The sequence below is a fragment of the Physcomitrium patens genome, chromosome 2, assembly GCF_059467195.1.
Source record: "Physcomitrium patens ecotype Gransden chromosome 2, ASM5946719v1, whole genome shotgun sequence".
Classification (NCBI taxonomy): domain Eukaryota; kingdom Viridiplantae; phylum Streptophyta; class Bryopsida; order Funariales; family Funariaceae; genus Physcomitrium; species Physcomitrium patens.
The window spans coordinates 19,464,643-19,536,498 of record NC_143411.1 but is presented as its reverse complement, the minus strand read 5'-3'; the positions used below and the strand labels follow the sequence as shown (position 1 = coordinate 19,536,498).

Genomic DNA, 71,856 nt, shown 5'->3' with positions numbered 1-71,856 from the left:
GATAGGATAATATGGAATTTTATAATCAAAAAATAATATAATCAATCTTATATATGATTCCAGAAATTATAGTGTCAATACTGCATAAGGTACCTATTGCTTTCATCCGATTATGATCTGCCATTTTCAATATCAATATTATGGATAATAATTGTTTTAAGTCTAACTCCTCTATTGTATCGGCATTCATTAGATTCACACTAAAGCCACCATCCACTTGAACTCCAATGTCGTATTACATGTTGTCTTACTCGGAAATGCACCAAGTACCTAGCTGTGGAAGGTGAGGTTGTATTTTACAAGTATCCAAGAAACCCATATAAGAAGAATATAATCTAAATTTCAATTCAAAAGTGCTAAAAACACTCTTTTTAGTAGCCTTAAGCATACATAAATCCCAATTACCTTGTTACTTTCATATTTAAGCAATTTAGATTTTTCTTGTAAGCCTCAATCCTAATCAATGAGCTTTAATAAGCTGTAACATCCAATCCGACCATCCACTTGATATAAAATTTTGCATGCAATTGTCCATATAAGTCTTCTATATGCTCAAGAATTTTTAGTCCAATCCAACTTACAAATTGTGAGAAAACCTCCAAAAAGTGCACTAATGTTACTTGGCCGTCAACTTGAAAAGTGAAGCAGAAATCCCAATAGTGATTTCTCCCTTTTCAACTATTAATTTTGAGTTAAAATTGGTGTGCAACTTGATCTTCAAGTTCTTCAATATAATGCCAAATTTCACCTTGATCTAATTGATAGATCTCTAGATATCATAGAAACCCTGTCCAACCTCAAACTACCAACTTCTGAAACCCTCTTGTGCTAAAAACCAGATATCTCTGAACCACATTGTTAGATTATCATAAAATTTTGTATACACTTAGCACACCCAATAATCCAAAAATTATCAAATTTTCAACTATAGATGTTACACCAATTGCACAAACTAGTCAAAATTACCAGCCCTAATTATATAATATAAAATCCAAATCACTAATACAAACCTTGATTTTGAACAATAATTGCTAAGTCTTCAAAAATCCTCCAAAAAAAATCTTTATGTCTTTGGAAAGAACTTCAAGCTAGCTCTCCAATTCTATCTTCCGATCTCCAAATGAATCCTTATTTTGCCTTAGGCCATTGTTTTTGTGACTAGAGGTCTGATTTCAACCCTGTCTCACAAACGGCCAACCCTCGCATATCAATCTAACCTATACTAAGGATTGTTTAGCCCAACCCTACTCTTAACTTAATCTTAGTACCAATTATATTAATTATTTACTTCTTCTAATCTAATTTTATTAATTTATGGCCTTTTTAAGGTAATAGAAGAGTCTCTACAACCAAGAAGGTAAAATTACTAACTAACTTTTAATTTACTAACTATTAAGATAAGAAAATAACCTAAGAGGCTTTTATAAAAGCCTTATTTAGACACTTCAAATTATAATTGAATTAAAATAATTAGATATTAATTAGAAATTCAATTTTGATTATAATTTTACTATATAGTTGTATTATATTATGACACCAGAAATAAGAACATTATCAATAGATACATCCATAATTAGTACTCTTGGATTGAGATTTAAATTAATTTCACAAATTTTTCTATAATAGAACCTATATCATATTAATCAGGAATTCAATGTAGAACAATATTTTGAGGTTACCGCCAAAAGTTGCTTCATTTTAATAGAGAGTTGAATTGCATCAAAATCTTTCAAAATCATATGGTTCCATATTGGTAGTGATTCCTAGAGCCCTCTTCTTTTTCATGAATTTCAACTTAATCCTTTGAGATAATATATCTTTTTTTATAAAATTTGGATATGGAATAGCTGAATGAACTTTATCAAAATATCCGTCTAGGAGAATATCTTTTAATGTATGAGATGACTCTTGGAACTTCTCTGATAACAATATTGGTTTAGATTGAATTAATACCTTGGCACTAGGAACATCATTGGGTTGTGCAAACAAACTAAGTTCCATTGTTGGTAATATTTCTCATATAGATATAGAATCTAGAGTTTTTATAATTGGTATGAAGTGGTCCTTTGCAATTGGTGCATCCAATTATTGAATAAGATCTTTTTCTTTTTGCTGGTCTCTAGTAAGTATTACATGAATGCATTCTACTTGATTTACAAGAGAATCTTGTAGGCCTCGATTATTTTTCTCTATTTTATGATGTAGCTAGATCTGTTAGTCTTGGTTAAAAAAATTAAATGGAGCATTTCACTACTAATATATATGTCTTGATTGCTTATAATTTCTACATATTGGAGCATATTCATCACTAGCTCTTAGATTGAGACACTCACTAGCAAATTATCCTATCTATCTGTAATAATAATATTGAAGTAGTCTTCGTTCAACTCCATCACGAATATTAGGTATTTCTACTCGTATATATTGATTGGACTTGTTTTAGATTGGATGGATAAATGATCTCAATTGTCCAGTTGGTACTGTAGAATCTGAAATTGGTTTTTGAATAGGTAGATATTGGATATATTCTTATTGATTTTACTCAATACATTGAAAATTGGATCTACATTCTTGGTTATATCCAAAAAATTTAAAATTAAAAAAATTTATATTTTGTTTATTCAAATGATTCCTCCTCCAGCCAAACTTATATCTTGTCTAGACTTGATTTACATCCCACAAAGTCAGTTGAATCATGATTCGATTACCAAAGTATTGTTGCTTTTGTAAATTCTAACAATTAGTAGTGTCATGCTTACCCACACAAAATGTGCATTGCATAATTATTTGAAGTGGTGAAAAATATTCCATTACCATATGGCCTTATCTTTTACAATTATTGCATCAAATATTGAGGCACATATTTGTCAATTTATGCCTCTTTTTTCTATCCTTTGATAGATTAATAGCCAATTTGTCCATCTTTTTTGTCAAAGTTAACAAAAATTCTTCATTTGGATCCTTCGATAATATTTTATTAGATAATTCTTTCATAGGTATTGGTTTTTGATATGGAAGGTATGGCAAATAGGAAACTACTGCTATTGATGCTACAACTTGCAATGGGACAGTATTAACTATTCCGTGTAGATTAACACTAAGATTTGTACCGTAATCAATTATTCTTGGATAACTATTTATTGCTTCATTCCAATGTTACATTTGATAACCTCCTTGAGATGGAATCATCGTGGCTCCTGTGATTAGAAATTGATCATAATGACATTCTTTCCATATTTTAGCTCGATTAAGTGAGGAAGCAACTGTGGCCGATTGGTCCTCCTTTATAAACATCTCCAATTCTTGTGGATATAGTCTGTTAATCAATATAGACAAAACAAACAAATTTGGCATTTTATTGTTTGGCCATTTGCAAAAGATATTTGCTACTTGGCCATAATATGATTGCACTACTTCTCTTGATAATATTCTATTATTCATTAATCTTTCCTTAAGATATTCTTCAAATTTAATTAGTCAAGAATAGAATAAAAATATAATTTTCTGATGCCTCCCAATTAAAAAATTGGCCTACAAGCTGGCAATTATACCATTCAAATATTATATCTTTCAAAGTCATTGGCAGCCATTTCAATCAAATATCTTTGTTCTATTATTATTAGCTATACATACAGCCAAGAACTAAAATAAATATTGATCTGTATCTGCATTTGGCAAACCTCAAAAAGTAGTTAATGGAGCTACACTAATTGTACAATTACCCACTTCACCCATTTGGACCGTAATTGGAACTACTAGACTAGCAGCTGCCATTAAAGATATCAATATTCCTCTTAATTTCTTATTAAAATAAACATTGTCTTCTCTAATTATCTTTTTTGGACTTTTTAGCTTCCATAATATGCTATTATTATTTATAAATAATTTTATTGATTGAATTGGAGGTAAAAATGATGAATTTTAAAACACGCTAAATTGGCCCTTATTGACAAGCAATTTATACCATTCTAAAGAACTAATCTTGCCAGAATTGACTATATCTACTAAAAAAAAAGTATCCAATGAAATATCCAATTCTTCTGTGCCTCCTTCACTTTTAATTAATGGACTCAAGAAATACACTGAACTATTGACAAAATTTCTCACAAGTACTCTTGGTAATTTTTTTAACAGTATATATATCTAAAATATTTAAGGTATGTTAAGTTCTGAGTATGCTTGGATATGCCGACAAGTATGTAACCATGGTTTAATCCAACTCTATCAATGCTTTCTTTTTAGATTACATTCTTGCTCATCCCACAACAAATTTTTTATTCGTGCTCTCTCTTAAATTCTTTTCAATTGGCATATGTTTTTTAGTGTAATGTTCTCATTCTTATTAATTATAATCTTTCATCATATAATACTGAAATTGCTTCCATCTCTAATCTAACTACACACTTGGCTTCACTTTTGAACTAGCATCAATTTTTATAACTTCTCTGTGTAACATCCAAAATCACTTGTTTGGCAGTTAATTCCTAACACTCAATACTATTATCAATTTTTTGGTAGCAGTGCCAAAATGTGATTTTCGTTTTACTTACTCGAGACTAATTTAATCAAAATAAACCTATATAAGGAGATTCAAATATAGAAAAAGACTATCTACATGAATTCTCATCTTAAGGTCACACAATTAACTATCTCTTGATCAATTAAAATATTCAAAAAAGCTATAATGCCTTCCACATTCTATCAAATAAAATATTACAATTGATAATTCTATCTTATGCATTCATTAGCTCTTCTCCTATCCAAACTTACGACAATAATAGGTAATACTATACTATTTTAAAAAAATTACATAAAAAATTTTATAATCCTATTACTAGAATTCTCCAAAACTAACTGTCATTCCTAGTAATCTGCTTCAAACAATTCCAAATTCCATAGACTTTTTCTTATCAAACACTCTCAGCTCTTGATAAACAATGTATTATAATTCTCTCATTCACATCCATACTTCACAAATATCTTCAATTATCGACTTTCCAATTCTCCACTTATAATTCAATACACAATAAATTTAATTTTTCATTTGATATCATATAAACCAAATCTTTCTTTCATTAAAAAATTTCACTTTATATTATTTAATATCTATCCATTTCCTTTCTTCTATAAAAATTTAAATAAAAAAAAATAAAAAAATAAAAAAATAAAAAAAACAAGAGGTAGCATCAAGCTTATCTTGACTCATGACTATCACAGTCCAGTCTTGTCTACTTCTTCAACTGATTTATACTTACCCCAAAACAGAGATTTTAACCAAAATTTCTTATTTAACTACTTTTCTTGACTAAATCATCCATCCTACCTCTTGAATTGATTGCCCTATGGATGATTAATCAATTTTACCAATATCTAATCAATATCCTATAAAAACCAATTTCTATCCATTCTACAATGTTCTCAATGAAAGCACCAAATTTATGTCAAGAGGACAAGCTTCCTCAAGAGAATATAAGGTCTTTGATTGTAAGTGGGTTGTAAGAAGTACAATGTTACCCAAATAAAGTCAAATATAAAAAGATAGCTAAAAGCTAAGTACAAAGTTTAGACTAATTTCTTTCTTGTGCCAAAATACATTCAATTCTTAATTCAAATCTTAAATCTAAATCTTATCTTATTAAAATATCTATAATTCACTTATTACTAATTCAATCTAGGCAAAGCTTAGCTTTTGGACTTTAATTCAACATAAAAACTTCAAATTATTAAATAAATAAAATCTTCAAAAAATAAGAGCCAAATCAAGAAAAAAAATTAGCTACTTGCTATAATTGCTGCCATTAAGACCTCTATCTATAAATTAGCTTGGATATCTCTCATTACAACTCTTCTTTTTACATGCTAAGGCTTGTCAAAAAGATAATAATAAGCTCTAACTTCTTCAAAATTCTCAAAATAAAAAGAAAAAAAATTAATAAATGGCACACAAAGTACCAAATCAGTCTTAATTTTTGGCATCTAAAAACTCCAATAACTTCCCTCCTAAAAATTCACATAAATTCCCCTCATCATAGCTCTTCTTCTTGTGTAAAATAGCTTGTTGGAAAAGTAATAACAAGATCTAGCTTTTTGTAAAATTTTAAAATAAAAATAAATAAATAAATAAATAAATAAATACAAGAAATGGTATAGAAATACTTAACTAGTCTTGAATCTCACTACCTAAAAACTCTAGCAACCCTCTTTCTTATAAGTTTTCTTGATTCTTCCTCTTTAGAACTCTATTTCTTGTATGCTATGGCTTATTGAAAATTTAACAATGTAATTTAATTTCTTTAAAAATTTAGGACAAAAAGATGAAAATTTTGTAAATGGCCTTTAAAATCCCAAGCTAGGCTTGAATCTCGTTTCTCTCCAAAATTTCCAGCAACTTTTTTTTCCTATCCTTTCAACCTCTAGCCTCTCTCTCCTTCTTCTCTTCCCCTCTTCTTCCAAAAAAATTAAAATCTTTGATGCCAAAAATTTCTATTCCTAACTCTCTTCTAATATCTATCTTGAACTACTCTAAAGCCAGATATCTATCCTAAAAGACAATATCCTCAAGCTCAAATAAACTATTGAAGATAACAATTTCATATTCTAAACTCTATTCAAATTTGCAAATGTATTAGTATTGTATTCCTTCCCTCCTCTATAAATAAAATTAATTATTATCTAAATAACTTTGATGCACTTAAATTAAGTGCATCACAACAATGTAATCACAAAATAAGGAGCATGTTTGTCAAAAAAGACAATGTGTCAAAAAATAAGTTTCTTTAGCTATAATAGGGACCATACGGCTGGAATCATGTGTAACACCCAATAAAGATCATATTCTCTCCTCAAATCCTTGACCTCATTTTACAATAGATGTATATTTAAGACCTAAAAATCACAAAGACTTTATATTATTAGATTCAAGAGCCTTAGCTTGTCTTATAGACAAAGATTTTTTCAAAAAATAAAAATTATTTTTAATCAAAAAAACTAAATTTGTACATGTAGAAGTCATAGATAGTCATGCATTTTCTTTTAAAGATATTATCTATAAGATTTTTCTTTTAGATATAGAAATTAAAGATTATAATAGTATAGTAGTATTTAATATGATAAGATCTTGCTTCAATCTAATTATTTTAGAATTATCATGGTTAAAAAATATAATCTTTGAATAGATTTTATTTCTTATAACTTAATTTTTTTTATAATTTAATTTAAAATTTTATTAATCAAGTAAAAATACATAAATCTCATATATCCAAATTTTTATTAGTAAGTACAATAACTTTCATAGATGTGGCAAAAGAAAGATCATTTTATTGCTATATATTCAATGTCCATTTTTTATGGTAGAAAGATGTTAAGTAATATTTTTAGTCTATATTACGATTTCTAGGATATTTTTGAAAAGGAAAAAATAGATATGCTTCTAAAATATTAATCCTATTATTGTTCAATTAATCTTTAAGAAAGAGCATAACTACCATTTGGACCAATTTATAACTTATTGCAAAATAAGTTGGTTGCACTAAAAGAGTACATTGACAAGAACTTAATTAAAAACTTCATATATCATTTAAAATCTCTAGCAAGAGTTTCTATCTTATTTGTAAAGAAAAAAGATGAATCTTTGTCTATGTATATAGACTATTATAGATTCAATAAGATCACCATCAAGAATAGGAACCTCCTATCTTTGATTTCAAGATTTTTTAATTAAATCAATTAAACAAAGATCTATAAAAAAATAGATCTACGAGGAGAAAATAACTTCATCTCCATCAAAAAAAAGATGAATAAAAGACTAATTTTTGAACTAAATATGGATATTTTAAATATAATGTCATACCTTTTGAATTTACAAATATACTAGCCACTTTTGTATAGTATAACATCTATCAAACAAAAAAATATATTTTTTATTATAAAAGAGCCTAATTAAAAAGATATACCAAATAATTATAAATAAAAGATAAAAGGTAGTAAAATCTTATAGTATTAGAATTATTATTCATGAAAATAGATTTTATTTACCTACTATGGTATAAATAAGGTAAAATAAGATAAATTTAAAAAATAAAGAATATAGATATATGTAAGAAGTTGAGAATTGATTTTAGCAAAAATTACCTTAAGAAAATAATAATTGATACATAAAAAGAATTAATTTCTATGTAGGGTCAAAATTAGAAATTGAGGTATAAAACCAAATATCTATGCTATTTTTAGGATTTTTTTATCAATTGAAGAGAAAATAAGAAAAAAAATAAAAAATTTAAAAAATTTAAAAATTAATTTCATATTATTTGGATTAATATTGAGATTTTTAGGGATTTTTAAAATTAGTGATGTACTTGGTGGATTTAGATTTTGAGAAATAAAAATATGTTTATAAATTTGAGGATTTTATTTGAATTTTGTAGCATTTTTATAAGTAAAAATTTAAAATTTTTTTGTTGTTGTACTTATTATAAATATGTATAAAAATTTAGGATCAATTAAGTGGTTAAATTAAAGAATATAAGAATTTTTGTGGATTATCATCATGGATAATTGAAATTTAGGGTGAGTGGAGGATTTTATAGTCTAATAATATTTTTTGGTTTGATTGAAGCAAAAATTAGTGAAAAAAATTTATATTTAAATATCTACATAGAATCCAATTTTTTGAGCAATTAAATGATTCAATAAGGAGAAATTTTTGTTGAAATATTAACGTTCAAGTCAGAGAAGGAGGGCAGCCAATAATCAAGAGGTTTTGGAAGAATTTCTTATAATTAGTATATGTAATCTTCTTCAAATTTTTTATACTTATTGCTATCTTAGTTGTTGCAAAGTTTGCAAATTTTGAATCAAAATCAATAAATTAAGCATTAGCTATTGAATTTTCAATCCATTATAGGACTTATTAAGAATTTGTTTAAGATTTAGGATTTGATTAAGAATTGATTAGAATTGGTTTAAGATTTTGAATTTACTTAGGATTTGATTTAGGATTTAATTAAAAATTAAGGTGTATGATTTGATTAGAATTTGTTTAAAATTTTATTGGAATTTTATTAGGATTTTTTGAAGATTATATTAGAATTTGATTAATATTCAATTAAAATATCTATTTTTGATATTTTTTTAATATTTTTTTATTATACATATTTTATTGAGATTAATTTATTATTTCTTTATATTTCTTTTCTAAGTTTTTAAGACTTTTTTTGATATAATTAAAAATTGATTACTATTGTTATAATTTAATTAGAATTTAATTAGAATTTATTTAGAATTCTATTAGGATTTTTAGGTCATCTTGTTGCAAGTTCTATTTTTTTTTTTCACAACTAAGTACGCAATGCATTCTCAAGCAGACTTCTGTCAAGGACATGAATCTTGAAGAAAGAAAATCCTCAATGTACTCTTATGTCAGTTAAAGGTGATATATTATTAAACTAGAATGGCTATTACGAAAGACAAGAAGACTAGAATGTCTAGGAATAAGATTAAGGACTAGAAAGGCATTGACAAGATTGAAGAAGGCTTCACTCTTGTCTCTATATATACTCTTGTCTCTATATATACTCTTAACTAGGAGCTACATCGCAATGTCCTATAGGACCTCTAAAACATGTTGAATTTGCTAGCCACATGTCTTAACTTGCAAGATAAGTTATTTATGTATGTACCACATAGTTAGCTTGTTCTACAAGCTACCAACATGTTGTTAACTTGTTGGCTAAGTTTCTATCCTATAAATATATCTAAAGTCAAAACCACATTTATAAAGCTTTTAAGAAGCTTTCCTAGAAGACTTTATGAAATTAATCTATATTTACTTACTTCTATTTAATTATATAAGTAACTATTGGGATAAATGTATATGTCTGTGACAACTTCATATATTACAACATTTTTTTTCAACATCTTATAAATGATGTTTTTTGTACATTTCTTAATTATTCTTTTATCTACTATTTAGATGATATTTTAATCTACTCTAAGAACACAAAAGAATATGAATTTTATGTTTGTTGTGTATTACAAAAACTTAAAGATATAGGATTATATGTCAAGATGAAAAAGTATGTATTTTACACTACTCAAGTTGAATTCTTAAGGTACATTATTTCCAACAAAGGCCTTATGATGGATCTCAAAAGGGTTCAAACTATTATAGAATGCAAGATTCCAAAAATAATTAGAGATGTATATTATTTTTTAAAATTTTCCAATTATTACTAGATCTTCATCAAGAACTTTTTTGAAGTTATGGCTTTTTTTATACTTTTGACTTGTAAAGACAAACTTAAGTGGAACAAAGAAGTTGAAGTATGTTTTGAAGTCTTGAAGACAACATTTATTTTTACACCAATCTTACATTATGTTGACTTCTCCAAAGCATTCTTTATGAAAATAAATGCATCAAACTTTGGTATAGATGTGTTTTTGTCACAAATAAGAAAAGATGATAAATTCTACTTAATAGCTTTTTATTCCTAGAAAATTTTAGCATCTAAAATTAATTATAAGATCCACAACAAAAAACTTCTTGTAATTATGGATTCATTTTAAGAATGGCATTACTATCCAGAAGATACTTCTAATTTAGTCATCGTATATATGGATCATAAGTACCTCAAGTATTTTATGTCAACATGTGTTTTAAATTTTTTCAAAGCCTATTGAAATATGTTTTTATTAAGATTTGATTTCAAAATCACTTATTGATCCAAAAAACAATAAGGTTTATCAAATGCCCTTTCTTGACATTCTTATCTTGCTTCAAAAGAAAGAAATGTAACTTTTGATGATTGAAGAATGATTTTCTTAAAGCTAAAGTATTTTCATCTTTGAGCAATAAAATCAATATTTATTATTAATTCAATTTTTTTCAAGCATGTTTAATTAAATATGTCATCTAATCTTTTTATTTATGATATTAAAAATAATTTTTTTAGTCTCATAATACTTTTAAATTTGAATTTAAGAATAATCTACTCTATTTCAAAGAATAATTATATATTCTAAAAGATATAGTATGATTACATGTTCTTTAAGCTCATCATGATTTTTCAATAATCAAACATTATAGATATAAGAAGATTTTGGAGCTAATATCTAAAGATTTTTGATGGCTTCAAATATGGAATACACTTTAAGAATTTGTACAATTATATGATATTTGTTCAAGATCAAAAACTCCTCGCCATTGACCTTATGGACTTTTTTAGCCATTATATATTCCAAACCAACCATGGTTGTGTATTTCTATGGATTTTATTACAAATCTTTCAATCTCAGGTTCTAATGATTTTACATTCATATTTAGATTATTTTATCAAGATGACACATTTTATACCATATACAAAATCTATCATAGGTAAAAAAAAATAGATAAGCATTTTCTTAATAATATATTATTATTATAGATTATTTAAGGATATTATATCAAATAAAGAGATTCAATTTGTATCAAAATTTTGAAAAATTCTTTTCAAGATTCTAAAAATGAACATAAAGTTACTTTTGGCTTCTTATTTTTAATTTGATAGACAAATAAAGCATATGAATCAAGTTTTGAAGTGATATTTGAAATATACTATTAATTATCTATAAGATGATTGGATAACTCTTTTATCATTGGTAGAGTTTATTTATAATATCATGATACATTTTTCTATACAATAAACATATTTTTTTTACTAATTAAGATTATCATCTACAACTTGATGCTTTTGACTTCTCAAAAGTTCATAATCTTGCAACAAAAGATTTGACAATTTTTTTTATCTAAGCTACATACAACAATAAAGGCATAATTAAATATATATATATATATATATATATATATATAAGAACGACAAAAGGCCAAAATAGATACCTATCACAAGAAGCAACCTCAATTCTACATTTGAAACAATATATGGTTATTTTGTCATAATATCAAGACTAGCCTTCTTTATGACAAGTAAAATTATCCTAGGCTTTGATAATTTTTTATTTGTAAATAAATGAATTTAGTTACTTATTAATTATAACTATCAGATTCTATGAAGATCCATCTTATATTTTACATATCTCTTCTTGAACCATATAAAACAATGAATAACTCGGAAAGAAGACAAATGCCACTTCTTCCTATAGAAGTAGATAATAATTAAGAGTTTGAAGTGGAAGAAGTCTTAGATTCAAGGTAGCACCAAAAATAGGTTAGAATATTTTATTTATTAGTACAGATATGATACTAGTGAACGTATATAAGAGCTAGCTAAGAATCTTATAATGTAACAAAAAAAGTTAATACTTTTCATCAATGTCATCTATCAACATTAAGATGAAGAATAAAAAATCTTTGCTATAAAAGAAAAGTTGTTTAACCTTTAAAACAACATAATAGAAATGAAGACCTTCAAAAATAAAATAAATAGATGGTGAGATACAACACTATCATATTTTGTAAAATTTTCTTAACAATGAATTAGGCACTTAGTTGTGGATGGTAAAATAGAACTTGCAACAAGAAGATTTTAACAATTTTAATAAAATTATAAAAAAATATAATTAAATCATAATAATTTTAACAAAATTTTATTTAAATTTCAAAAATAATTAAAAGAATTTACAAAAAAAATATTAAAAAATTATAAATTAATCTTAAAGATATCAAAAAAAATATTAAAAATAAAAATTATAATTTAATCTTAATAAAATTTTAATATAATTCTTAAAAATCATAAAAAATCTTAAAAAAATCTTAAATCCTAACCTCAAATTAAATTGTAATAAATTCCTAATAAAATTCTAATCAAATCTTAAATTAAATATTAATAAAATCTTAATGAAATCCTAAATTAATCTTAAATCTTAATTAAATCCTAATAAAATCTTAATCATATCCTAAATCTTAATCAAATCCTAATAAAATTTTAAATAATCCTAAAAAAATACTAAATAAAACTTAATTTATTACTACAACTTTTTTGAAACCTCAATAAATAATAATTGAACCATTGATCTTAATTAAAATTTTATTCAAATTTCAATGCACAAGCAATTTATAAATATACAAAGTTTGAGAAGAATCGAAATTACCAATTGAAAGAAAAGCTCTTGGAAATTGGCCGCCATCCTTCTCCAACTTAAATATTGATCTCTCAATAGCAATTTTTCCTTATTTAATAGTTCAATTGCTTCAAAATTTGGCTACTATATAGGTTTCTAATTTTAAATTACTTTTGCTAATTTTTTCTTCAATCAAATTGGCAAGTGTTGTAAGATTGCAAAAATCCTCATTGACCTTAAATTTTAATTATTTGAGACCATAATCTACAAAAGATCTCATAACCTTCAATCTAATTGCTTAATTGATATCAAATTTTTTACACACATTTAGTACAAATATAATTATAAATGGAAAAAATTTTACTTATAAATATACTACGACACTTACAAAATCATCAAATGTATAAATTAATTTTTATTTCTCAAAATCTAAATCCATTGAGTATATCTTTCACTTTGAAAAGCCTTCTAAATCTCGATTTGTCTTTAAATCCCATGAAATCAACTTTCAAAATTCCTATTACAAGTTTGCTTCCAAATCCCACTTTTTGATCATCCATAAAATCTCAGTTATGGTACATGTATAATTTTGTGTCTCAAGATCTGATTTCAACCTTGATTCACAATCAATCTTTTTTGGATATCAACTTTTAGTATTTTGAAGTAATATTTTTTGTAAATCTATTCTTGATTTTTTTCTAAAGATTTTGATATTGATTATATATTTACCTTATTTTTATTTGACTCATTTATATTCCTATAAAGTAAATATAAGTCTCTTCTACAAGAAGGTAATATTAGTACATGGTATTTTTTTTACTACCTCCTTGTTTATTATCTATATTTTTAAGATAATTTATTAAAATATTTTTATTTGAGCTCCTATATAATAAAATATTTCCTCTCTTTTGTTAGATAATAGTCATGTTATTATATGACAATATATTGGCTATCACAATTTTGGAAGAAAATCTTACTGTTTGGTGATTTTATTAGCAGTAGGAATTATTCTTCATGATGCTTGTAATATTTTATTTGAAGGAAGTTATAAAGGCCTCAACATTAATCAAATAAGAAGTGATCTTTCTATCCTAATATAAGACACTATCAATAATTAAGAGGACTAATCAATTACGTTCAAAGAAAACAAAGATCAAAGTATGTGATAAGTACAATTTGTTGCATCTTAGACTTCTTCAATATATTATTATTTCTCTTCATGGAATTTGTTTCTATAAGAAAAGATAATATCATAGATATATATATATATATATTTATTTAGATAAGAAGTATTAGGTAGAAGATAAATGAATGTAGATTTCATATTATCTTATGGCATAGCTTCTTAGAAGCTTTATAGATATATATTTGACTTTATACATATTTATAGTTTATTGGTAGGTTAGAAACTTGGCCAAAAAGTTAGCCTCATGTTGTTTGTATTGATAGCTTATGTTACAAGCTAATGATGTGGAGCACATATAGGAAGCCTGCTTTACACATTAAGACACATGTTTTACAAATTACACATGTATTAGAGGTCTTATAAAATGTCGTTAAATAGCTTGTAGTTAGATAGTATGTATGGAAGTAAGAGTGAAGCCTTCTATACACTTATCAATGTCTTTCTAGTTCTTAGTCTTGTTTTAAGACTTTATAATTTTCTTCTCTTTGGCAATAGTTATTTTAATTTAATATTATATTATTTTAAAATTATATTTTTGAATGATACAAGAGTGTATTGATTTTTTTATTCTTCAAGATTCATGTCCTTGATAATATACCTATTTTTCTAGCAATGAAGCATAATAGATTAAAAAAAGACTTATAAGAATTAAAAACTAAGTTAGAAGATATTAAAGCTAAGCTTAAGTCAACTTATATACAAAAAGCCAAATTTGAGGTAGGTAAAGTTCCTTCTCTTGTGCAATTACTATGAAATGCTAAAAGTATATATTATTTAATATATTAATGGAATTTTGATAATCACATGACAATTATGTAAAGCTTATGATTGATATGTTTCCTTCAATATCAAATTTTAAAATTTTGTAGCAAAATATAAATTTTGATTAGAATTTATATCTTATTTAAATTATTTTTTAAAATTATTATTTTTTTATTCCATAAAAAAACATAGTTTTTAAAACAACCATGATTTTGAAAAACTCTCACAAAGTCATTATCTATCTAAGTTATTTAATACCAATACTTAAAAAAACCTTATCAACTTTTCTTTTTAATTCTATTCTTTAGTCTACAAAAAAAAAAAAAAAAAATATTAGTTGAAAGCATGTGGTTTTGTATGTCATGATTTGATTTTAACTTAGGTTTACAACTAGTCTTTTCTAGGTACTAGTCTAAAAATATTTCTCAATAATATTTATTAAAAGCTATTCTTTACTTTTAAATAAAGGTTTCTATAACAATATTTTTTCTAATCTACTTTTTTATATTATTTATGGTTATAAAAAATAAATAGAAATATTTTTTATAAAAATTATGGCTCTAATATTATTATTTTTTCTACTTTTATATCTTTTATCTATTATTTTAATATTATTTTTATTTTATCTTTAATTAATATTATTTTTTTTTGGTTTTTCATCCAATATTTATATTACAACATGACATTATCGTCATAGAACCAAAAATTACCTTATTTGAGAAGTTTGATAATATAAGGTGGAAGTTTTAAAGATTTATCAATCAAATAAAATTATTGATTGAGCTTCAATATGAAAGCTTTGCACCTTAATAATCATAATTCAAGTTTATTGAAATATTAATTTTTGATTCTATCTTATCATATTTTTATCTTTTTTTGAATGACATAATTTACTATTAAATAACTCAAAGATTTTTTTAACAAAATTTTGATTCATATATTAAAAGCATGATGCAATTTGTATTGCAACCAATAAAATTTGGATCTTATGCTAAAAAAATTATTCACTATTAGTATATGCTTTACAATTTTGATAAATGACAAGTGATAGCAAGTAGGATAATAATGCAATTACTAGCTAATTTCTTCATGGATTGTAACATGCAATAAAAAAATTGAGGCTAAACTTACTTGATCCTCAAACATTGAATCAAGTAATTGAACTTGTTGTAAAATATAATGGAGGCATGAGGTTAGCTAAAGATTCAAGAATAATAGCTGAGAAAATATAAAAAGATATTTATAGTATTGGTACTAAATCTAAAGGCACAACTTAAGCTTAGGCTAAGAAGGTAGACTACTTAAAGATTGGATAGTCATTGCATTAGGTAGTTGTAAACTAGTGCAAAGAGTATGATGGTAGTGGACACAATAAAACTTGGGATAGAATAATATTAGGCAAGAGGCCATGTATGTTTGAAGTGTGTGCAATAAACAAAGTTTATTATTGAATTGGTGTGCATGTTACTAATTATAGACACTTTACAAAGTTTGTCTTGTGCTTGCTTGTTACTCCAATTGCTTGAGTAACAATATGATACACATAAAATATACCGACTAGAATAATGGACACTGATGATATGGGGGCATCCCATCCATCCGAGCAGTCACATCCGCACATCATCCGTGACACAGTCATCCATATTGACAGAATTTATCCCCAGAGGCATTCGACATGGATCATAACCGAGAGCGCGGAGGCCATGCCACCAGGGTAACACACACGAGGATAGCCAAAGCTCCAGACAGAGTGGGGCTGGGAGGGGGGCTTACTCCCCGCAGCAGCGTCACCATCTCGCCTCTTGCTCTCGCCCTCTAGCTCTGCCTCCATTTCATCACCACGCTGGAAACGCCGCCTTGACCGCCGTGGGCCTGGTTTATTCATGGCTTACTCGCTGTTTTCAGCGTGAAAGAGCCGATGCCCCCACCCCCCGACAATCAGGGTGATCGCCCGCTGTGTCTCGCGATTGCTGGGGTCCGCTGCTGAAAGGTTTTCCACAACAACTGGATGGAGGCTCTACTTTCAGAAAGTTTCCCGCATGAATGCACGCTTTGACAGGCAGTCATTATTCCAAAAACACATCGCCAATGCCAACGAGCCTGTCCCACAATTCGATCCACCCAGCAGATGCGCAGGAGCTGTCGACCGCTTGGAATGCGATCATGGCATCGAATCCACTCATTTCACACTCGGTTGATTGGCCAGCTGCTTCCACATCGCTGTTTCACCACACTTAGAATTAGAAAGAGTGTTGGGTCCAGAAATAGTTCTCGTCAACCGACAACAGCAGCACCAACCATGTAACCGTTGCTTGTAGCATGTGTGATCGCGTCGTAGAAAGAAAACAGATCACAGGGCGTGCGACCAAGATAAGGCGATTGAGGCACAATGTGCAGGATATTGTTAAGGCAGGACAGATTGGGGTGGGAGCCAAAGCAGCGCCACACAGACCGAGGCAGATGGAAACAACCGGAATGAAAGGTTGTGCCATGGGGCCAGATAGTGACCACTGGAGTGATGGATTTGACTGCTGGACGTTGTCGACCATGTCGATGAAATGAAAGTAGAAGGCAGGAAAAGGCAAGTGCCCAGCGCAACTGCGAGAGAGAGAGAGAGGATTTCTTTTTCATTTTAAAAAAGTGGGACCCACCGAAGAAGCGGCAAGCAACGAAGATTGACCAGAGCGTTGGTGGGATAGGAGAAGTGGTCCGCATACGGTGGCGCAAGAGCAGGATACGGAGCTCGTTCTATTGATGGTCACGCAACGAGAAGAGGAGATTAGAACGGAGACGAGAGGAAACCAGAAGAGGGGGCAGCTGCGACCATTTTGAATCCCACCTTGGTTTGACGAGGTTTGTTGTGTTGCGCCCTCCTCCACCACCTGCTTACATCTTGGCCCAAGCTTGTGTCAAGAAGATGCACCATCTGGATGCATCCGCAACTCCACACCAGCCGCCAATTCGTCGTGTTTCTGGTAGTTCTTTCTCAGCGTCGGTACTTCATTCATTTGGCGGATTGCGCACCAGGTTAGAACGAGAGATGGGACCGGCCGAGGGTAAAGTGTTCACGTCATAATTCCTTTCTTCTACCATGTTCCTTCTTGCGGAAGAGTTCAATTCTCGGTGCGGAGCTTCGAAGGTTGAGAAGCTGTGGATGCGTGGTCGAGTGGTGGTTCCTCGCAAGTCGCTCGATGGGCTCCACCGTAGGTCCATGAGTGGGGCGATTTGTGGGTCAGAATTGTGATGCCCTGGAGGTCTTGAAGCTGAGCAGACAAGGAATCCTTTTTTTGGTGTTGCATCAGTCGGTTCGAAATATGGGTTTAGTGTGTCGGATAGTAGTTTTTTCAGATGGTGGTTCAGAATTGGAAGCACTTGTCATCAACTCGAAGGTTTTGCGGCGAAATTAGACCAGCGAGCAGGTGTAGTGAATTTAAAAGGAACTCGGTTGTGCAGATCTTGGTTCATGGGCGGTAATATTTGAGCTGATTCTGTGAAAAGGATTGGTGGGAGAGGAGGGGTGTTCGATTCCCAAAGATCATCCAACTCTCGAGGCACAGATCCTAGCATTGTCTCTTAATTTGTCGAGAAGACTTATGTTCGACCACTCGAGCCTTGCACTGATACACGGAGCTCCCGTTGAACATGCGGTGCTGTGTGAAGTTGAAGTTCTACGTGCTAGTTTGCACATGAAGAAACCTGGATTTCTGTTCCTTGAACTTTCTTCTTGTCAGAAGCTATCAGACTCTTTATCGATTGAATTTCCCTGAGTCTGTACGGAATTGGAGGGATTTCGAGAAAAGGAGATGGCTGTTTCCGGGTCGAGAGAGCTAAATCGATTGAGCAAACCAATGTGACACTCTTCAGACTTCCATCTTCATTTTATTTATTTGTTTTTATCAAGGGCGTCCTGCAAGTGGCGAGATGGCATTAATCTAGCTAGGAAGTGAAACCGACGCGCATTTTACAGCAGTGATTTTTAAGGGACATCTGCGTATTTCATCAATAGGATGGTCACCCTAACGCCGGGGATTCTGCTGAAGCTCCTGCAACATATCAACTCAGATGTGAAGGCTGCAGGAGAGCACCGCTCCGCGCTCTTGCAAGTGATCTCCATAATGCCAGCGCTGCACGGTAGCGAGCTCTGGCCTAACCAAGGATTCTACATTAAGGTTTCAGACTCGTCGCACGCCATGTACGTTTCGCTTGGAGAGGAGCATAACGATTTAATCCTTAGTGACAAGCTGCAATTGGGACAGTACATTCACGTGGACAGGTTGGAGGCCGGGTCCCCAGTGCCGCTACTTCGAGGAGTGAGGCTTGTGCCTGGGCGCCATCAATGTGTGGGAAATCCGGAAGACCTTGTGGCCGCGGTTGTGCCCACGTCGGCAATCGATGTTTCAGTCCAACCGGATCTGTTTCAGCCGGATTTGCGCACCTGGGACACCATAGACACCAGATGCGATTCTAACAGGTGGGTGGAAGTAGCCTGATCCGATGAAGTTGATTGCCTCGAGTTGTCGGGCTGCTGAAGATTTGTTGACCTGTGATGACAGATTGAATGGCAGGTTTGATCCACCTTCCGTGGAAAGCATTGTAAGGAAGAATGTGGCGAAACCGAACGGGCCGTTCGTGACTGGGCTCATCGGGAGGTCTCCTTCTTCCAGGTTTCAGGATGTGGAAGTTGTGTTGGAGAAGACGATTGAAATTTCATCGGACAACTGCGGGGCGCAGAAATTTGCGCGTGGCACCATGGCCAGAACGGTGTCGTTCAGGCCCCAGCCTGGTTCCGAGTTTGCGAGGTCAAGTGTGCCGCTGGAGGAACGAAGGACAATCTCGAGGTCGAAACTGCGCGCAGAACATCCGAAAGTGAATGTAGATTGTACCTCGGCGCTAAAAGAGGAGAGGAAAACTTCGTCCCCTTCACGATCCCAGTCTATTATGAAATGTACGTTCTCAGACGAAAGAACAACAGCATCTTCATTCCCCAAGAGCGTTGTGGCTCGTGCCGATGATCGTATTATCTCCTACAGAGATTCTTCCACCATCACTTCCAGGGCCAAGCAAACATCGCCCATCACTAAAAGGTGTGTGAGCACAGGTAAAGTTGTAAACAGCGTTGATGCCACCAAGAAACGCATCGATGGTAGCACTGGTCGAGCTGCTGAGCCAGTCACTACAGCTGTCAAGAACACGCTGCGCAAGAGCTGGGAAGGTTTGGCCGTTGCCAAGAACTCCAAAGATCGTCCTCAGCCTAAAACCTCCAAACCAGACGTGAAGGCTAAGTTGTGGTCGTCGGTGAGTGAACAAATCTTTTCTCAACTTGCATTTCGAGCAAGTTCTGGCCATGGCGAGCAGGTTTCGGATTGCTTGACGTAGCATGGCTGATTGAACCTGAATGTGTAGGTGTCTGGGTTGAGGAATAAGCTTGTGGAGAGTGACGGAACGTCGTTGTTAGACAAAAGATCGTCGTCACCGCAGGTATCAAGCGGGAGGCCGAACCAAGGAAGAACAGACAGCTCTAGCTCTACGGTAGGGTCCACCTCCCCTACCCACTCTACGTCCAGCGCCACTGTGAATGACATCGATGTATTTCAGAGACACTCCGGTGGTCACTCCTGGAGCTCCCTGCCTGGCAACCTCGCCACGTTTGGCAAGGTCAGTTGTTGCAGTCACTCTGGCACCACTACATATTATTCCAAGTTCCTCTCGAGTATTCAGGTCGTGGGTTTAAAGTAACATTGATGTGCGGTATCACCTTTCGGAATGAATTCGCTATTGAGATTTTGATGTGTTCGCAGAAAGCATTGCAGTCGAGGGATGCTGCAGCACTGGCAGCGGCTGAAGCACTTCAAGAAGCTTCAGCAGCGGAGAGCGTCCTTCAAAATCTCAGGCAAGTGAAACGAGCAACCTGTTAATTACCGTGTAGTGCTTCTCTCCTACAACTGAGACTTCACAACGTTTGAATGAATCATCATCAGGGATTTGGAATCGAAATCTGTTGAAAAGTCCCTCACGATTCCTGTGAATTGTGCAGTATGTTTGCGGAGCTGTGCTCTGATGCGCGCATTGATCATCCGCAACCCTCTGTTGAACTCTTTCTGAGCCTCCACCATTCTCTCAAACATGCAGTGATCGTATCAAATGCTCTCTCTACAGCTCGCAACGCTCCAGAATCTGCCACTCTCGCAGACGACATCAGCGAGGCGGCGATTGGGAAGGCTCAAGTTGTGATGGAAAAGTCCTTGAGCGCTGCGAATTGGGTCACTGCTGCTCTCACCTCTGATCTAGCTAATTTTTCAACTCAGATTAAACAAGCCGGATCCACACCAGGTAATGCTCTTCGTAACGCGCCAAAGAGGACCTCGAATCCGCCGTTGCAGGTCATACCGGACAATCCTAGCACGGTGCCCCGAGGGAGGAGTTCCTCACCCTCTGTAACAAGCAGGAACATTTTATCAACTCCAACGTCTCCGAGCCATCGCCCTGCCCTGTCATCTGTGAGCCACATCGCCAATTTAAAGAGAACCGCTGCAGAATCAAGATCGCAGTCTCCAGTTAAGCCCAAACTCCACTCCTATGGTGCAAATTTATCCTGAACTTTAATTGTATGAGCAGCGGTTAGTTCCGAGTTATGCCTGGAAAGCATATCATGATGCTGACTTCTCCTCCTTATGAAGGGACCTGTGCTGAGTTCTCGACGAAGCAGCGCAATCAGCAGAATTGGGCTAGGGAAGAGCTCCAAAACAACAAGCAAGGTGTCTCCTGAATCGCAATCCGTGGAGCCGAAGGCGCCCTCAGCTCGAAGTGCTGCAACGCCGCCACCTGTATGGGTGAGGGGAAAGGGAGTAGCGGAAACCGCAGAGCTGGCGAAGCAACTGGAGAGTGAAGCTCAGTGGTGGTTCCTCAACTTCATGGAAAGAGCTCTGGATGTGGGCTTCCATGAGGCTACCTCAGCCAGCAATGAGAGGGATGACCCACTGCACGGAGCCAAAGTGATGAGCCAGCAGGAAAATTGCCACATTGCCACTATGTTGTCGCAATTGAAGCGAGTGAATGACTGGTTGGACGAGGTGGGCGATGGACTGGGTCCTAAATGGATTGAAACAAAAGCTCGTTTGAAGCGAAAGATTTACGACTTTTTGCTTCAGCACGTTGAATCGGCTGCTGCAGCGCTAGGAAATGTGTCTTCCATTACGGTTTACTCCTAAACTCAGTTCATTAACAAACCAGCAGCCGCTGCATGTATAAGTTTGAGCTTATTGTCACCACAAGGCTCAGAAGCGTCGTTATAGGCAAAATGGTGGATCGTTGTTGAATGAGACAAGGTATAGTAATTATGTTCAGACGAAAGCGATACAAATAGGTGGTCTATAGGATAATGACATTTGCGGAAATAGTGAGGCAATAACTGCAACGTGGGGTTGAAGTGAGCTTTGGGATTGCACTGCTGTTGTAGAAGCCGTGCCACTGCGAGAAAGCTGCGAGGGAGGCTGATGAGGAACAAAGCTGCCTTGGCGACCCTCGATGACGCCTACACTCACGTTGACAAGGTTGAGGATGAAGCACGATTAGGTGAAAATACTACAGTAGAGCAAGTTGAGACGGTCGGTTCTACACGTGCGTTGGAGTCGGCCATATCAGGCTTGCCAGGCCTTGTACATTACGTTCTTGTTAATGAATTCATTCCGTTCCGTTCTATTTGCCTCTCCTGATTCCAGCTTGGCGGCCTGTCATCCATTGCACTGCCTCTTGACGCCAGTAGTTTGGTTTTAGATGAAATGTCGATCCTGCACTCTAATCCAAAGCGTTCATAGTTCCTGCTGAGTCTGCTGTGGCTTCAGAGGTCTGCTTACAGAACAAGTTCAAGTCTCGCTCAAGGTACTGAGTATCCTTGTAGAACTCAGAACTTGGAGAGCATCCTTCCTGTAATGCTTCCGTTAATTACAAAATGAGTTGATTCTCAAAGTGTCCTATAGCAAGACAGAAAAAGCTAGGATACGGATGTATTAGAACAATATTATCTTTGGTTGTACACTGTTTTTGGTGACCCACTTTGGATTCGTCAAGTCCCGGAGCTTCTTGCCGATGCCGGGATCAGGAAGCCGACTCAATTGTGATGGTCCCTTAGATAAGTTGCAAGACTGAGATACGGAGATTACTCTCGTAGTGTCTTGGGTGGTTCCGATCAGCAGTCAGCCATTGGCTGTGGTGAGTCCGCGTCGTTTTCCTTGTGGCGCACTTATGAAGGGCATAGCCTATCTTATGGAAACCCTAGTAGCAGAGGCTTCAAATATCAGATACTCGAAAACTTGCATAACATATTGACATTGGAAGCTGGCCGAGCTGCAGCAAAGGCAGAGGCAGCGTTAGCGAGCAAGAACTCTAGGGATCCTACACGTAAATCGCCTTTCAGCAAGAAACCATCCAGCAGGTTTATCTCCAATTGTCTTTCCTGTTTGTTCAATGCGGTTGCTGAAATGATCGTGTTGCCATTTGCCAGTTTGTTTCAGTTTTCCCTTTCTTTTGGTACAGTTGTCTCCCACCTTTGCGCAGGTCTTAGATGTGTCCCACTACAAGAAGGTTTGAGGATAGAAATTGACAGACAAGCTCTGAGAAAATTATCATTTTCATACAGAAATTCGACAGTATCATAATGATCATTGCTCACAATGTAAAAGACTCGCAGAAGCATGCTTCAGACGAAGCAATCGTTCAAGTTATGGCACCAGCCAATACCACTTGATGCGAGATGTAGGTGATAAGACCAATCCACAAAAGGGTGATGGTAAGGAGCAGTCATCTCTAGATGGCTTATTAGAGGCACTAACCTTTTTGGTAAAGTATACAGATATGGCTCAGTCTTGTGGATACAGGTGAGCCACTTGCAGTTGAAGTAGTGCGGTTTTCGTCTTGTTACGAATTCGTCGCTGCAGCACTGTTCTATATCACGTCCCTAATTGCCGAGAAGGAAATCTGAGGGCTGAACATTTCCAGTGTGGGCTAATATCTCCTCAGTTACTTGCTTTGCTCTTACACTTACTCTCGCAATTTTGCGACTTGACCCACATAACCATCGACGATGCCGAGTTTCAGAATCGAAGCAGCGTTAGTTCTGAAATCCTCACTTGGTGGGACGAGATTAAATTCCTTACAGGGAGTGGAGTTTCAACTTTACTTGCAATCCTGCCACACCCGCTTTTACCTACAGCCTTAGAAAGTTCTCCATCATGAGGGAATTATTCAATCCTACCTTAGTCGAATGACACAAAGGGAGATATGGCGTCATTCCGGCACTTCTTGTGCATTGAAATCTCAACCGGGTCTTCACATTCGAATGGTCACCGCACTCTATTGCATAGACTGTAAACTACGATAAATCCTCCACTTCCAGTAATATGCTAAAAAAAACCCTTCACGGATGGATAAACTACAGGGATTCTGACCTCACCCGGACGGCGTCAGGGCAATGGATCGCGTAATAATTAATAGCATCGGATATAGTGGAGCGGCGAAATCTGTGGACAGGGATGCCAGGAATTTGGCATTTGTATTGCACGTTCCGAAGCGCTGCGTTATCGGAAGCGGAGAGGCAATGGGTGCTGGGCATTGGCAAAGTTGCGGAACTCAATGGTGAACCATCGCTAATGAACATCAGTTGATCAGGAGGATTTCTGTATGCTTTCCACTCTGAAGGATGAGCAATTCGCTTTAGAGGTCGCAAAGGAATTGGGGACCACAGGGGCCTGGGGTTAAAAGAGGACGTGGGTACAACAGGAATGTAGCTCTATTCGACACTGTTCCGGATGTTGCTGTGCTCATTGTACCGGGGTCGCGCGAGTGGTGGCGAAGAATTTTCCCATTGACCTTCGATTGCATGTTTGCGAAAGAGAAAAGCTGCACAGCGAGTCCTGTCTTTATCGCACGCGCGCGCCATAGCCGTAGCATCTAGATTGTTAGCTCAAGAATTGAGAATCATGCCTCTAACATTGCAGGCTCTGTCTGATTGTGCCACCTTTTCGCTGTTGAATTCTAGAACCTCGGCAACAATCTCATCTAAGGGTCGCCGTCAAAGCCAAATTCGTAGCACATCTCCTTGGACCCTGTCACGTCTAGTCGTGAACAGGTCGCCTCTGACTTCCATCTCCGGCGCAAGATTTCAACTAAATGGCAGCATTGTAGGAGGACCCAATGGATCAAAGACATATCAAGTCCCAAACAAGAGTAACAACTATGGCGTAGCGAGGGAAGAAAAACGACAATTGGTTGGATCAGTAGAGTCATTAGAAGAAAATGGCGACTCTATGCGAATGGGATTGTCGAAGATGGCTGTGTTAACAGGTTTGGTAGCGTTGCAGGTGTGCATGCCCGCGTTCGCACAGAGTCTGGGCCTGGAAGTGGCGCGCTCTAGTGATTCCACGGGACTCATGACGGACGTGAGCGATTTTCAGAGCGGGTTTTCATCGGCATTTCTGCTCATCTTCTTCTCTGAAATTGGGGACAAGACGTTTTTCATCGCAGCCCTACTCGCAACGCGGAAATCGAACATCGCTGTATTCACAGGCACATTCGGAGCTCTGGCGGCAATGACAGTCATCTCGGTAGTATTGGGGCGCGCATTCCATCTCCTAGACAATTTAATCCCCACTTTAGGAACCACGCAATTGCCGCTGGACGATTTGGCCGCGGTAGTGTTGCTGGTGTACTTCGGCATCTCAACGTTGTTAGACGCCGCATCCATGGAGGGTTCCAAAAGCGAGGATGAGAAGCAGGATGCAGAGTTAGCCATAGCGGGAGTGTCAGAGGACGGGAGCTTAGGGTTGCAAGCTGCTGCAAGCACCATTGCAGCAACATTTGTCCTCGTATTTGTAGCAGAGTGGGGGGACAAGTCATTCTTCGCCACCATTGCGCTTGCAGCAGCGTCGTCGCCAGCCGGAGTGGTCACGGGTGCCATTGCTGGGCATGGCGTGGCCACCGCGTTAGCGGTGCTTGGAGGCTCCTTTTTGAGTGAGTACGTCTCCGAGAAGCTAATCGCGTACACTGGAGGAGTTCTATTTCTGGTTTTTGCCGCTACAACTTTAGTGGACATCCTCAAGTAGCTATCTCGGACATATTCTCGAAGGTGCCTTCATGAGTTCTAGCTTCCTATCCTCTTCACGCATTCATTTTGTGTTCGTACTGCTGCCGATGTCTCCGAGGAAAGGTAGATTACACACTGCTTCCTTAGAGAGAGAGGAGTTTCGGTTTTGTTGTCCTTCATTCTCGGCGCATCACATAGTTGCAGAGCCTCTGCAATTGTCATACAGATAGAATCGCAAGCACGTCAATTGCACATCTGCAATGGCAAATCTTATGTCCCTCCCTCGTGGACCCTCGTGGACTTATAACGGATTTTGCAACCTCGTATGACCTCTGGTGAGGATCAAGCTGAGAGAAGAGGAGCCTGCAAATTCCATGTTCAGCATGTCGTTCCTGAAAGGAACTGATTAACAAAGGTGGCGAGGGCTGCAGAGTCTACCTACACCGTTGCTTAAAAGCCATTGTCCATTTTCAGCAGAAAACCGTGGCTTCATCTCAAGAACCGTTCTATGATAGTGGGTATCAGAAGTGCGTGTGGTGGATCTGTTAGGATGCCGGTGATTGCCATGGAACGCCATAGCTTGTTGAGCCTCTTTTCCTGAATTCCATTGAACATTCCACTTCTGTGATACAAGATGAGTTTCAAGATTGCATAGTTCTGCATAGAAGATTCCGACTAATGCAAGATATCAACTATTGTAGTATATTGCATGTGCAAATACATAACTGCCAATCCCCTTTCAGTCTACTGAAAAGATAACAAATGCAAAATATTTCCCTCGTGCGACTTCTGCATCTCATCTCTCAGTCATGCAACCAAGGAATTGCTGAGTAACAAGAACGAGGTATCATCTGTCTTACACCTCAGTTACCCCATAAATTAATAATGCTTCCAGCACCAAGCTAGCATCACATAATGTAGAGAAGAAACTCTGATATGCTGTTTGAAGCACAACTAATTCTCACACCAAATGTGTTTAAATGTGCAGCATTGTTATCTGGACTTCCGTGAGTAATGATACAAACTTGCAGTGGTGAGAATCAACCTGAAGAACGAGCTGTGAACTGTGGCATTGCCGTATGGAGAAACAGCACGTCTTGCACGGCCCCAAATATTTCTGAGGTCGTGTATGCCCCCATGAGGTCAGTCATTGGATTGTGTGAAGCTGGAATACCTCTCCTTGAATTGATGCTATTGTAGCTACTGGAGGCACATAGATAGAATCCTTCATCACCAGCAGCTTTCGAATGGTGTAACCTGTGGTATCCGTTAGGAGATGTCCAGGTTTCGTGCCATTCAACTGGACATCTCAACTGGACCCTGTTAATGGAACGAATTTCGTTTCCAAACATCTGCTGCTACCAATGCGAACGAACGCAACTGTGTTTGCAACGTGCTTTTGATGAGGACATCCATCCATGAGCTTCTGCGTTACATGCGCCACAAACTATTCTGGCCACCTCTCAAGCAAGCATTTCAGTAATTTCGGAATTTCTAATACATTTAAAATGACGTTGACAGGTATCTAATACGAGGGTGAGAGTCTCGGCAAAACTCGCATCACTGCGATTAAATTTCTCGCTTGTAAAGGAATGCTAATCCATTGATTCAACAGCTTCTGAATACAAGCTCCTGTCTAATATTCCTTTAATATCTGTAATACACAGGATATCGACTATAGCGCCGCAAAATTTACACAGGGTTGAGATATTGCTTGGCTGTCCATGACTCTCCTGGCTGGAGCTCCACTGGTACAAGCTGAAAAATACGTTGAAGCATACGTTGATGAGTACTTGATCAATTCGAACTGCAGCATACAATGTAAGGTAAAACATAAAAAGACAGATAGCAGGGTCAATTTGGGTGGAGAATACCTGGGCGTTTTCAACACAAACAAAATCCTTGTAAGAGGAATTCAAAGTCAAATGTGGATTCCAAAGCACCGCATCTGTCCATCTGCAAAGCCAGTCAAAATTTCAAAATTGGACTCAATCAGCAAGGAGACAGCTTAAGAAGGGTTATGTGCTGATCTGTTGTAACATGAGAGAACATGATGCATGCCGGGAGGTTTTTTGAAATATAGGGAGGTAAACATCCTAACATAAACATAAGTGTCCTCGCAACTAAATCTGCAAGATACAATAATTTGTAAGTTGTGAAGCATCAGCATATTGAGAAAGAAACGAACCCATCGTTTCTAACGGAAATCTTGGTGCCCAATCCGTTGTCCAGCAACAACTCATCAGGAGTGTTTTTATACATAGTGTCCACAAATCCTGGAAATTCGATGACATTCCTGCATATTAAGTACATTTATCACATCGTAAGCGGCTTAAAACAGATGGATCCAAGAAAATCTTACATCATCACTCAGATCTGCTGTTACCACTTAAATTTTAACACCAAAACAGAGGAATGCTCTATTCAGTAGCAAACCTGTCTTCCAAGCCCTGAATAGGGTTCGCAGGATCTTCATACGGTTTGTCAAGTTTTGTGCAGCCTTTCAATCCCGCTACTGATGTCTTAGAAATGTCAGCCTGCACTCAGGTTCACATGACACATTCCAGAAATAGCCTTTATTGGATCAATACAATTTACACATACAAGGTTTATCAAGATCATGATTCACAGCATTTCACAACATTCCCATCAGCCTCTTTCACTTACCCGGAAGTAGGAGTGAAGTGCAGCCGTGAAGGAGAAGGGATTGGTGTCGGTGTTTTTAACCGTCAACTCTGTCGTCAATTTGTCAACACCTAACACAATCTGTATATTTCAGACACAGAGAACTCTATTGTTAGGACAAAAATGAATGAACCTATTACTTCTCCTCTTGAAAAGTACGCATCGAATAATAAAGTAATACTATAAACAACAGCGAACAACAAACCTAGTACCTTGTATACGTACCAGATTACTAGACTTGGGGATTGAAGAATTCAAATCGCTAACATTATTTGAGAAAATATTCATAAGAAATTCATGAGGGTGCGCTAAATTAATTGCCTCACCTTATATGTGTTCGAAAATTCGTGAAGCCATATTTTGCGACTGTAGTCGCTGGGTTGCAAGCTCAGAACGAGAGTTGTGGTCTCATCATCGCTTTGTGCGCTTTCAATAACCCACAACATATTCCGTGCGAAACCATGCTGAAATTCAGAGTCAATGATGTGGGCTTAGCTAACATATACACTTCGCATAACAAAAGAAGCCACGTCTTTCTATCTCATTATGAAGAGGTCATACGATTCTTCGTCATTCAGAAACAGTGCTTAATGCCACACAGCATCCAGAACTGACCGGAAATTAAAAAGCTAAGAACAGAATACGGTACAGATGAAGCGATATCCCCGCTATCAACTCTGGGAAAGAATGAACTAAACATTTGGATTTTAAACTCTCTTGATATAATCACCAAACATTAAATCCTCTGGATATGATAAATACGACAAAGCTATCGCATGTTTCCTCTTGCCTCAAAATCTGTAACAGGAACTAACCCCAGTACTGCCTCTTTCAGTGGAAGTGGAAAAAATTTTGCTCAAGACGCTCTAGACATACTCAAAGATATTCCTATAACTAATAAGCAGAAAAGGGACTATTACCTGTTGAATAGGACCTGGACCAAATTGAGGAAAGCAATGAGGGATCCCACCACTGCATCAGCAGAAGTTTCAGCTCAAAAACTCAAAGTCGTGCAAGATATGAAGACTCTTGACACAAATGCCAAACCTCCGTATACTATATAGAAGTCACAATGCTGATTACAATATTTGCAGTCGACAAAATCACTGATTCTTGAAGGTATCCTACATGAATCCGGGATTGATTAATGTTTTCTTAGCATCTTATCTGTTATTGAATTTGTAGGAGGATGTAAAGTGAGGCATCACCTAATCGGCTTCTGTCCAGTAAATATAGCGTCGGGCCTAACAAACAACAAGTCCTTGCCATCCGATGTCTTCCATGAAGTGATACATGCTCCAAATAAGTAAACCTGTGCTTCATTGCTTACAAGCCACACCAAAGCACCACAGAAGGGCCTCTTTCATCAGAATCTCAGCATCCCATTTATATAAATACATCTAAACATCATCCCCTATACTAACACTTTTTTGCGAGTACTAATGTGTGGTGTGGCACAGTACAAGGTGAGGCAAAATCAATACAGATCGCAATCAATCAGACAAGACAATCAACCAACACATTGACTGTATTAGTTACATATAAAATTAAACCTGCCGTCTGGAGATGAAAGAACGACTTTGGTGAGGCCACCCTCCCCGCTTTGAACCTTTACTCCTTTGGTCTCATGCGGTGCGCTCGAATCGTCAGCTAATTTTGCCGAAACCCTGCATACGTAGCAACATCTAGCTCAATTTCGCAATCGCACCAGAAATTACAGGCTGCAGCGGTTTTTAGCACAAACAATGACCACGATATGTAATACAACTAACTTCATCCTCGAAACCCTCGCGCCCATCGCCCCTTTTTCCAACAATCGAATGCGTACCACAGGTTTCCCAAAATCAAAAACCCATTTGTAACTTCGTCAAATCTACCGTAAGTGAGTCCTTCCAAACGAATTCTGTGCCTGATTCTTACCCGGTAGCCTGAGAAGCGCATGGAGACGCAACGCCGGAAGGCAATGCACGAGACGACATCGTAGACAAAAGAGGCGAGGCTTGAGAGGGCAAGGATGAGCGTTTCCACGAGAGAGCATTCGAGTGTGCAGTGAGAGATGCAGGTGAAGAAGAGCGTGGAGGTGACAATACCACGCTTACAGCGGAGGTGGAAAGTGTGCTGGAAAGTTTGAGCAATGCCATCGCTGTGAAGCCACAAATACAATTAAAATTAAAAATCAAGTGACAAAACAATGAGACTAGGATCAAAGACGTTGGATCCTTCCCCGATCAAGGATAGCAACATTATACTCTGAAGAATTGGATCGTGTAACCTTCCACCTTACGGTTCGCCACGTCCACACCTATGAGCAGTTTTGGTGCATTCTCCTCAGTGCCAACGAATGCGCTAATTCCTACCCATTCCATTCATTCATTGATTTCATGTACATCACACTTGTGATGCCAATCGTGCACATATTCGATGAGTACATATGTGATACTAAAAAGATTTCCAGCCACTAATAACCTACTAAAAAATCCGTTCATGCCTTGAATTTCAAACATTTAGCCAATAAAAATTAATTGTCACGAAACTCTACTAAAGATCAGAATACACCCAGGTCTATTTGCATACATTCACCTCATCATCAGCCCAGAGTCATGGCATCATGCCATTGTTTCCTGTGCTCTGATTTGTCGCACGCTCTGCTGGATGACGACCTAGATGGAGACTTAACGAATTATTTTATTTCACCAGACACTGTAAGATTCAATGCCACTGTATTGCACTTCTAAACACAACCAGCCACGTAAATTGCTCATGCGGCCAATTTTCACGTCACTTTATATCACATAATTGGTGTTAACTCTTGCTCATGGCAACATCATGACGCATTTAGTAATGAGAGATGGAGATTCGTTTTGAATTTCATTTCAACTTTATACATGGCTGAGGAAACCGGTTTATACACGCCTCAATGCAAATTAAGGTCCAACTATGTCATCTCAACCCCATACCGCGGCTAACCTTGTGTACAGTCGACAGAACTAGAGGTGGTTGCTTGATGAGCAACTGTAAGTGCAGTGAAACTCAACTTGAATTCACAGATTATCTACAAGGACAAAAGAATGCATTAACAGGAAACAAGCTACACACACGTCGTTGCCTCGATAGGTGCTGATTCTGTTACGTCAAGTTTGCAAACAGGACACAGCTTAGAGTAGTTGAGCAACCACTCAGCTCCACAGGCCTGATGAAATCCATGATGGCATGGAAGTTTGACCTGTGTATCGCCGTGTTCGTATTCTCCTAGGCAGATTAGGCACATTTCTGATGCCTGACCGACAGGTGCTGCTCCTTCGATACTGATGCAGCATACCGGCAAGGCAGCAACTACTGCAGAAGAAGCTACACAACGCACATCCTCAAGCTGCACCAGACTCTGCCAATTGTAACAAACTTTTGCTCAGTCGAACAAGATTTTTTTACAACGACCAATTTCTAAAGTGTTGATAAAAGCAGTTTACCAATCAGAATTTACTTAAGGACAAAGGTTAAATATAAACCTCATAAGTCATGTCAGCAACGACAGATACGTGTGAACTTCCGATGTGTTGAACGTGGGCAATTGAGCTCTGCTCCGTGATTGAGACGGACAGCGCTGTTGCAACACCAACAGGTACAGAGATCAGAATAAGTTCCTTATAGCACTCAGGACCCAGCGTTCATCACAGGGATTGAGATAATCTCACTGCAGCAATTCGGGAGATAAAGAAAGGAACAAAACATTTCGACAACACAAAAAATTAATGATCTGTCAACCCTAACAATTGACTCAATAGTAGATGGCCAAACCCCCCACCCCAATCATACCTTCCGGACTAATAGCAAGGGCAAAGCATCGGACAAGGAACAAAAGCGTGATGCAAGACAATCTGCAGTATTCCCTGGAAAGATACCAAGATGATTACCCAATGCCAAGTGAAGGTCTAGATTGTCGTCAAGTCCTGTGACGTAATCATCGTTTTCTAATTCATTCAGGCACTCCTGCAGGTCATCTTGAGCGCAATTCCGTCGCGAAGATCGCCTTGCACGACGACGTGAGTTAGGAGGGCTAGGAAGCACTACGCTGTATCCCTCGTCTTCTTCTTCTACATACTGACCCCACCTTTGTTGTTCAATCCTCCGTTGTTCGGCTGCATGCCTCCTCCTCCTACCTGCCATGTTCAAAAATTATAAATCTGCTTAGAAAGCTATAACAACAGCCAAAATCTACACAATTTACAAGCTAACGTCGAATGCCTTTTGTTACAACAATTGTTTTGAAACCAGAATTTGATTACAAGAAGGTTGACTACGAATCGTTCTAAGGAAACTAATTGAAACCCCAATAAAAGAAGGAAATGCGCTATTACCTATTATTCCTGACAAGATAAACGAGGAGAATTGCCCAGAATCGTAGAATTCAACAACAATAGACGAATGCTGAATATCCAGTACAAAGATCACCTCTCCATGGGTACCAACAGTATATGACATTCAAGATGTTACTCGTTTCAGAGTAATACAACGATCCACGAGAACATGATGCAGGAGAATAAGCTGGTTCCTGTACTCCAGTACCTTTCCCAGCCTTCCTCTCGTTTCGTGTATTGTTTCCACCGGCTTCTAAGCCTGTACATAAATAAATAAAACTCTATACAATCAGTACAGTAGAATGTTCTCACTGAAATACAAATTACAATTCATTACATATAACTGAAAGGGAAACCATGTCCATGGAAATGGAATGAAGTATGTCAGGAATGAATTTTTAAGTATAATACCTATAGGTACGGTAACTCTATAATGCGACAATCTTTTCGTGCCAAGTATGCTAATTCTTATATTAGGTTGATTAGATTCGTACTGTTTCGCTTCTGAACACGAAACTAGGCCATTTCAGGCGTAGATCGGTAATGAACACAAAACATGCCACACACCTATTCTGCTCGTATTCGCTACTCCGCCATTCGAAGGAGCAGCAGTAACGGCGACCTCAATGCTCATATTAGTGTAAGAAGTGAACTCTGATGGAACCCCGGCTACACCGCCGAGCTGTCGTCGAAGACTTCTTCGCAACACCCCGGCACCTTCGCCCTGATAACAGTCAAAAAATATTCGCTTCAATAAACTCCACTCTATTCGCCCCGGCGTGCCTCGAAATTTACGCCTCCTGGCAGAACACTCTGAAATCAGCGTACCAAGAATGAGCTGCACGGTTCCGACTTCTTATTAATAACATTCCACAAGTCAAAGGCTTGAGAGATGTGACAGAGAAGCCATAGCAGAGGAAAATGTCATCCATGTTTCGAGACTCAACTCGGGTCACGATCGAACACGAATTCAGTTGGCTGCACAAAACAGTTCTCATACGCGGCACAGAAAACTTCTCAAGAAGGAGCAAAACGATTTCACGTTCCGTAGCACATTGGCATTCGATCACTTCCCAACCATCAAATTCGAAAAAAAAAAAAAAAAAAAAAAAAAAAACTGCACAAGAACAAGTTCCAACCACCTGCGACAGCAACACAAACTAACAATCTCAAAGCGAAAAAGGGCATTAATCCCTTGACGCAGAAATCAGCAGTTCGCTAATCAAGATTTCACACTACCACCACACACCTCAATCATGCGCAAAACTGGAAACTCCCTGATCGCACTCATCCAGCAGAGCAAAGAAACTGGAACACTCAACACGAAGGAATCCTTTCTCGAGCGCGAACGCCTGGAGGTGGAACAAGCTTCACCTCTAACGCTTGTCCACACGAGCTGGAAGGCGTTAGCACAGGACGAGAAGAGTGGCCACGCCACCAACTTCGGCAGAGGAACAGAATTGGTGACAAGAAGCGAGGAGGGGCTCCATAAGGGGGGTATCAATAGGAGAAGAGCAATCAGAGTGTCTGGCAGTGCACCAGAACATGTGCCGGTGGTGGCGACCTGCGCGGTGCCCAGCTTGCGAGAGTAACGTCTGGCATGGTGTGGTGCGGGGGGAGGCGGGGAGCAGCACAGAGAGGGAGTCGCATCCTCGGCGCAGCATATACTCTTCATGCGGTGCTGCTCCTCCGCCTCCGACGTGTGGCGGAACGTGCTCTCTCCCTGCTGACGGGTACTGCATCGGGCGCCGCAGCAGCTCTCTTCACCACGTACCTACTCCGTATATTTAAATGTATGAATGTACACCATATGTGAGAATATACCCTCTTCCCGGGGGAATCTTCCCCCGGGACTTGCCAGCATGGCACCGCGAGTGAGCGGGTTGACCCGGCCGAGATGCATGGTCATCAACCCGCGAGAATGTGCTCCGTCGTGATTCTCTGATTCTGCCTTGGATTTTGCTTCTCGGGCAATTATTTTAAAGGATTTTTTTTGTTGGGGTGCTTGAGATTCGCATAAATTTAATTCTACACTAACTTATTACATTCTTGTTTATTGGTGATGTGCATATTAGTTTGTATTTTCAGAGTGAATTGTAGAGAGTACATAATAAATGTGTTAAGAACTTTTCTGTCAAAATATTGATTCAAACCTTATGTTTATCAGCTTAATCCTAGAATCTGTTTATTTTTATTACTGAATGGTGTGTAACACACTGCTTTTATTAATATGTTTTTTTAAATGATAAGAAAAATGGGATCAAGTAGAGAGCTATCACGTTCTAAACATTCTAACCAAAAATATACCCACTCTACTGTCTTATCAGTCACATACTAAAATATTAAAACAAATATTACAAGATACTTTGTAAAATAAAGCATTGTTTCTTCAAATGAAAAATAAATTAATAAAATAAAATGTCTCATCACCATTAGACTACATTTTTATATCTACAACTTGAAAATGGCATGCATGTCTTTGAATCCAAATAGATGCTTAAAATCTAAACATGCTATCTATTTAAGGCTAGTTCCAAAAAGAATTTAGAAGGCATAAGATATTCATAAATCACCATTTCCATTTTATTTTTTAAAAATTTCACATTAATCATATGCAAAAAATACTTGATAACAAATTTTAATGTCTCTATTAGACTATCTTTAGCCAAGATATACAATAATAGTCCATGGTAGAGTCAAAAATCAAGTTTATTTTATTAAAAACGATACAAGATTAGATCAATAATATAACTTTCCAAAATTTATTTGAATTTTTTATTTGAAGAATCAAGCTTTATCAACATATATATATATATATATATATATAGATATATATATATATATTAAGTAAATAAAATAAAAACCAATTGGTACAATTCACACTTTTTCGATAATTGGTACATAACAATTAGTGGAATTCACACTTTTCCAATTAATTATAATTATTTGTGGCTTTACATAAATTTTTCAAGTATTATATCCAAGTGAATTTTACATATGATAAATCTTGATTCAATAATATTCCTTATTCACCAAGTTTGAGACAAAAATAATCCTAAATATACTATTTTTTTTTGGATAAGACTTAGGCCAAATCTTATTAAAAAAATTTATATCAGTACAATATTATACTGCTTTATTTTTATTGATTTAAGTGGGATTAGTTTATAAAAAGTATAAAGTAAAAAAATGAGTATATATATATTTTTTAATATTTTAACCAAAAATAAAATTCTAGTTATATATATAGAAAGAAAGAAAGAATTCCAATAAGATGAAAAAGATAAAATTAATCAACTTTTGGGATGTTGATAAGATATTGCCATTATATTATAAGTCATTGCAAAAACTAAAAAAATAACTATAGAAGAAGTCTTAGATATAACTTTGTTAAGGAAGAATTCTATACATAGATTTTTTTTAATAGTAATTAGTATCATTGGTGCTTTCAAAAAGAATTTTGATGCAATGAAGATTGTTTGAATGTGGGATTGTAGTTTGATGAGATTATAAATGAATATCAATTAAAAAAAATTAGAAATTCTATCATAATAAATAATTCCAAATATTACAAATATGTATTGGAAATTTAAATCTAAGAATTTTATACATTTATATCTATATTTTTCTTATTTTTTTCCATATATTTTCATCAATATACTATTTGTAATTAGAAGTGAGTGACCAAAGAAGATCTAATATCTATTTCTCATAAGGAATTGATTTAGCATTCATCATTCTAAATATGAATAATACTAAAAGTTTTCTTGACCAAGTTGAAAGGCATGTACTATCTATTTGAACAATAATATTTTGGTGGCTTCTTTTGAGTTAATGATGCCAAGAAATGTATCTAATTTAAAACTAAGTAGTATTATGTCAAGAACATATATAACTATCCAAATAAGAAGGATTAGAAGTCAAAAATAAAATTTAAAGTCTATGCTAAGAAGTTATAGAATTAAGAAAAGAAAGTATATCAGCCTTACAACTGAATACAAGAAGTCTTAGTACATTAAATAAGAAAAGTACAAGGATTAATATTTCACAAAATTTTGATGGAACAAGATCAAAAGTTTAAGGATTTTAACAACAAAGTAAGTTCTATCTAAGATTACATCATTATCGATATCCTAATGACTTTATTTAAGTTGGATTCATAGATACATATTAATTTAAAAGTATTTTTTCTTGGTTTGCATTCTTGATAGAAAAAAATTTATAATTCTTATATGGTCTAAATTTATCTTTAGGAGAATTTATGGCTACATTTGGAAAAAGTGGTTGAAAAAGAAACACAAAGATCAAATTTTTATATTTACAAAAAAAATCATGTTCAAAACTATTTTTGATGCTAAATTATAAAACCTTACTTACAATCTGGATTGAAATGATAATGTCTTTATTAATAAATTTTAATGTAGTTTAAGAGATGATGTCAAAGATTTTATTATTGATAATATCAAAAATAGATTCATTAGAAATATTTATTACTTAAGCCATTGCATGCAACAATCAACTTTTTAAAATGCATCAAAAATAAAGATTTGAAAAGAAAAGAATAAATAAAATTATAATGATCATTTCTAAGTTTTTAAAAATTTATTCATCAAGGGTAGAATATATGCAAATTGATATAATATATTTTAAATTCTTCACTAAGTAAGAAAAGACTCAATGTGGTTAAAAAAGATTGTACTTATATTGTGGATAATATAAGTATATTATTTAACATTCTCCAAAAATGAAATATAATAAAAAAATAATGAGCATGATTGCCAAAAGAAATATTATATTAAAAAATAAGTTTGACTAGCTATAATAAGAATTAGATCACTAGAACTTTATAGAATACCTAATAAAGTCCTATTCTTTTCTTAGATATTTTATTTTATTTTATAATAAATGTTTGTTTAGGATCAAAAAAAATTAAAATCTTTATTTAGTTGATTCAAGAATATTAACTTGTTTTATAAATAAAAATATTATTAAAAAATAAAAAATATCTTTAATTAAAAAAATAAATCTATATATATATATATATATATATATATATAAAATTATAAATGATTGTTTATTTTCTTTTAAAGATATTTTTTATAAAAAAAAATAGAAGAAAAAAGTAATGGCTATATTACCTTAATAATATTTAATATTATTAGATTTTTTTCAAATTTTAGTTTTATTATGACTAAAGAAGTATAATCTTTAAATATATTAAATTTCTTATAAGTATGATTTTTCTATAGCATAATTCAAATTTATGTTATTGAAGTAGAAAATCATAAGTCTAATACAACCAAACTATAACAAGGTATAGATAGGATATTTTTATTATTGACACATAGGGATAGATAGTTGGAACCATATTTGAAAAAATATGGAAGTTTTTAGAATTGGAGCTAAATTAATAGACTATATAGGATCCATTGTAGAACATTTTAAAAAGAGCTTAGGATGGTTATTTAAGTAGGACCTACCATAGAACCTTCTAGAAAGAATTTAAGGTGGATATCTAAGTAAGGTCCATCATGTAAGAACATTTTAAGAAGTCCAAGGTAGTAAAATAAAGTATAAATAAGACTAGCTAGGATCTTTTGGGGCATCTGGTCAAATATGGCTTCGGATCTTTTCTCATAATAAAATTTGGTTTTGCATCTTTCTGTTTTATTTTTATTTGTTCAATTTTGTCTTTTGTGTCTTATTCTATTTAGTTCTATTAAATTTTTTTCTCGTTCATATTCTCTTACTTTGTCATGAGGTTTTATATTGCTGTAGATTAGAAGAGTTTTAGACTTTTAAAATAGACTGGTCCAATTTTATTGATATTGGAGTAAGTGTTAGACTATTCTTTAGTAGTGTATCATCATTTAGTTTAAGATAAGTTGTTGTGGTCACATTAGGTATTGGATATTGGGTTGATGCTACCTTGAGTTATTCTTAAAAAGTCAACGGAAAGGTAAAAAGACATTACAATAAGAAACTCCAACAGAGAATTATAATATGAGAGATATGATAAAGTAATCCTAGATAGAGGCTCAAATACATCACTTCTTAGGCCAGATAATTACTTTACAAGGGCAAATAAAAGCCTTTAGGATAAGAAAATTGACATTTGCTAGGCTAAAATTTAGTAATCCTAATACATATTGTGGAACTTTAAGACAAGAAGATGTACGTCAATGTTTCTTTAATATGAAAAAATACCTCCAAATATCTAAAGTAAATACCACTAAAAAATTTATGTGCCCAGCTAGCTATTTGAGAGATGCGGCAGCCATTTAGTGGCAATATTGAATTCAAAGCTATAAAGCTGAAGGTAGATTTTGTGATTGAGAGGAGTTTGAGACCAAGTTTAAGAATCAATTTTAGTCCATCAATGGATAGAAGATAGCACACAATTACTTGATAAATCTTACACAATTTAGGTTGATGCAAGATTATGTTTCTTGATTCAAATCCCTATGTCTCCAAATTGGCAATATTTTAGAGGCGAAGATAATGGATTCATTTTTACGAGATTTGAAACCTAGAGTCAAGCGAGAGGTAGAAATAAGGAGCACACAAATATTTAAAGAGGCAATTAGGATTGCAAAAAAGGTCTATGCTATAGATTTCAAAAATCATAGAGCATAACATATAATACAAAGTCTTATGTTGCTATTTAATACTATGGCATAACAATCAATGTCAATAGAGATTAATGTCCTAGAAGGATCATTGACACGACATAGACAACAAATATTAGTACAAAAAGGATTGTGTTTCTATTATCGAGAGCCGGGCCATCAAATTGGACATTGTCTAAAATATCAAAATTCAAGCATTAATAAAACGAGGTAGGTTTACAATCTCAAGATTCACCAAGTTGATAATGAAACAAAGTAGAAAATCAAGGCTCTCTAATAAAGGCATTGAGGGCCAGTACTAGGGATAGTTATTGTCTCTCAAAGACAAATACCATGGCCTCAAATAACTATAAAAAGAGTAGATTGGTACATCTAACGGAACTACTAAAAAGGCAATCATGTTGAGTGCTTATGGATTGTGGCTCTATAAAAAATTACATCTTGACTAAAATTATTGAAAGACTTAGAATTAAAACTGAAGTAATCAAGGGAGGAAGTATATACCTTCCAAATGACCAAAAGAATGTATTGAATGAAACATGTGAAGCAGAAATCTTGAAGTTGACTGATACTTATATCGTTAGAGAGGTTTAAGGTAAAAAAGTAAAGATATGATGTTATCTTTGGTATGTCATGGCTAGAGGTAGAAAATAAGCAAGTTGATTGAATAATAAGGATAATTTTTTTTAAAGATGGTAGATGCAAGGTGACTTTTTGTACCTCTGCATTGAGTAAAGAGAAAAAATAATCTCCAACTAAAGACTTATTTGTAGGAATGATCTTTATAAAGAAGCAAATATAGTATAAGCAACCAGTATATATGGTGGTTCCAAATCTTGCATCAATGGTAGAAAAGAAAATTGAAGGATTAGAACAAGTAGAATAATTCATATGATAATATTGGAATGTCTTTTCAATCAATCTATCTAGTAGCGTGCCTACTAATCACAGTACCCCTTTTCAAATAGAACTAGTGCCTAAAGCCAAATTACTAAGTCAGTCAATTTATCACTTGGCACTAAATAAATTTGAAGAATTGCAAAAGACATTGTATGAACTTTAGGAGAATGATCTCATTCAAGAAAGCACATCACTATGGAAAGTACTTATATTCTTTGCACTCAAGAAAAATAGTAGACTTTGCCTTTCCATCGATTATCCAGGCCTCAATAAGTAAATTATTAAGAATCCATATCCAATTTCACACGTGGATGATTTCCTTAATCAACTTCAAGATGTGACCATCTTTAGCAAATTGGATCTCCAAAGTGGATATTGATAGATAACTACTATAAAAGAAGATATTAAAAAGATAATATTTTATATACATTATGGACATTTTAAATAGCTTATTTTCTTTTTTAGCGTCACTAATGCTCCAGCCACTTTCATAGGTCAAATGAACAGATTGTTTAATGGACCTTTTAAACAAGTATGTAATTATCTTCATTGATGATATCCTCGTATATAATAAAATTTGTGAAAAGCATGAGTAACACCTGCAAGAAGTGATGTGCCAATTGCAAGATAGTGTCACGAACATACTCATGTAAGCCAGTTATTACATATATAAATAGGTAGAAGTAAGTAAAAGTAGATAAAAGTAACTTAATTCTATAGTATTTGGTATGGAAGATTCCTAGAAGCTTTATAGATACTGCTTTGACTTTATAGGTGTCTTTAATTGACTTTTTAGATTAGAAATGTCGTCAATAAGTTGGCCATGTGCCACACATGTTATTAGCTTGAAGACCAAGCTAACTATGTAGCCCACACGTAGAAAAATTTACCTTGTAAGTCAAGGCATGAGTCCTACAAAGTCAACACATATTAGAGTCCTATAGAACGTTGCCACGTAGCCCTTAGTTAGATTGTATATATAGTGACAAGAGTGAAGCCTTCTTCACTCTTCTCAACTCTTTTCTTGCTTCGAGTCTAGTTTCAAGGGTTTCAAGTTTTCTTGACTTTTTGGCAATAGCCATTCCAGTTTCTTTCTTTATATATATATATATCAAGATATTTCTATTTTGTTATCTTTCTTTGAGAGAAGTCTCACTCATTTATTTAGCTTTATCATAATCTTGTCTTTAACAGATTGACAAGAGTACACTTACAATATCAAAGCTTTGTCTAATCTTGATTAAGAGTGGATTATTTCTTTTTCTTGATAAGACATAAGAATATTAGAAGTTGAGGATTACCCTCTTCTAAACTGATATTGTCCTTAGTATTTTCCTTGTTCTCAGTCCTCCTTTCTATTTGTCTTGAGTGATATTAGATATCTTTTCTTTTCTAAGTGTTATCATGGTTGAACTTCCTAAAATGAAGAGTGCAATGGCACAAATGTAAGAACAATTGAGGGAGTTAATGCTTGCGATGCATCAACTCAATTTACCACCACAAGAAGCAACAAGATTGGCAGGAAGTGAAGATATAGAAATGATCAAAGCTGCTTCAACATCTGTACCAAATCATGTCCCTTTTCCTATGGTGGAACGCCCTTCCAGTATTAGAGAACCAAAAATTGCCCTACTCGAGAAGTTTGATGGAACCAGATCAAAGTTTACAGGATTTATCAATCAAGTACAACTGATGATTGAAATTCAATCTCAAAACTATCCAACTCCGGGATCACAAGTTAGATTCATTGGTACGCTTCTTTCAGTTTCAGCATTATCATGATTTTCATCTTTTCTTGAATGACGAGATCTAATATTGGATAATCTAGAGGCTTTTCTGGCAGAGTTTCGATCCATGTATGGTGAACATGATGTAATTCGTGTTGCAACCAATAAGATCCATATTTTATGACAAGGTAATTGATCAGTAACGTTGTATGCTTCACAATTTTGACAACTTGCAACTGATATCAAGTGAGATGATGTTGCATTCATTAGCCAATTTTTCTACGGATTATAATATGAGGTAAAAAAATTAATGCTCAACTTACCTGATCCTCAAAAATTGAATTCTGATCTAAGAACCATACAAGTGGACCTCAACGTAACTATAATTCAATACCAACATCTCTTCAATACATACATTTGAAAGTAGAGGATATGCAAATTAATGTTGTACGTTTCAAATCTCTTACTGAGCAAGAAAAGACTCGTCATCATCAAGAAGGTTTGTGCTTATATTGTGGAGAACCTAAGCACACTGCTCAATATTGTCCAAAGAAATGACAGAACCATAAAATGAGGAGTACGGTAATCAAAGGAGATAGCATGTCAAAAAATAAATTTGTCCAGCTACAATAGGGACCATGTAGCTGGAACCTTATACAACAGCTAATGAAGGTCCTATCCTCTCCTCAGAACTCTCTCCATGTTTTACAATAAATATTATTCTAGGATCTAAACATCTCAAAGCCTTTGCCTTGCTAGATTCAGGAGCCTCAATATGTTTCTTAGATGAAAAATTTGCTAAAAGATATAGCATATTTTTAGTGAAGAAAACTAAACCTTTTCATGTAGAAGCCAAAGATAGTCATTCGTTGTCTTCAAGAGATGTTACTCACGAAATCCTTCCTATAAAAATAACAACTAATGGTCATAGTATTTTTATAATATTTAATATCATTAGATCTTCTTCTAATCCAGTCATTTTAGGTTTATCATGGCTAGAAAAATATAATCCTAAAATAGATTGGACTTCTCGTAGTCTTGATTTTTCTGAAAATATAACTAACAGTGTAGTTAATCAAGTAGAGAGTCATAAATCTAGTATAATTAAACCTATATTTGTAAGTACAAGTACTTTCTTATATGCTGCAAAAAAAGGATCACCTTGTGTCATTTATGCCACACCTGTTTCTATTGGTGGAAAGACTTCAAGTGGCATTCAAGCCAATATCAAGATTTTTAAGATATATTTGAAAAAAAAATGTGGATACTCTTCTAGAACATCGTTCCTATGACTGATCAATTGACCTTCAAGAAGGATCACAATTGTCATTTGGACCAATCTATGATTTATCTCAAAAAGAGTTGGTTGAACTAAAGGAGTATATTGAAGAAAATCTGGCCAAGAACTTTATACGACATTCTAAATCTCTAGCAGGAGCTCCAATTTTATTTGTAAAGAAAAAAGATGGATCATTGCAAATGTGTGTTGATTATCAAGGACTCAATAAAATCACTATCAAAAACAGGTACTCGCTACCTTTGATATCTGGACTTCTTGATCAGTTGAATCAAGGTAAGATCTATACAAAAATAGATCTACGAAGAGCATATAATTTGGTATGCATCAAAGAAGGAGATGAATGGAAGATTACATTTCGAACAAGGTATGGACATTTCGAATACAACGTCATGCCTTTTGGACTTACAAATGCACCAACAGCATTCCAACATCTAATGAATGATGTCTTTTGGGAGTTTTTAGATGATTTTGTTGTCTGTTACTTGGATAATATTTTTAACTATTTTGAGAATCTAGAAGAACATGAACTTCATATTCGCCAAGTATTACAAAAACTAAGAGATGCACGACTCTATGCCAAGATAGAAAAGTGTGTATTTCATACTACTCAAGTCCACTTCTTAAGATACATCATTTCAAATGATGAACTTATGATGGATCCTAAGAAAGTTCCAACTATTATAGATTGAAAGATCTCAAAAATGGTAAGAGATGTCCAATGCTTTTTGGGATTTGCCAATTACTATTGAAACTTCATCAAAGACTTCTCTCAAGTTGTAGTTCTACTTACACGTTTGACTTGCAAAGACAAACTACAATGGAATCAAGAAGTAGAAGTAGTATTTGAAGCTTTGAAGAGAGCCTTTGTTTCTGCACCAATCTTGTATCACATCGATTTTTCTAAGCCATTTTTTATGGAAACAGACGCATCAGACTTTGCTTTGGATGCCATATTATCTTAAATGGATACAGATGCTAAACTTCATTCAATAGCTTTTTATTCCAAAAAAATTTCAGTAGTCGAGATCAACTACGAGATCTACAATAAATAACTTCTTGCAATCATGGATTTATTTCAAGAATAGCGCCATTACCTAGAATGTGCTTCTAGTCCAATCACAGTGTATACGGATCACAGGAACTTTGAATATTTTATGTCAGCACGTGTTTTGAATTGTTGCCAAGTCCGTTGGAGTATGTCTTTGTCAAGATTTGAATTCAAGACCACTAATCGACGAAGAAAAAAACAAGATTTGTCAAATACATTCTCTAGAGGATCTTATCTTGCACCAAAAGAAGGAGATGCTATTTTTGATCAACAACTGATAATTCTCTTAAAGCCAGAGTATCTTCGTCTTCGAGCAATGAAACCAACACTAATTGTTGATTCAACTTTCATTAAGCAAATTCAGTCAAGTATGTCTTCTGATCCTCTTATTCGTGATATTAAGAAAAATCCTTCAAAGTCTCATAATACTTCCAAGTTTGAATTCAAGAATAATCTACTATATTTTGAAGGACGCCTATATGTTCTAGAAGGTGAAGCTGGATTACGTGTTCTTGAAGCTTATCATGACTTTCCAGCAACAAGACATTTTGGGTACAATAAGACTTTGGAATTAATATCCAAGGACTTTTGGTGGCCACAAATGTGGAAAGTAGTCAAAGATTTTGTACAATCTTGTGATGTTTGCTCAAGATCAAAAACTCCTCGTCATCGACCTTATGGACTTCTTCAGCCATTATCCATTCGACAATAACCATGGTCTTCTATTTCTATGGATTTCATCACGGATCTTCCAATCTCAAGTTCTTATGACTCTATATTCGTGATAGTAGATCATTTTACCAAAATAGTACATTTTGTACCATGTATAAAATCTATCATAGGTGAAGAAACAGTTAAGCTCTTTCTTGACAATATCTATTGCTATCATCGATTATCCAAGGATATTATATCAGATAGAGAAACTCAATTTGTATCAAGATTTTGGCGGACTCTTTTCAAGATTCTAAAAGAGGATATAAAACTATCTTTGACATTCCATCCTCAAACTGATGGACAAACAGAGCTTATTAATCAAGTTTTGGAGCAATATTTAAGATGTATCATTAACTACCAATAAGATGATTGGACAATTCTTTTGCCATTGGTAAAGTTTGCTTACAATAATACAATACATTCTTCTACAAAACAAATACCTTTCTTTACTAATTATAATTATCATCCATGACTTGATACTTTTGACTTTTCAAAAGTTGATCCTTCTGCAAAAGATTTGGCAATTCATTTGTTAGAGCTACATGTAACGATAAAGGCGTAGTTAAAAGAAGCTTAAGAACAACAAAAGGTCAATGCGGATGTTTATTGAAAGGAACAACTACCATTCCACTTAGGTGATAAGGTATGGCTACTTCGTCGCAATATCAAGACCACTCGTCCTTGTAACAAGTTAGACTATTGAAGGCTTGGACCATTTTCTATTTCTATATAAATTAATTCAGTTGCATATCGTTTATATCTATCGGAGTCAATAAAAATCCATCCAGTATTCCACGTATCTCTTCTTGAACTATACAAGATAGTGGACATACCAAGAAGACGACAAGCTCCACCTCCTCTTATAGAAGTGGACAATAATGAAGAGTTTGAAGTAGAAGAAGTCCTAGATTCAAGGCGACGCCGAAATAAATTACAATATCTTGTCCATTGGCACGGATATGATATTAATAAACGCACATGGGAGCCAATAAAGAATCTTACAAATACAACAAAGGCGATGGAGGCTTTTCATCGACGACATCTATCAAAATCAAGATGAAAACCTTCTTTATAAAAGAAACAACATCTAGGAAAGATAACATTTTACTTTCAATCCTTGTTTGTAGCTTCTTTATAGTTGTGATGCTCAGGAGATGGAGAACTAACAATCAACAAATTCGACTTAAGAACCTTCGTTTGCTAACCTGCCGAACGAAACATTATGATTGTCATAACCTTCAAGACGACACAATTGAGATGAAGATCTTCAAGAACGACATATTCTTCTTCGAATAGATGGCGAGATACAACGCGTTAGGTATCACAACCTTAGAAAGAACTCTCGATGTTTGGTGATTTTACTAGAGGTAGGAACAACTCTTGATGGTGTTCCAAATGTTTTATTCGAAGAAAGTTATAAAAGCATCAACAATGATAAAATAACTAGGTGGTCTTCCCGCCTTGGTATGGGACACTGCTGATGGTTGAGAGGCCCTATCAATCATCTTCGACAAGAATAAAGATTAGAATATATAGCGAATATAATTCGTCGCATCATAGATTTTCTCAACATATGATGATTGCTCCTTGTAGAACTCGTCTCTACAAGCGGGAGTAATATCACGGACATACTCATATAAGCCAGTTATTATATATATAAATAGATAGAAGTAAGTAAAAGTAGATAAAAATAACTTAATTCTATAGTATTTGATATGAAAGCTTCTTAGAAGCTTCATAGATGCTGCTTTGACTTTATAGATATCTTTAATTGACTTTTTGGATTAGAAACGTCGTCAACAAATTGGCCATATGCTACACATGTTGTTAGCTTGAAGACCAAGATAACTATGTGGCCCACACATAGAAAAACTTGTCTTGTAAGTCAAAGCATGTGTCTTACAAAGTCAACACATATTGGAGGTCCTATAGAACGTCGCCACGTAGTCCCTAGTTAGATAATATATATAGAGACAAGAGTGAAGCCTTCTACACTCTTTTCAACTCTTTTCTTGCTTCGAGTCTAATTTCAAGGGTTTCTAGTTTTCTTGACTTTTTGGCAATAGCCATTCCAGTTTTTTTCTATATATATATATATCAAGATATTTTTATTTTTTCATCTTTCTTTGAAAGAGGTCTGACTTGTTTATTTGTCTTTATCATGTTCTTGTCGTTGATAGATAGTCACTTCTATTGCAAGCAATTAAAATGTGAACATTGAAAGTTGGAAGTCACTTTTTTAGAGCATGTGGTGTCCTTTGAAAGTATGTGTATGGAGCAAGATAAGGTGAAAGCAATAGAGGAATGGCCAAGTTCCAAGGATGCTTCTATAGTCTACTCATTTTTAGGCCTTGTTGAATATTATAACCATTTTATTTGGCAACTTGTGCACATTATTACCTCATTAACAAACTTATTGGAAAAAAATGTTCCATTTGACTGGAAATTGGAGCAGCAAAGCATCTTTGATAGATTGAAGGAGGCACTGATTAATGCTTCAATATTATAGTTGTATGATTTCAACCTTCTTTGTATACTTAACATTGATGCTTCCAACTTTGCTATTGGAGTAGTCTTTCAATAAGACTTTGTTAGAGGCCTTCAATCTATGGCATATGGATCACATAAGCTTAGAAGGGTAGAGTGTTAATACCCTACATGTGATTGAAAGGAATTAGTAATTGTACGTACCACAAATGTGTGACAACACTATCTATTAAAAAATGCAGTGGTTGTTTGGACTGACCATTGACCTTTACTACATAATTTGCATCTGAAAAATATAAAATCATGACAACATCATTGAAAAGAATAATTATAGCTTTTTAATATCCAGCTTGAGTACAAGTAAAGGTAATAATATATTATGCTAGACAACTTATTGCAAAGACTAGATTTGAAGGCTAAATTGAGAAATAAGACAAAAGTCACTACCATTAATATTGTAATTTCAAAATTAATAAAAGAAACAGAATAGAAAGAAGCTATATATTGAAATACTTATTTTAAGATGGTTAGTGATTGGTTGAAGGTAGGTGATATACAGTATCAAGATTACAATCTTAGTGATAGCTTGTTCTATTTCAAGAAGCAAATTTATCTATGTGACAATGCTATACTCCAAATGTGCATATTTTAAGAGGGACATGACATCCCAATATCTAAACATCTATGGCAAGAAAAGACTATAGAATAAATTTCAAGGATATGATTTTGGATAGGTTTGGATTATGATATTTGAGCTTTTGTGCACTCCTACAAGTCATGTCAATATAATGAAGTATACAATAGAACATCTCTTGGATTATTGCAAGCAATTCCACTACCTATAGTATGTTGGGAGTAGGTGATTATGGATATCATTACATGTTTGCGACAAACTCCTCATAATTATATTATGATTGCCATCTTTATAGATCAACTCTTGAAGAAACTTCATTTGGCCATGGTACACTTGCATATTGATATTCCAACATTTACATGGATCTTCTTTGATATTATCTTTCATCACTATGGATTATCTCATATCATTATTTTAGATCAAAATCCATATTTTATAAGAAGTTTTTGGCAAGCCTTATTTGAGCTATTAGGTACACAACTTGTAATGTTTACAATCTTCCATCTTCAAATAGATCGACAAATACAGCGTGTAAATAAAACCTTGGAAGATATATTGCAAGCATTTGTGATAGTTCATCATAATGACTAGAATGAATATTTGATGCCTTTGGAGTTTGCTTACAATGTTAGTATTCAAATAATTACTCATCATTCACTATTTTTCTCTAACATTGGTTAACATTTGATTATCCTAGCAACTCTCTATTATTCCATCGATTCCAACAATTCAACAATAGATGAGTTTATACAATGGCTTATAATAATCTTACAAGAGGTACGTCATTGCCTCTTTATCCCATAAAATTGACAAAAGCAATATGCAAATAATCATTGGCAACATAAGATTTTTTAGAAAGGTGATTAGGTGTTACTCTCTAATGCCAACTTGCCACTTGCTACATCAACTCAAATTCCATAAAGTAACACCTCGATGGCTTGGACCTTTTTGCATTTCTATAATAATTTTTTATCTTACATACTGCCTTGAGCTTCTGCCACATATTTGGATCTATCCAATCTTTCATATTTTGCAACTGAAGGAATTTCATATGAAGCCAAAGCACTTTCAAAATCAATACCAACTACCACCACTACTAGTTGTACTTGATGACTAACAAGAATATGAAGTGGACAGCATTTTGGAGTATTGCTATCTTTGCTGTGACAATGGACGTCCACAACTTCAGTACAAAGTTCTTTGAAAAGGTTATTTTATTCACAATATAACGTGGGAACTTGCACAAAACCTTATCAATTTCCAAGAGATAATTTAGAAATATCATCGAAAGCACAACAAGGACATTCTATATTAATAGAAGATGATTAATTATAATAGGATATAGATAGGATATTTATATTATTGACACATAAGAATAGATAGTTTAAATCATGTTTGAAAAAATATGGAAGTTTCTAGAATTAGAGCTAGATTAGTGGATTATATAGGATCCATAGTAGAATATTTTAAAAAGAGCTTAAGGTGGTTATCTAGGTGAGGCCCACCATGGAACCTTCTAAAAATAATTTAGGATGATTATTTAAGTAAAGTCCATCATGTAGGAATATTTTAGAAAGTCAAAGATAGTAGAACAAAGTATAAATAGGACTGACTAGAGCCTTTTAGGGCATCTGGTCAGATATGGCTTTGGACCTTTTCTCTTAGTAAAATTTGGTTTTGCATCTTCATGTTTAGGTCTATTTTGTTTTATTCTCATTTTTTGAGTTTTTTCTTTTATATCTTATACTATTAAATTTTGTTCTAGTTCATTTTGTCCTACTTTGTGATGAAGTTTTATATTGCTATAGATTAGAAAGGTCTTAGACTCTTGAGATAGACTAGTCTTTTTTTACAAACTCTTATTGATAAGTAGAAGAACTTTCATACATGTTGTAAAAAAAAATTCAAATTTTTTTTATTTATGCCACATCCATTATTGATAATGGAAATAACTCAAGTGGCATTTCAAACTATAATTAAGATTATCAAGACTTTTTTGAAAAAAAAAAAAAAAAAAAAAAAAATGATATTCTTTGAAACTGTCGCTTTTATGATTGCTTAATTGATCTTTAAGAAGTTCAACCACCATTTAGACCAATCTATAACTTATTATAGAATAAATTGGATATACTTAAGGGATACATTAATAAGAGCTTGGCAAAGAAGTTCATATATCAAATAAAATTTCTAATAAGAGCTCTCGTCTTATTTATAAAGAAAAAAAGCAATCATTAAAAATATATATTGCTTATTGAGGACTCAACAAGAATACCAAAAAGAATAAGTATCTACTATTTTTGATAACAAGATTTCTTAATAAATTAAATCAAGTATAGATCTATACAAAAATAAATCTACAAGAAACATACAATCTGGTATACATGTAAAAATAAGACAAATAAAATATTACATTTCAAATCAAGTATGAGCAGTTTAAATGTAATATTATGCCTTTTAAACTCACAAATGTACCAATTTCTTTTTAATATCTTATTCATAATATTTTTTGAGACTTTTTAGATAATTTTATTATATATTATTTAAATAATACTTTAATTTATTCTAAGAAAAAAATATATATAATATTCATGTTTGTTAAGTATTAATAAAAACTTAAAGATGCAAGATTCTATGCCAAGATAAAATAATGTGTATTTTGAATAATTCAAGTTGATTTGTAAAAATACATTATTTCAAATAATGGCCTTGTGATAAATCCTAAAAATATTTAAATGGATCAAAAGATTCCAAAAATATAAAGAGATGCCTAATTTTTTTGATTTTTTTTAATTATTAATCATCTTTATTAAGAATTTTCTTAAATTGTAATTTTATTTACATATTTGACTTATAAAGACAAACTTGAATGGAATAAAGAAGGTGAAGCAAGATTTAAATCTTTAAAGTTTTTTTTATTATTGATTCAATTTTATATTGCATCAAATTTTTATGGCATTTTTTACAAAAAAAAATTCATGGACTATATTTTGAATATAATATTTTTATAAATAGAAGCAAATGACAAACTTCATCTTGTTGCTTTTCATTTGAAGAATATTTTGGTATCTAAGACCAGCTATAAGATCCACAACAAAGAGCTTATTGTAATAGCAAATTCATTTCAAGAATGATGCCATTATTTGGAAGGTGCTTTTAATTTAGTCACTATATATATATATATATATATATATATATAGATAGATAGATCACAAGAACTTCAAGTATTTTATATGAGTATATGTTCTAAATTATTGCCAAGTCCATTGGACATGTCTTTGCTAATATTTAAATTTAATATTATTTATCAACCACAAAAACAACAAGCTATATTGGATATCTTTTTTAGATATTTTTATCTTATATCAAAAAAAAAAAAAAAAAAAAAAAAAAAAATGCAGCTTTTGATCAAAAACAAAAAAATCTTTTGAAATCAAAGTAATTTTGTTTTTGGGCTATAAAATCAGTAATGATTATTGATATAATTTTTTTTAAGCAAATTCAATCAAACATGTTTTCAAATCTTCTTTTTTATGATATTAAAAATAATATTTTTAAATCTCATAATAATTTTAATCTTGAATTTAAGAACAATCTTTTCTATTTGAAATGGCACTTATATATTTCAAAAGGTGAAGTACAATTATATGCTCTTCAATCTTATCACAATTTTTCAATTGCATGACATTTTAAATATAATGAGACTTTGGAATAATATTAATAGGTTTTTGGTAGCATCAAGTATGGAAAATAATTTAAAACTTTGTACAATCATTTGATATTTATTTTAGGTCGAAAATTCCTTGTCATCATTCTTATAGACTTCTTCAATTATTACTTACACCAAAAAAATCATGGATTTTTATTTATATGGATTTTATTACATATCTTCTAATTTCGAATTCATAAAAATTTATAATTGTGATAGTGAATTATTTTACTAAGATGACACAATTTTTAATATATATAAAATAAATCTAAAGTAAAAAAATAATTAAATTTTTTATTTATATTATTTATTGCTATCATAGATTTTCAAAGAATATTCTATTAAATAAAGGATCTTAATTTATATTATATTTTTAAAAAATCTTTTTTAAGATATTAAAGGTAGATATAAAATAATCTTTAATTTTTTAATGTCAAACTAATAGACAAATAGAATAAGTAAATCAAGTTTTAAAGCAATATTTGACATGTATTATTAATTACTATCTAGATGATTAGACAAAAAAAAATTCATTAGCAAAGTTTGTTTATAATAACAATATGTATTTTGCTACTTAACAAACATCTTTTTGTACTAATTATGATTGTTATTCATAATTTGATACTTTTAACTTCTCAAAAGTTGATAATCTTATTGTAGAAAATTTGGCAAATTTTCCATTAAAGTCATATATAATAATAAAGGCACAATTAAAGGAAGTTCATGAACAACAAAAGATCAACATAAATATCTATAATAAGAAAAAACCTTAATTTTATGTTAGAAATAAGATATGATTACTTTGTCATAATATTAAGATTACTTATCTTTGTGACAAATTGGATCATTCTGGACTTTTAACATCTTCTATTTGTAAATAAATCAATCAAGTTGCTTAAAGAATACTTATATTGAAGTCTATAAAGATTCATTTTATATTGCATATATCTCTTCTTGAGTTATACCTCTTCTTGAGTTATACAAGTGAATGGATATATTGTAAAGAAGACAAATGCTACTTCATCATATAGAAGTGAACAATAATCATAAGTTTCAGGTCAAAGAAGTCTTAAATTCAAGGCAATCTTCAAATATGTTAGAATATTTTATACATTAGTATAGATATGATATTAATGAATGCATATAAGAGCCAACAAATAATCTTGCAAATGAAGCAAAGAAGGTTGATGATTTTTATTGATGAAATCCATCAAATTTATATAAAAAGGTCAAGCAATTTTTTGTTTTAAAAGAAAGAAGAATCAATAAAGAATGCATTCTCTCATCTATATTTATTTGTAGTTTTGTATATATGTCACCCTAAAGAGATGAAAAATCAACAACTATTAAATTTTAATTCAAGAGTTATTATTTGTTGAATTATCAAACAAAGCATTATCATTATTACAATCTTTATGATGACAAATAGGTATGAAGACCTTCAAGAACATGTTCTTTCTTAAATAAATAATAAGTTAAAAATGTGTTTGGTATGATGACCTTGAAAGAGATTTTTAATATTTTATAATATTATTGGAGGTAGAAACTATTCCTAATGGTATTCCAAATATTTTATTTGAAGAAAGTTATAAAAGCTTCAACAATGATTATATTAAAAGGTGGTCATTTTGCTCTAGTATGGAATATTTTTGGTGGTCAAGAGGACCTATCAACTATCTTCAAAAAAGACAAAGATTGGAGTATATAACAATTAAAATTTGTCACATCTTAGATTTTTTCAACATGTAAATACTGCTCCTTATGGAACTCCTTTCTAGAAGGGATGTAATGTAACAAACATACATAATTATATAAATAAGAAGAATTAGGTAGAAAATAAAAGTATGTAGATTTAGAAATATCTTATGAAAAAACTTCTTTAAAACTTCATAGATGCAGATTTGATTTTTATGTGTTTGTAGGTAATTAATGGATTGAAAAATTAGCCAACAAATTGGCTACACATTGCACATGTTAGTAACATGTGATAAAAGTTGATTATGTAGCATACATGTAAGAAACTTGTCTTGCAAGTTAGATACATGTCCCATAAGTTGGATAAATGTCAAAGGTCCTATAGAATGTTGCCACATGGCTTCTAATTAGATAGTATATATTGAGGCAAGAATGAAGCCTTTTTGATACTTGTCAACGTCTTTCTTGTTCTTAGTTTTGTTTCAAGAGTCTCTAGTCTTATTATCTTTGGCAACAACCATTCTAATTTTAAGATTTTTTTTATCTTTGAGTGACATAGGAATATATTAAAGCTTTGTTTATTTATAATTCATGTCCTTGACATATAGGTTTTTTGTGGCTTCTTTTATATTTGTGTGTTAATTAATATACACCATAATGTTTTAAGACATAGCATCTTTTTTTCAACTACACTTATGCATAAGCTACTTTGACTTGAACTACTTTCAACATCTTTGAATTATATGCTACAATATTAAGTAAACATACTAAAAAAATTCAATTATGCATGAATTATTCATGTATTGAATGTTAGTTTTAAATTCTTGTCCTTTTTAGGCTTTTAGCGTAGATTCTAAGTAGACATCATAAAAGAACTCTATAATGTAAAGCAACATTCATATTACATTTTACATGAGACAAATAAAAACAAGGATTGATAGTTGATGCTTAACAAAGCTTTGGGAGAATAAACTCCAAGCTTATATCTATAAATAGGCATTACTCTATGGATGATCACTTATAGATGGCATTTGGTTGCATTTTGTCCTTAATAACTTTAGATACAAAGATTAACATAATATATTATATTGATATACATTTTTTAATTATGAAAAGAAATATTTATCATTTTAAAACATGATAAAGATAAATAAAAGACTTAATTTACATAGCATTGATATTTAAAATATTATATTAACAGTGAGTCTTATGATAACAAATGTATGATGGAGGATTTTATTTAAGTTGATAATACATCAAAATAAAAAATTTACATTTATCAATGCTATTCCTGAAAAACATTGTTAATAAATTGCAATTAAAAATCACCACATTCATTTACAATCTATTAGATAAAATAGATTGTAAAACAAGATTTGCAAACTACTTAATTGTGGCATCAAATGAAATAAACAAATAAAACTAAGATAAAATCACAATTCAATTACAAGTTGGGTATCAGCAGACAATCAACTAGATTGTTATCAACGGAGTAAAGAACCAATGAATTTGGAATGATAGATGTAATATGCATAAGATGCATATTAAACATCTTTCTGATTTCTTCCAGGTAAAAACTAATATTGCTCGTCATAAAATCTGCTGCCAGAAGGCAGGGCATAACTGTGGAAACTAAAACTAGATTCAAAATAGAAAGAAGCGCAATTATAAAATTAGGAATGAAAATAATGCCACATGCTTTTTTCAAATAGTACAGTGAAAACAGTGAAAAATGTGACATTTAATATAAATGTTCAATTACTTGATTTCTTCTTTTAAAATTGATTGTTTAAACTCATTGCTGGAAGTAGTGATATGAATATAAACAAAATTGTGATCGAAATATGAGTTCGAAAAAGAGTTTTAGTGACATTAAAAGTAAGGATTCAATTGGCCTATTGACATGTAAAATGACGACCATATTTTCATGCACAATTTCAGAGTCGTACATCACTGCTCATAGTGGAAGATAAATCACAAAACTATTAATCCATCACGGCAGACTGCACTTCAAGTCAAGTCTAAATATAATCTGAGTCCACAAGATACCTGCCAGATACGCATCACAGATGATGCAGTTCTACGAAAACTTGATAAAAGCGTATACTCGCAACTACGACACACCATCCTTGCAATTAGCAGAAACTCATTTCTGGTTAAGCAGAACGCTTCATTTCAAGTAGCCGGTGATTACAAAAATGATTTCCATGTTAATGGTAGCGAGTTGGCTTGCTGGTTTTATTCTAACCCCCATGTGATTACTAACAAAAGGGAGCAATCAACCCAGAATGGAATAAAGGCCGCTCATGACGTGCCCTAATGAATCTAAAATAAGGTTCAAATAAGCACAAACAATCAGAGTTTTCCTTGAAGAGCTTTTAGCCCAGAAGTAGGAACTGACCAGTAACAAACCAGTAAGGAATATTCTTGCAAATGCCTCTTTCGAACGATTTCAAAAGAACAGGAGAGGCCTGACGAATTGTCTAAGTTTTACATTTGAGCGACACGTTCTTCCCCTCCACAACAAACCTCGAACTCTTGAGCAGCTGCAACAGGCACAAGATCATTACTAATAGAAGATGAAGGAAATGCAACGAACTATATTGTGATATGTTTTAGAATCACTCTTTCCTCTATTCACTTGAAAACTTATGGTCATTTAATACACAAAAGGCAACAGATCCACATTGCCCTTTTAGATGTTTGGAGACGAGCGTAATGAGTTTCGCTTCAACAATTCCGCACACAAAATTGACAAGTGAAACTTCAGCTTTATTTTCTAGCGAAAATCAGCGCTTGGAAATTACACTAGCCTGGCTATGCGAAGGACTCAGTTCAGAAAAATTTGAGACGCAACTGTTGCCCGAAAAAATCACACTAAACATAAATGCCGTGTGATTCACAGTCAGTTAAAAGAAAAATAAATAAATAAAGAATCAATACCTTATCCTTGAAAGCATCTGCATCGCTTTTACTTGGAAATAGACCAGTAGAAGCCGTAACTCTTTTCTGTAGCCGTTTCAAGCTCATTTTCCTCTCAGAAACCTGTTTGTTGAGGAAAACTCGAAATTGTCAAAGGTGTAACGATAAAAAAAACGGATGAGAACAGTCATTCATTCAAAGGAAGGTAACGCGAAACGGAATCCCTGAAAAGAAAAAAAGAAAAATAGTCTGGTAAATAAATTCTGTCAGACGGAAATTTCACCTCCGCTAGCAACTGAGAAACTAGCGATTTCAGCTTGATTTTGGACCCCTCCTTTAAGGCAGCTTCGTTACCCAAAGACTCATCCCTTTTCCTCTTCTTCTCAAGTTTGTTTGCAGCAGCCGACTCAATTTGTTGACCCTCACTTACAACTGAATCCTGTGCTTCCTCATTCTCGCTCTCTTCAATGTCAGCAAAAACCTTCTTCTGTCCAGGACGCGTTGAAACCTTAACCCCACCGATCTTCAATGCCCTGTCAGCTTGACCAAGTCCCTTCTTCCCTGTTGTTGCCTTATCCTGCAGCAAATCACACAAGAACTTTAAAATATTGTACACAAAACACCAACGTCCACAATTTAAGTCGCTCTTGAGTACGAGGGAAAAAGTATATCCGAGAAAACTGAAGCACTGGCAAAGATCCATGTTAAGGGAACATCCATTAATTTCTGAATTGCAGCATCGGAGTCAACCCCAAACAAGAAAAATCCTTGCAATGCAATAAGAGAATACAGCTTGCCCTAGATCTACGCCCCACCACCCATCATAACAACATGGGATAATAGCAACGTACGTTTACAAGGTTATACAGGTTCTCCTGGTCTTGCTCAGAGAACTGAGTTCGGCCGTTCTGGCTTGGTCTTTCTCCGTTTACGGTTTCCCGAACTTGCACTTGCTTCGAACCAAGCGCTCCAGCTCTCACGAATCCATATTTAGTGCCCCACCAGTCTGCCGCTATATCCGGTAAAGAAATACTCTCCTCCACTTCTATTTCAACAAATGAAACTTGCTCCTTGCTTTCCACAACCTTACTCACAGCTGCAGCCACTGTAAGCAAGTTAGAAAAACACAAAATATAAGCAAGAAGGAAGTGATTGAATTGCTATAACAGTTGTAAAGGTGATACGGTGACTCAATACAGTGGTTCAAGTTTGAAATCAGATTTTGAAAGATATAACATTATACAATGAAACTTCGTAAGATTACGACAGAAATAACAGCAACTCTTACCTACGGGAACGACTAGTTTCGGAGACTGTACAGCAGCGGGCTGAACATCTTGTCCTCCCTTCAAACAGATCAAAACGAATAAGTACTCATTGCTGAATATACTGTGAGGCACTGAGAGCCTAAGAAGATATTTTTATAACAAGTACAGGCATTAAGCTCTCAATAATGCGTAGAGAATACTGCATAAAGATTGATAAACCCTCAAACACCACTGTCATACAAAATGATAGTCAAAAGGATTCATTCCTCAAAAGATGGAACTGAAATCGCACTTCGAAACAAGACTAGGACACATTTAAAGGAAAAACATAGAAACTACAGTCCTTACAAGAATGGCACTGAGATCCGTGGCAGAATAACCTTTCACCAATTTGCCCCCTTCTCTCCTCTTGTACCTACAATAAATTCAAAATGCTTCAATATAATATAATCCATTCTTTAAAACAACTAATCGTAGTTAGATTAGTGAACCTCGCACTAGAGGAGAAAAATTGAGTCACGAATTCATTTTCTACATCAAGTGCACCAAAACCCATTTTTTATATGTTGTTTTTATATCAATGATTACAATGAAATAGCTATATGTTATAATCTGTAAGTGAAACTTGGTTCTAATCCAAAGTTTGCATGATCAGACAAATTTAGAAGTACACTGCTGCCACTACTGCAACAATCCAAGATCACTCAAAAAATGTCATAGTACTTTTACATTAGACAAATAGCAACTGCACAGGACCTCACGAATTCTAAACTCAACATCACGACTTCCAAGCGTAATTTAAGTTAATATTTGAACATTATAAACAGCAGAATTCTCACAAATTGCAAATATTCCTGCTTCTGCTGCTGTTGCTAATACTATTAGTACTCTTATTACTGTTGTTGTTGTTATTGAGATTGAAACGAAAGAAAGTATTTTCAAGAACACACCTTCCCTGTGGTCGAGCGACTTTTTTAATTACCGGAATAGCTTCAACAGAGTCATCGTCACTACTGTCATCATCACTACTGTCTGCAGAACAAGGAGTGTAGCCCTTTTAAAATCCATATCACTATTTGAACAAATCGAGACATAAATGCAAAAAAAGGTCGTGAAAATTAAAAAGACAGCTGCCATATTTCTAACACATACCAGTTCAGAGCAATGACAGGCAAAATGAAGTCGAAAAACATGTCATCAGCAACATCTACTACAGTCCTCAAGCTACACAAGAACATACCTTTTTTGACCTGAGGTTGAGCACCTTGCTACATCATACCACATCCAACATCGGAGATTCAGCTAAAGTCGTTTACCCAACACTGAGGTAGTAACCTACGAAGTAAAAAACAGACTCTACGAGGGAGACTCTTCAACAATCAGTCCCCAAAAGCAACACTTAATCCCAATTAGTGCAGTGACACAAACTGAGCGACACACACACACACGTAAAACGAACAAATGTATAAATAAATAAAAGAATAAGAAAAAAGAAAAAAAGACAAGAAACCTCACCACTTTGAGGTTCTTCAGGATGTTATCAAAAATGTGTGTGTTGACGGTCCAGTTTTGTGCTGCTTTCTTTTGTTCGTCAGTGCCGACACCTGCATTTATACGACTCGATTAAGTTACTTTCTCAACAAAAGACGCAGCCAGTTGAAAAAATTCTGTTTGAATTGACAGAATTCGATACAGATACGCTTAATCCCTAAAGATCTGAGCGGCCAGATATTGAATGCAGATGACGGAGGAGGCAGCAGCCAAAAAAGCGTACAATCCACATGTTCCGGGATGGGGCAGGGAATATTCAACACTACGCAATGTGAGACTTCCTAAGTCGACCTTACTCAACAAGCGTCTGAAAACTCACACGGCCACGACATTATCTGAAACCACAAATCGGCAGCTAAAATGTTGCTGGGTAACCACTGCCAGCAAACATTCCGACCAAAAACCATGACCCAGAACCAAAAACAACTATTTCCTCAATTACGGTGTTCTATAAATCAAGACAAGTCCCAAGGGCGAAGGTAAATTTAGTTTCAAATAGCTGCACATGACTTGGAAGTCAAGGTCATGAATTTGGGAAGAACTAATACTCTCAGAATGGTTAATGATGACAACAGCGATGACCACAGACCGTTTCATTGAACAAGTACAAACCATACACTGCTCAAGAATGATTTCAGAAGAGCGCGAAAATGAACCTGCGTTGTCCTTCCTGGTCTTGACACGGATGTGTGACGTAATTCCCTGTTGATCCTTTCCAAGTCCACGCCCTTCCTCCCATCCCTTTGGCACAATATACCGGATGTCAATCTCAATGCGAGAGAACATCTCCATAACATGTTAAGAAAAATCAATTGGGATGGGGAATTCACCATCTGAGTCATGAGACGGAAAGCTTTGGATTCCTTGGATACGCCTTGGAACAACAGAGGACCCTCGGTGGTGGCCATGGCGATGGCACAGTTGATAGGAATGACTAAAACACGGCACGAGGGGGACGTCCGGAGAATCAGAAAATCCAAGTTAGAAGAGATCAGAGCCTCACAGACAGGCCAGGGGGAGGCAACAAGAAGTTAGCCAGGATCGACGTTAGGCTATGGCGCACGCGCACAGCCAGAGCCGTCGTCCAACGACTCGAAAAGGAAGAGCTAAGTTAGGGTTTGGGACTCGTATAGTGAGGTCGACCCCCAGCTTCGTCTCCGAAGTTCTCATCTCCGGGTCCCAAGTTCCTATCTCGTTCTCCTTGTTGGTTCCTTTGACCCGCCATCAATTTATACCTATTCGAACTCCAAGTTCGAGTCGTATACTGTATTCATCCATATACACCATTCTGACCAGTAGAACATTGTCATGTATTCATCCAACCACAAGATGAACATCGTTGCCGTAATTTCATCCGTCCGCTTGTGATACAATCTTTGGTTGCAACAACTCACCTTGCAACCCAACACCCCTTCCTTATCTATTTTCAAAGTATATTCACAAACCCATGAAGCACCTAATATTTTTGATTTCTCCACAACCATAACGTGATTAGAAAATATATATATATATATATATATATATATATTGAATATTACTTTTGCAGAAAAATCATTGATATGCAATTAGACATTGCATGAAATTTCCAAAAACAAAATGTGAAAAAATGTAAAAAGGTAAAAAAATAATTAAAAGAATGTGCAGTGTAAAGACTTGTTGATTTCAAGCCTAATAAAATGATTAAAACCAAAATAAATAAATATTAATATTAATCAAATTTGTTAAATCCCCTGGTCTACATCTTACAATCTAAGCTGAGAAAGCAAACTTCAAGTTATAAAGAGAACACTCACAACTGACCTAACATCATGTACGACGATACATCATAGCATTAAGCATGGATACTCCAATACACGCAAAGAAAAAAAACAACCTAACCATACATAAAGAAGAAAAAACTAAGCCGATTAAAATTGCTGAACTTTCAGATTACTTCAAATGCAAGTTACAGATTTGCAAAAACTGGTATTGAATGAGAGTGATATTAATGTACATATACGTCATTAGTTACCATTTAATGTCATTATAGTTAACCTCTTGTATGTTCAATCAAATTCCATACAGATTGCATACAGCATATCTTAATACATAAAAATAAGTAAATAAATAAATAAATAAATAAATAAAACACCCACTTTGTCAATACTGATAAACTTATCTCAACCTTCTCCAATCACCACACATTAAAAGTTCAATTAGTAACAACATCTGCAAAAACTTTGAATGATTCAGTAATTTAACTAATCATACAATGCATAAAGTAAACTACTCAATCCCTAGAGAAAAAAAAAATGAAGAAAAATGAATCTATTATCTATAAGTAATTAAATAATTCTTCACAAAAACTATGAAAAATACTAATAACTCGACGTTTTAACTTCTCGACTATCTAAAAAAAAAATGAATTTCAAACTATCAATTCAATATAACAATGTATCATATTAGTCAAAATTTTCAAAAGAAACATATTGTATAAACATGTTTCTTTACAAATGAAATTTCTATTATAAAGTTTTGATTAAAATGCCAATTATGTAACCATGAAAACTTTCATAGAAAGAGAATAAAATACAAACAAAAAAGCCAATGATAATATCTGCTTTGAAAGCATAAGTTTTGAACCAAACAACAACAAAAAGTTTGAATGAATGTTTGAAAACAAAAATGTTACAATTAAAAATCAATCTAATAATTGCATTATTGCATATATTCCATAAGCATAGCAATTCTAGACAAGCCACAACATAACCTTTATTATAGCTATTAAAAATAGATGCAAGAATAAGACCATCTTTAATCTTATTAGTATCTTTTTGATATTTTTAGGTTTAGTTTAAGATTTTAAGAATCTCTTTGTAATTGGCAAAACCACTTCATCTACATTTCTATCTTATAGTTGTCTCTTCTTTCATTACTTTCTCCATTTGTTTGAAAAGTGGATAGATTACACAATTCTTTCAAATACGTTATTGAATTTTTGAACAATTGCAAATTGTCCACCTTAAACTGACATTTTTTTCATTTTAAATTATTTATTTTCTTACAAAAAAATGGACAATTCATCATTGTCAATTTTTCTCATTTGGTATTAGCAATTGTAGATAACCATCTTTTTTGTTTGGCTTGTATATTTGTTGTTATTATTTATTACAAAGACATAAAAAATAAAAACTATAAATGTTAATCTTAATAGAAGTAAAATTAGATTTGTAACTATTATATATCTTTATAAGCATTTTATAACTTTCTAAAAAAAAAAATTATGACTTAGAATTCTAAATCATAGAAGCACTATTCCTCTACCTAAGTAAATAATCAATAATAAGGCTCAACGTTTATACCAAGAAGATGTATAACTAAGAGGAGTAAGAATAAGTATATCAAATTTACAAGCACATCCATAAAAACTTACTACTATAATTATATATGAGTCAAAGATTACTATACCAAAGAACTTTGATTGTACAAGATAAAAGTTTCAAGGATTTCTATAACAAGTTAAGAACTTTTTAAGATTACATACTTCTTGTTATTTTAATGGAATGATTTAAATAAGATTAATAGGCACAATTTTAATTAAAAGTAATCTTTATTAATTTGTATCATTAATAAGAAATGATTCATAACTTTTGTGAGATATAAACCAATTTTTTATAAGAGCTAACAATTACTTTTAGATATTACAATTAAAAAAATGTAGCAAAACAAAACTCCAATCTTTGACACAAGAATCCATTTTAATTGTTATCAATGTTGTCAAACTTTAACCTCTTACTTGTGACAAAGTTTGAAATCATAAGGCTCTTATTAATCTAATGTAATATGGTTTAAAAGACAATGTCAAAGATCTATTACTGATTGTATCAAAAGCTAATACATTAGAACAATTCATAATTCAAACAATTACATGCAACAATTAAATTTTTTAAAAGTGCCAAGAGCAAAGACTTGATTAGAGAAGGACAAATCAAATGATGACAATAACTCCTAAATTTTCATGAATATAATAATTAATGACAAGACTTATGCAAATTCATATAATTTAATTCAAATAATTAAAACAAAAAGAAATAGACAACTCCAACTATTATAACTTGTAATTACATTATAAAAAAATAAGTCATCAAATATAAAATTATTGCATCAAATCAAATAGATTTAAAAATGTGAAAAGGTTAGAAACAAAGACATCTAATTGACCTAGGAACCTTGCAATTATACAACTCAATACCAAAACCATCAAGTATAGATTACATGCTACTACCAAATTCCACACCTTGTTTTAAATTTCTTTAACTTGTTATAACTTCAAGTTTACAAATTTCACTTGAAATGCTGACATTAGAGCCTCAACAAGTTTCAGAGATCAAGACTCTACATAATAATAAAATCTAATAATATCAAAACAGAACCAACTCCCTCCAACAAAAGTTATTGCTGGACGAAACATTTGCATTTGAGAATGTTATTGAAGAAACCACACCACTAAACAGGGGTATTACAAGATGTAGTACCCAAAATTTCTTCAATATCATTAAATGTCCTTCAAATCTTGTGGGAATAGGTCTTTCTTGGTTTGAGTTACATAATCTTAATTGGAATTGGAATTTACAAACGATCGACTCAAGATCTAGTCCACATGCCAGTAAACCATCTCAACCTTCGATCGCTGTTCTTTATAGTTCACTATGTAAATGCTAAAGGTATTGTGTTCTTTAAGGGCTTAAGCTGAACTTCCTTCACATGGTGCAACTTAGACATTTGGTCAAAAATAATTAAATCAACAATCAAAACCCACAGCACATTTGTATTGCACCATACATCAATGCTGTTACACAATTCTTTCTGACAATCATCCACATTGCAAAGATAACCGCACTTTCAATATTTGTTTTGCATGCACCACTCAACCAAGCTCAAGATAACATTCAAAAGCCCCTGCACCATGCTCCTAATGCTCCATTCGTTTCGTATAAACTTCTTGAAAAACGCGAGTTCTTTCAAATACGGCGCAGAACAAGCTAACTGTATGATTCAAGCCCGACAAGATAACACTATTCAAACGTAACAGGAACGAAGGAAGAACAGAACAACACAAAATACATCAAACAGCCCTTCATCGCTCCTGAAACCCACTTCTAAACCCTTGTGATTGACGAGTAAAGTCGAAACAAGCCCAAAATCCACACATTGTCTGCTCAGCAGAAACGTGTCAACACTGTGACATGTAGCATTGCACAATCGCGAAACTTGCTTTCGACCCACTGGAACCGAACGAGGTTCTGTCCACATTAGCGCAACGATTCACTCATGATTACATCATATACAGTCGCTGGGTGTTTTCACGCTGGATTCAGGTATCACATCCGCATCGTTGCCTGTGATCGTGGGGCGTTTCTAGGCCACACGGGGAACCACATGAGGCACTGCGTAGGCTCATGCGCGTCCGTCACATGAAAGCACGGCAGTGCCAATCACGTTGTCAACAGGCTTACCCATGTCCAGATCAACTTCCAAGAAATCCAAGCCTACACCAGGCCGTTTCCAGTAGAGGCAAAACAACCTATAGCACACAAGGTGGTTTGCATCAACATGCAACTTGAAGCAATGAAAAACTGTGGTTCAGCACAAAGTGCCTTCCAAGCTCAGCCGCTTCAATATTTGCATGAGGTCTCAGCAGATTGAACGTCATCCAGAGCCTCACTTTTCACCCGCCCCACAAAACCAAACCAATGCGTACTTGGAACCTGGAAGATGACTCTCAACCTAAGCACCACAGCTGTAGCAAGCCAAGATCCCCTCCAGGATCTGCTCAATCTATGTGCCCGTTCCACCCTACATGCAATGCTCTCACCGCGCACAAACAACAACAACATCTTGTACCCTGAGACCCAGACAGCTCTCACGTCGAAATCCAGCCATCAAATCGATCCAAGTACGCTGCAAATTCTACCGGGACAGAGGTACGACAGAAACAACTCAGCGCGGGTCCGAACTAAAACATCATGTATCCGTCAGAAACCTCACTGCGCTGGCATGACAAACGTGACACTAATGTGCAATCTCCGCATCAACGACCAAACACAGAACGCCCTTCAGCACTCCACCCATGCTCACACAACCCGGTTCTAGTCACAAACATATACAATTCGGTGGCAACTTCAGCGTGATCAGACGTAATTCGCATTCAACGTGGTACATTCCGGCAACATGAAAACGCGGCACAGAGCCCCCGCTTCTACATTTTCTCACAACCCGCAGCTCGCCCAACGCTCGTGCCTCAGTCCTCCTCCTCCGCATCCTGGTCCGCAATGTTGAAGTACCGCAACTCGTACACATTCCTGTCCTTGTTCGATGCAATCACTCGCAGCCAATCCCTCACGTTGTGCTTCTTCAAGTACTTCTTCGTCAAGTACTTCAAGTACCTGCACTCATCCACGCACGCAATTCACCCACCATCAGAAACACGAAACTCCCTTGCACGCGTAACGGTTGCATGGTGAAGCCCCTCTAGCATCCCCACGCTCCACACTTCTCACAGTCCGACCGGAGCCATGAAATTCATACATGACGGGCTCCAATGCCCTGGCTCTGACCCAAGTCGTACCGTACTACCGTGAAACCCAACAAGCCCAAACTGTCACTGCTGCAAGTCAACGCTCTCATCATTTGCCATCACTCCTGCCAATTGCTAAAGAAGGGCACAACTGCCCCGCTCACAACTGCGCGGCGCCTCCTCTCCGTCCTACATTCTATCCACACCCCCCCCCCCCCTGCCCATCCGCTATTCATCTCTGGTAGGCGATCGAACCCTAACTGACTGTAGGCTAGACGCACTAGCGCAAATCCCAGCTTAAATTGCTCTCGACGACCTGGTCTCCGAGTTCATCCGTGTGCGCAAGTCTCTGCGTCCCCAAAGATCCAACATAACAATGCGGATGCATGAGGCAAGTGGAGGCGAAAAAAGGAGCGAGGGGATGAAACGGACGCACCTCTTGGAAAAAGAGCTCTCGGAGGTGACGCTGATCTTGTTCTTCTCGCGGGAGATGGACACAGCGCTGCCGAGCACGCCGGCCTTGCCATCGACCTTGATGCGGTCGTTGAGGAACTTCTCGAAGGAGGCGATGTCCATGATCTTGTCCTCCACGGGCTTGCCGCAGTCGATGGTGAAGGTCTGGGCCTTCTTCTTCCCCTTGACGGGCGCCACTTTCTTGGCGGTCGCCATGCCAGGCATGATGGTGGCGGGGCAGAGGGGAGGGAAAGGGGAGAGCACAGGCGAGGCGAGGCGAGGCGAGGCTCAGTGAGCAGAGACTCGCTGCAGCGAACTAACGAGGCGAAAGAGAGGGACCATGTGTCCGCTGTGCGACTCTAAACCCTAAGCCCCGCTCCGCAGCGCAGCGCCCATCTCCGTGGCCCCGAATGGATGATCCCCCTCTTGCACCTTCTCCGTCGCACGTCAAATGATAATCTACGCATGGAAAGGGCGCTGCCAATCGAGTTTGCTCATGCCTCAATTCTCTGCCTCGACTTGAATTGTCGACTGCTTGCGGTGCTTTTGTTGTCACCAATGTATGTTTGTTTAGGAAGTAAATTGGGTATATTTAATGTGGTTTGTTTCAACCTATGATTTACAGCCCCTGATGTAATATAATCATGTATATATATATATATATATATATGATTTTTGTGATTTTTTTTAAACAACAGTATTATTTTTATTTTTTTATTGCATATGAAAAATATGATTTTTTATTATCTGAATATTTAATTTATTAATTTAAATGAATTTTGAGTTAAACTGAATTGATTTTAATATTTTTGTCTTTATCATTTTGAAGATAGGGGTTCTTGATTATATTCAATCAAGTATATTTTGAGACAACAACATTCATCTATCTTTGTGCAAATACGTGGATTTTTGAGCTTTATTGTGATGTTCTTTTATAATTTTATAAGTTTTTTTTACTAGTAATCACTAAAATTGCTATTTTTTAAATCAAAATATGCATTTGTTATAAATTGAATGGAAACTTTGCAAATAATAGACATAATATAATTCATGGAAGTAAAAGTTTTTTTCTTTTATAGTTTCCAAGTAATAGCAATTTGCTATATAGTTATCAATTGTTATTTATTGCAAAGTTAATTCATGTTGTGCATGATGTTGGCATATCTTGCTATATATTGAAGGCAAATAAAGTAAGTAATATATTAGTTATCAAAAAAAGTTCATTTTAAAAAATTTAATAATTTTTTTTTGCATATTTTTAATTCTATTATGTTATTTTTTTGTCTTCTAGATAGCTATCTAAGACATGAATCTTGAGGATCAAAAAACTCAATATATCCTTGTGTATATTCATAAGAATAGATATTCACTCAAAATTAATATAGTATGAAAACTATAATGGTTGCTGCCAATGATAAGTAGATTAAAAATTCTTGAATCAAAAGTAAGCTTTAAAAAGATATTGATTAGAGTGAAGAAGGTTTCACTCTTGCCTCTATATATACTATCTACTAGGAACCATGTGGCTACATCCTATAGGATCTCCAATACATATTTAATTTACAAGACACATGTCTTAACTTAAAAGGTAAGTTTCCTACATGTATACCACATTGTTAACTTTCACTACAAGCTATCTACATGTGAGATACATGGCTAATTTTTTGGCTAAGTTCCTAACCTATCAATTAATTATAAATACGTATAAAATCAAATATTTGTTTATGAAGCTTTGTAATAAGATAGTATTAAATCTATCTACATTTACTTCTACCTAGCACTTTTTATCTAAGTAAATATATATATTTTTTATATTATTTTCTTTTTTAGAAATAAGTTTCATAAAGAGTGGTCATTATATATTTAAAAATTCTAAAATATGGAAAATTGTATTTACTATATATTTTGATCTTTGTTCCCTTCAAAGGTAGATGGTAGATCCTCTCAACCGTCAATAATGTTTCATTTCAAGGTAGAAAGACCACCATGCTATTTGATTGTTTTTGAGACCTTTATAACTTCTAAATAAGGAAAACCAACAACCGACATATTCATTAGCTAAATCAGCAAATGTTAGCACTTAAGTTGAATATGCTAGTTGTTGGTTCTTTGTATCTTTAGCACTATAATTACATCAAAATTACAAACAACGATAGAATATAAAATATAATCTTTCTTGAATTAGATATCTTTTATAGCAAAGATTTAGTATTTATCATCTTTATTTTTATAAATAACATTGATGAAAAGCATCAATTTTTTTTACATTTATAAGATTCTTAGTTGACTCCTAAGTAAATTCACTAGTATCATATCTGTACTAATGAATAAGATATTCCAACTTATTTCGGCGCCATCTTAAGAATAAGATTTCTTTTACCTCAAATTCTTGATTATTATCCACTTCTATAAGAGGAAGTAGCATTTGTCTTTTTTCTAAAATATTTATTGTCTTATATGACTGAAAGTAAGATATGTAGAATATGATATGGATCTTTATAGACTTTAATAGATGTAATCAATAAGTAATTTGATAAATTTTTAAAGAAATAAAAAATAATTCAAATTTATGATAATTCAATTTGTTACAAGAGAGACTAATCTTGATATTATGATAAAATAATCATATGTTATTACCAATATAGAATTGAGGTTGTTCCTTGTAATAGGGCATTTGCATTAATCATTTGTTGTTCTTAAGCTTATTTTAGTTTTACCTTCATTATTGTATGTAACTTAGATCAAAAATTTACTAAATCTTTTGTCACAGATTATCAACTTTTAAAAATTCAAAAGCATGAAATTGTGGATGATAACTATAACTAAAAAGAAAAAAAATTTATTGTAGAGGAAAATGTATCATGTTATTATAAGCAAACTCTACCAACAATAAAAAAGTTGTCTAATCATCTTGTTAGTAGTTGATAATATACTTCGAATACTACTCCAAAACTTGATTTATACATTGTTGTATTGTAATTGTTTATAATATATAAAAAATTAATTAAAATATATAATATATTTATAAGTCTTGATATATATTAGAATAGTTAATAGGTTAATTTAAAGATCATAGATGAAGATTCAAACTATTAAGAAGCTTATTTGAAGGAATGAAAGCAAGATATGGACGATTGAAGGTAAGGAATGAAGGTCTTTATTCCTATTAGTCAAAGATTATAATCAATACACTTTCAACATGTTGTTTTCAACCATAATAAGGATTTTGATGACTTCAAAAGGAAAATTTAAGAATCAAAAGTAGAAGTTATAAGGTTTAGAATTTAGATTACAATTTTTGCAAAAACTTTAGAGGATTTAGAGTTAGAATAAAGAAGTTATAGCCATTTGAAGTCAAAAGATCTTTTAAGACATACTATTATTCTTTTAAAGACATGAAGAATTGTATAACAACTTTTAGAAATTGAGAGATATAGATACAAGAGTAATTTTAAGATCTATCTCTTTTATAAAGGAATTTTTATATTTAGAGTTTATATGAAGGAATTATAAGAAATTGAAGACATCATGTCAAGGACAAGAACTTGATAAAAATAAATAAATAAGTGAGACTTTTTTCAAAGAAAGATGATAATAATAGAAATAATCAAATATATATATTAAGAAAGGAATTAAAATAGCTATTGGCAAAAGAGAAGAAAACTAGAGACCCTTGAAACTAGACTAGAAGCAAGAAAGGAATTAAAAAGAGTGAAGAAGGCTTCACTCTTGCCTCTATATATACTATCTATCTAGGAGCTACGTGGTCACATTCTATAAAACCTCCAAAAACGTGTTGACTTTGTACAACACGTATCTTAACTTGCAAGGCAAGATTTCTATGTGAGCGCCACATAATCAGCTTCTTGTACAAGCTACCAACATGTATGGCATAGGGTTAACTTCTTGACCAAGTTTCTAACCTACTAGTTAAGCATAAACACATGTAAAGTCAAAGCAGCGTCTATGAAGCTTTTAGGAAGCTTCTCTGAAAGATATTATGAAATTAATGTACTTTTATATATTTCTACCTATTCATATCACCTAAATAACAAATACAGTAAATATATGTTCATGACACTAAAAGAAAGAGATGCATTTTTGGATCAACAAAGAGTAATTTTCTTGAAGCTAGAGCTTTTTCACCTTTGAATAATGACATCCATATCGACTATTGATTTGACTCTTCTAAAACAAATTTAATTAAGTATGTCTTCTAATTCTCTTGTCACAATATCAAGAATCCTTCTTCTAAGTCCCAATATACTTCTAAGTTGGAATTCAAGAACAACTTATTTTATATTTTAGATCAATTATATGTTCTAAAAAGAGAAGCAAGGTTACATGTTTTTTAAGCATGTCACAACTTTCTAGTAGTTGGACATTTTGGATACAACAAGACTTTAGAACTTATATCTAGAGATTTTTGGCGGCCTCAAATGTGGAAGGGTATAAAAGACTTTGTTCTGTCATGCGACGTTTATTCAAGATAAAAAAATTCCTCATCATTGACCTTACAAACTTCTTCAACCATTATCTATTCTAGAACAACCATGGTCTTCTATTTTTATGAATTTCATCACGTATCTTTTAATCTCAGGTTCTTATGATTCTATATTTGTGATAGAAACTTATTTTTATCAAGATGATACATTTTGTATCATGTTCAAAATCCATCACACGTGAAAAAATACCTAAGCTCTTTCTTGACAATATCTATTGCTATCATGGATTATTCAAAGATATTATATCAGATAGGCAAACTCAGTTTGTATCAAGATTTTGGTGCACTCTTTCAAGATTCTAAAAGTAGATATAAAACTATCTTTAGTATTCCATCTTCAAACTAATGGACAAATCGAGCGTTGTCATGTTGTGGTTTGGCTACTATATAAAAATAATGTAATTATGTACTTAATATATAATTTATTAAGTAACATGGTGAGAGCCATATTAATAGATTTTAGTTAGTTGTAGAATATAATTTGATTATTACCTTAAAAAGAGGTTTTTTAAAAAGATTAATATAGAATTTGTATAATTTTAATTTCTTTTGATAGTGGTTTTTAAGATTGGTTTTGATTGATAGTAACTTCTAAATATTTAGAGTCACCTTTGTTAGACATTAGTGACCTTTAAAAACTTATT

At 33.8% G+C, this 71,856-nt stretch overlaps 7 protein-coding genes across 9 annotated transcripts; 2 read left to right on the top strand and 5 right to left on the bottom strand.

Annotated features, from left to right (window-relative positions):
- The first annotated feature begins 17,665 nt into the window (after nt 1-17,665).
- LOC112279056 (protein CORTICAL MICROTUBULE DISORDERING 2) lies at nt 17,666-22,699 on the top strand. 2 transcript variants are annotated; one of them, XM_024513126.3, is made up of 7 exons: nt 17,666-19,472; nt 19,567-20,296; nt 20,405-20,656; nt 20,800-20,891; nt 21,036-21,555; nt 21,679-22,197; nt 22,458-22,699. In XM_024513126.3, the coding sequence occupies exons 1-7, from the start codon at nt 19,009-19,011 to the stop codon at nt 22,527-22,529; spliced, it is 2,649 nt and encodes an 882-aa protein (XP_024368894.1). In that variant the 5' UTR covers nt 17,666-19,008; the 3' UTR covers nt 22,530-22,699. The 2 variants fall into 2 exon arrangements, with proteins under 2 accessions (XP_024368894.1, XP_024368893.1); XM_024513125.3 differs by having other exon boundaries at nt 17,667-19,472; nt 19,555-20,296.
- Nucleotides 22,700-22,848: 149 nt separating this feature from the next.
- Nucleotides 22,849-26,711, top strand: LOC112279057 (GDT1-like protein 1, chloroplastic). The gene has a single exon (XM_024513127.3). It carries the CDS (start codon nt 24,976-24,978, stop codon nt 26,095-26,097), a length of 1,122 nt encoding a protein of 373 aa, XP_024368895.1. The 5' UTR covers nt 22,849-24,975; the 3' UTR covers nt 26,098-26,711.
- Nucleotides 26,111-27,476, bottom strand: LOC149989777 (uncharacterized). Its single transcript, XM_090248257.1, has 2 exons — nt 27,124-27,476; nt 26,111-26,675 (listed from the first exon to the last, which is right to left on the bottom strand). Exons 1-2 carry the CDS (start codon nt 27,428-27,430, stop codon nt 26,485-26,487), a joined length of 498 nt encoding a protein of 165 aa, XP_090104383.1. The 5' UTR covers nt 27,431-27,476; the 3' UTR covers nt 26,111-26,484.
- A 145-nt stretch (nt 27,477-27,621) lies between these two features.
- On the bottom strand, nt 27,622-31,041 carry LOC112279058 (putative glucose-6-phosphate 1-epimerase). The gene is made up of 10 exons (XM_024513128.3): nt 30,684-31,041; nt 30,317-30,430; nt 29,972-30,088; nt 29,684-29,735; nt 29,090-29,227; nt 28,746-28,844; nt 28,515-28,615; nt 28,267-28,374; nt 27,953-28,034; nt 27,622-27,836 (listed from the first exon to the last, which is right to left on the bottom strand). Exons 1-10 carry the CDS (start codon nt 30,902-30,904, stop codon nt 27,771-27,773), a joined length of 1,098 nt encoding a protein of 365 aa, XP_024368896.1. The 5' UTR covers nt 30,905-31,041; the 3' UTR covers nt 27,622-27,770.
- A 577-nt stretch (nt 31,042-31,618) lies between these two features.
- LOC112276675 (uncharacterized) lies at nt 31,619-35,027 on the bottom strand. Its single transcript, XM_024508213.3, has 7 exons — nt 34,977-35,027; nt 34,368-34,892; nt 33,686-33,956; nt 33,213-33,377; nt 32,675-32,920; nt 32,270-32,364; nt 31,619-32,145 (listed from the first exon to the last, which is right to left on the bottom strand). Exons 1-7 carry the CDS (start codon nt 35,025-35,027, stop codon nt 31,852-31,854), a joined length of 1,647 nt encoding a protein of 548 aa, XP_024363981.3. The 3' UTR covers nt 31,619-31,851.
- Nucleotides 35,028-56,107: 21,080 nt separating this feature from the next.
- On the bottom strand, nt 56,108-60,786 carry LOC112278754 (G-patch domain-containing protein 1). Of its 2 annotated transcripts, none has more exons than XM_024512467.3 (11): nt 60,530-60,786; nt 60,356-60,440; nt 59,664-59,752; nt 59,389-59,416; nt 59,099-59,180; nt 58,497-58,563; nt 58,169-58,226; nt 57,732-57,985; nt 57,164-57,457; nt 56,902-57,003; nt 56,108-56,504 (listed from the first exon to the last, which is right to left on the bottom strand). In XM_024512467.3, exons 1-11 carry the CDS (start codon nt 60,605-60,607, stop codon nt 56,442-56,444), a joined length of 1,200 nt encoding a protein of 399 aa, XP_024368235.1. In that variant the 5' UTR covers nt 60,608-60,786; the 3' UTR covers nt 56,108-56,441. The 2 variants fall into 2 exon arrangements, with proteins under 2 accessions (XP_024368235.1, XP_024368236.1); XM_024512468.3 differs by having other exon boundaries at nt 57,732-57,976.
- A 5,061-nt stretch (nt 60,787-65,847) lies between these two features.
- LOC112279123 (large ribosomal subunit protein eL22y) lies at nt 65,848-67,029 on the bottom strand. Its single transcript, XM_024513262.3, has 2 exons — nt 66,692-67,029; nt 65,848-66,124 (listed from the first exon to the last, which is right to left on the bottom strand). The coding sequence occupies exons 1-2, from the start codon at nt 66,931-66,933 to the stop codon at nt 65,980-65,982; spliced, it is 387 nt and encodes a 128-aa protein (XP_024369030.1). The 5' UTR covers nt 66,934-67,029; the 3' UTR covers nt 65,848-65,979.
- Nucleotides 67,030-71,856: the final 4,827 nt, after the last annotated feature.

Coding starts and splice junctions, on each gene's coding strand:
- LOC112279056 (XM_024513125.3), top strand. CDS start 19,009: ATGGTCACCCTAACGCCGGGGATTCTGCTGAAGCTCCTGCAACATATC. Junction 20,657..20,799: donor ACCTCGCCACGTTTGGCAAG/GTCAGTTGTTGC, acceptor ATGTGTTCGCAG/AAAGCATTGCAGTCGAGGGA. Junction 21,556..21,678: donor AATCAAGATCGCAGTCTCCA/GTTAAGCCCAAA, acceptor CTCCTTATGAAG/GGACCTGTGCTGAGTTCTCG.
- LOC112279123 (XM_024513262.3), bottom strand. CDS start 66,933: ATGCCTGGCATGGCGACCGCCAAGAAAGTGGCGCCCGTCAAGGGGAAG. Junction 66,125..66,691: donor GAGAGCTCTTTTTCCAAGAG/GTGCGTCCGTTT, acceptor GGATGAGTGCAG/GTACTTGAAGTACTTGACGA.
- LOC112279057 (XM_024513127.3), top strand. CDS start 24,976: ATGCCTCTAACATTGCAGGCTCTGTCTGATTGTGCCACCTTTTCGCTG.
- LOC112276675 (XM_024508213.3), bottom strand. CDS start 35,027: ATGACCATGCATCTCGGCCGGGTCAACCCGCTCACTCGCGGTGCCATG. Junction 33,957..34,367: donor CAGTTTTGCGCATGATTGAG/GTGTGTGGTGGT, acceptor GGAACCGTGCAG/CTCATTCTTGGTACGCTGAT. Junction 33,378..33,685: donor AGCGAATACGAGCAGAATAG/GTGTGTGGCATG, acceptor ATTTATGTACAG/GCTTAGAAGCCGGTGGAAAC.
- LOC149989777 (XM_090248257.1), bottom strand. CDS start 27,430: ATGTTTGGAAACGAAATTCGTTCCATTAACAGGGTCCAGTTGAGATGT. Junction 26,676..27,123: donor GTTCACAGCTCGTTCTTCAG/GTTGATTCTCAC, acceptor AATGGAATTCAG/GAAAAGAGGCTCAACAAGCT.
- LOC112278754 (XM_024512467.3), bottom strand. CDS start 60,607: ATGGCCACCACCGAGGGTCCTCTGTTGTTCCAAGGCGTATCCAAGGAA. Junction 60,441..60,529: donor TCCGTCTCATGACTCAGATG/GTGAATTCCCCA, acceptor ATTGTGCCAAAG/GGATGGGAGGAAGGGCGTGG. Junction 57,986..58,168: donor GAAACTAGTCGTTCCCGTAG/GTAAGAGTTGCT, acceptor ACTTGCTTACAG/TGGCTGCAGCTGTGAGTAAG.
- LOC112279058 (XM_024513128.3), bottom strand. CDS start 30,904: ATGGCATTGCTCAAACTTTCCAGCACACTTTCCACCTCCGCTGTAAGC. Junction 28,845..29,089: donor AATTTTCGAACACATATAAG/GTGAGGCAATTA, acceptor TGAAATATACAG/ATTGTGTTAGGTGTTGACAA. Junction 28,375..28,514: donor ATTCAGGGCTTGGAAGACAG/GTTTGCTACTGA, acceptor CTTAATATGCAG/GAATGTCATCGAATTTCCAG.